Source organism: Lycium ferocissimum, chromosome 7 (assembly GCF_029784015.1).
Source record: "Lycium ferocissimum isolate CSIRO_LF1 chromosome 7, AGI_CSIRO_Lferr_CH_V1, whole genome shotgun sequence".
Lineage (NCBI taxonomy): Eukaryota > Viridiplantae > Streptophyta > Magnoliopsida > Solanales > Solanaceae > Lycium > Lycium ferocissimum.
The window spans coordinates 45,733,383-45,803,184 of record NC_081348.1 but is presented as its reverse complement, the minus strand read 5'-3'; the positions used below and the strand labels follow the sequence as shown (position 1 = coordinate 45,803,184).

Sequence of the window (69,802 nt, the reverse complement as noted above, 5' to 3'; positions counted from 1 at the left end):
AAACCCATAAAGGCTATGCGAATAGCCATATTCAATTATCCCAGAATAACATTAGCAATTTTAATTAGAAATAATGTCCAATAAAGGCTAGTAAATGGCAATGTTAAATTGCCACAACGGTTTTACAACGAATGACAATTTTTCATTATGAGGATCTGCCATTAAGGCTAATAAATCATAATCAAATCTTTTGTATTAAAGCCAATAAAAAACGTCATAGAAGTAATCCTTTTATTTTTGAGATATTAAATAGAAAATAATATTTTTCTAACAATCCCCCATATATCTCAAAAATAATAAAATAAATAAAAATAAGAAGTTTTTTCTTTGGGTTTACATATATGAGCATAATACGTCGAATGCGTGTCGCGTAGACTATGAACCAGACCTAGATAAAATAAGATTATACTTACAGAATAATTGGTGAAGTTTAGAACTTCTATGAACCAAGAATTCTTTTGTAAGTCCAGCGTCTTATTCTATCACATTATATTTGCACAATCTTTGTCGTTATCGCGGTTTTGCGCTAAGAGGCCATGCGCGTGTCCTGGTATTCATGAGTGCTCTAGAAATCCGTCACAATTTCATAGAAGCGGCACCACTCCACACTCATATAGGTCCAATCATCAAGTGTGATATTTCGCAGCAATACACCACGTATAAAGGATATGAATTGGATTAAGAGTTTATAACTACACCCCTCGCTTTACCATGCGGAATTGCACTATATTCACACCATAGGAAGGATATAATTTTATAGTGCACACTTGATCAACTAATGACTTGTTATTACCCATATGAACCTAATTCATGGGATCTCCAATCACATAGGTTGGGTTACCATCATTGTTGATCTTCTCAATTGACAAAAGTCCCATTCCCTCGATGTTTCTTATAGTCACGTGAATTGATCGATTCACCTCCGACTTCACATAATTTACATAATTAATTTATTCTCATAGCAAATGCTTTTAACACATTATGTCTCAAATACATATGTCTATTTTTGCCATTCAAAAATTTATATTTCACTACGATTATTGTCGCTGACGACCACAATATATAGACACAAACGATGTTGGCTTTATTCCAATTGGAATACTCGCTAAGAGGTCTCTTCAACATTTAGCCTCATTACCAACCAACTCCAAAATTCACTATGTTTAGTACCATAATTATAGTACCTTTCAAATATATATTTTTCCAAAAACTGAGGAGCATAACATTATAAGACACCCCCACACTTTCAAATATTTCGATCTAATGAATAGTCTTTCCACAAGAAAGTTGACCTCTAAATAAATGAGAACATCTCAATATTAAAATGTAATAAAAACCTTTAAAGGCTATTCAAATAACCAAATACGTTTTTACCATTGAATTCCAATCGAATCATCATATACATTTACACCCAAGCGTTCAAAGCTACTATTATTATAGGTCTGCTACAAATTAAACAACTAAACAGGTGTTGCAAAATAAATTAGTATAATGACTATCAAACAAGTTTAGTAAAGGACAAAGCTAAAGTTAGAAATATATTCAGATGATTATGTTAAGGTCTCATTAAAATTATAACTGTAGACATCTCGTTTTCCGGATAAGACAATCTTAAAAAATTTGTATTTTCTTGATATGAGAAAAAACTAACATATTCAACTCTAATATGAAATAAATTATATGAACCAGATCAACGAAACAAAGTATTAATATTTTCATCTTGAAAATTATCAAACACACGTACTCATCATCACCCACAAAAACGTTATTTTTGATAAACCTTATCAAACTCAAATAAAATATGTACAACTTGTCCTAATAATCACGAACTCAAGTTGAATCGGATGTTAGAAAACATGTACCACCTCGGTTAATGCCAATGTTTTTCAAATGTGAGTTTAAGAAGAATTTTCATTTCCAAAAACATAAGTAATTCTAGAATCACGAACATAAATCAATTATTCTTTTTTCTTCAACTTGGGTGTAGAACACAAAATTATTTTAGCACAAATATGCTTAGTAGCACCAAAGTCTAACACCCAATCTCTCTCACACTAGCCACAGATTCGCTTAAGAAATGACCACTGATAATTATATCATCCGCTTAGCCACACTTATTTTACTTAGCGGGATTATCATTTCTCCAAATCTTCTTTTACATTGAGAGATATAATGTCTTAGTTTGCCACATGTAATTATAGTTATTTTCACGAAGATTTTCTTATTCACTTTGTGTCAACTAACCACGTTTTTCTTTTCTCAAATATAAACATATAATATTGTCATACCTTATTAGCCTTTCCAAAGCACATATAAAGTTCTCAGCCTTTTCTTCGTACTTCTCAAACACAAGTGCTTGGTTACCCACATTTCCCTTGCCTTAGGAACTTAGCAACAAGAGTCTCGCCAGCGACATATTTGACGTCCCAGTCAAACTCGTCGTGGACCAACCGATTCCACCAAGTGCATCCCCATTGTCCCCCAAGTAGTTCAAGTAATATTTATCGCTAGATGCCTTGTTGGAAATATTATAAACCGTATTCTCCGTAAGAATAGAGTGAGAAATATCCTTAAGATTGTTGGAAATCTTACGGAAAATACTTCATCACGAACACGTGTAGGGACTTTTCTTCATCACTTGAGGAAAATGCTTGATCACGAACCCTTGCAGAGAAACTCTTGATAGCTTGAGGCATGTCATTAAGACATCGTCATGGGATATTTCATTAAGATGGGTGTATCCCCAGATTCAACAAGCTCTTACAATAAAACCAGAAAAGCTTAATCTAACAAAGATTTAATAAGAAAGAAAACCCCGGCACTAAAAGAAAAGAAGAAAAGTCTCTTATTTTGTATTTTTTTACCCCCTACAAAATGAATAAACAAGATCATATATAGGCTAAAGAGTGAAGTTGAAAATCTCTGTAATGAAACCCATAAAGGCTATCTAATAGCCATATTCAATTGTCAAGATAACGTTAGCAATTTTAATTAGAAATAATGTCCAATAAAGGCTAGTAAATGGCAATGTTAAATTGCCACAACGGTTTTGCAATGAGACAATTTTTCATTATGAGGATCTCGCCATTAAGGCTAATAAATCATAATCAAATCTTTTGTATTAAAGCCATAAAAAACGTCATAAAGTAATCCTTTTATTTTTTGAGATATTAAATAGAAAATAATATTTTTTAACAACTTGCATTCACCAAGTGGGATCACGTGCGGATTTGTTATTGTTGTTGAATGAGTATAAAACATAATTTTCATAACCAAGTAATATAAGCAAATATTTGTGTCACATGTTCGAGCACTCTGCCATATTTTTGGAAAATAATTATTTTATTTAAAATTTGTTTTACTTTTTAGAGACTTAAAGTATTTTGACCATGTTTTTAGAAAAAAAAAAAAAGTGCTTGTTAGTTGTTAGTAGCAGCAAAATCGTATTTCAGAACCTGAAAAAAAAGTTTTTTTTTTCTTGAAGCAAACACAAATTGCTGCTCTAATATCGGCAAAAGTATTTTTTTTTCAAATTAATTAGTCAAATACAATAAATTACTACTCTCCAAAAGTACTTTTCAGAAAAATATTCCTGACCATAAAAATAATTTTCAAAATAGGTAGATTATGAAATTATATGGGTAAACTAGCTATAATAAACTTGGTATTATAAGTTAAAAGAAATAGAGGGCGGACCCATTACCCTCGTGTTTCCAAGGTTGCGATTGGATATTAGAATTGGCCCTAGACGAATTTCTCGATCATTTAAAAAAAAAAAAAAAAACAAGTATTGAACTAGAATCCGTGTTTTTTCCCTTTTATTTTTCCTCCTAAAAAAAAAAAAAAAAAAAAAACAAGTATTGAACTAGAATCCGCGTTTTTTCCCTTTTATTTTTCCTCCATGGGAATTGGGATCATCGTAGGCTTCATCCAATGAAAAACATACATGCATCAAGTTGCATTTTTGTTCTTTTTCCTTGAGTCCATTTTTTTTTCCTTCTGGGTGGACCACATTGACATTCCATAGAGCAATTTCAATTTTCTTGTATATGTTGCCGAATTAAATATCCTTTGTTCACTAACATACTTTCTTTGATTTTACTCCCACATACTCCTACAGATTTTATTATGCAGCTGTTTCTATCTTATCTCATGTTATAAATAATGCACGTCACATAAATCCAAAATTCCAATCTCAACTCAAACACTATGATTTTTAATTATATAGTCGTGATTGTGAAATATTGTCTCATTAGTATAAACAGATATTATTGTAGCTAAAAAAGTATACATATATGGATTAGTGGAAGTCACATTAAGAAGTAATTACACAAAAGCTAATGAAACTTGGATAAGAAAGTTGATAAATGGCATATTAGGAAAAGAAAAAAGATATTCTAAACTTTTTAAATTCTTTGAAGAAATTAATATATGGGAAAAAGTTTAATTTCTAGGTTGAACTTACTTTTGTTTTTCTCATTCACTAACGTGGTTGAATATCCTATAAGTGACAGAGACTTTTATTTGACACAATTATTCAATCAATTATTGACTTGTTTAGACTTCTTAAATCATAATATGGTTGTTGATCAATCATAATATGAATTGTTTAGACTTCTTCATCAATCATAATATGACTCGAGACCCTTTTTGTAACGACCCGCTTGGTTGTTATGTGTAATTTTACCATTCTACCCTTGCTAGTACTTTCCCGAGGTTAGGAATGAGCGGACCTAAATAAATTGGGGTGTGTTTTATGTTGTGTTTTGTGACTTATAAGTGACTCTGTGATGTGTTTTTAACTTGGTGTGTTTGTTGGCTTGTGTTCATAGGGCCTTAGAATGATTTTGAGAGACTAAGTATAAAAATGTAGAAAATTTCGTGCTCATTGCCTAAAAAGCATTCTTCGCAAGGGAAGTATTTAAGCTTCCATGAGACAACCGGCAATGGGGATGGGTCTCGCTCGAAAAGGGTTGGCTTTTCGGACGGACGCCGCAACGAGGGGTGGTTGTCACGCCCGAACCAGGCTTGGACGTAACACGGCTTTTGCGGCCGGTGCTTGACCGTGCGTGACCGAGAAACCAACCGGCCGGTCAATCAACATGTGATACCAAAACATAACTAATTTATAAAATAAAACTAACACATGATGATTAACTGGAAGTCTGACTGAAATATCATATTACGGAAATACTTAGACAATCTAAAAATATCTGAAAGTAGCCAACATGGCTAAACCAAAACAACTGAACAACTGAGTATAACTTGAACAAGGGTAACATAACAAATATCTCGATCGTCCGGGATCGTGTGTCTCCATGAAGCCTTCTAAGAATACTAAATAATATATTTAAACTCTAAATAATCCGGATAGTCGACAACGCCCGATGAATCGAGGCTCAAAGAATAGTTGATACGTGCATTTCCTAAATAGTCAGTCGTCAACTTGTATGCGATGTGCCCCCACAATAAAAAGGGACATCGCATTTGAATTGTATCTGTATGTAAAACAACCGAAGACAATAAAGTACCGGAACTAAAACCTAAACTAATAATCGATAATCAGAACCGGATAGCAAAGGAAGTAGAGATATGAATACTCCCTACTCTGTATCTGAATAATCTGTTTTATATGTGTTTGTATATGTGGGGCCTCGGCCCAATAATAAATGCACGATATGGCCTCAGCCAAGTATACGTATCCATAAGACTGTGCCCTTGGGAAAAATCACATATGTTCAATTATGGTTAATTAATAAAGACTGAGATCATAACAACAATGAACTGAAATAGACATGCCGGAACGAATCGAAATTATTGATCGTTTCGAGCATACCGAATTTCTTAGACCGAGACTCGTGGTAACAATTCAAAAGTTTCATGAAGATTACGTGTTGAGTTCATACATTCAAAATGGACAACCATGAGCCGGAGTAAACGACCCCAGAATCGCAACCCTCGAAGATAACAGCTTTACAACATATCATGAAACTAGGCTAAAACGTATTCTCGAGTCAAATTACATCGACAAGTATGAAGAATGAAGTCAGTGGACAATCATGAACATTCCAACGTAGATAGTTAGCCTCACATACCGTATACGCTCCAAGTCTTGTAACTACGTCTAAATTGGAAAAGAATCCCAAAAGCCTAAGTCTTGAACCCTTAACTGGGTTCTTGAAAACCCTAGGTTAAGAACATTGAATTCATGCTTAATGTTCGTAATCTTATGTTAGAATTCACTTGGGATAATTAGAATTGACTTACCTTGGTGCTCTTGGTGATGGAGGAGAGCAACAGGTCGTTCTAGGGTTTAGGGACTTGTAAAAAAAAAAAAAAAAAAAAAAAAAAAAAAACCCGGTATTTATAGTTTTACAAAGTGGCGAGAAATACGTTCTAAATTACTATCCAGAAAACCGGGACCGTAATTTAACATATTTCAAAATAAAACACCGCTTTATTTTCCTCCTCAAATACGACCGTAATTTACAAGTTGTATTCCAAAATACGTTCGTATTTAACAATATAAATTCCCCAAGCCAAATTCCAGAATGCACAGTGATTTAGATGCCAAATTGCGATTTGAAATACGAGCCGTATACTAAAATATGGTTCGTATTCTAGGGCGTAAATCCCCATCTGACAACTGAAGAGAAATTTTCAATTTCCACATTCTTTATCTGGTTTTCTAAGTCTAGAATCATGGTCAAAGCTTAAGTTAAGGATCTGAGGTGTTACAGTGGTTCCCCGCCGCAACAAGCGAGGACCGGTTAGCTAGCCCTCATTAAGCTAAAACCCGAGATTAAATACCTTATTTCGACCCCACTCCTCACATAACTCCAAAATAGTTCAAGACCCTTGAGGCGAATTTTCTAAAGCAAGGTCAATACTCTTCATCAAGGTAACTTTTCCCCACTAATCTCGTTAGTTCTTTAATCGTATTAACTCATTGCACCAAATAAAGGCTAGTTTGGGGAAGAATTGAAGGGTTAGAACACCTAAGTTCATCAAACCTTAGAATATTAATGGGTTATTGTTTATTGTTGTTTATTGATTGTTTAAACATTCAAGGGTAGAGATGATCACTTAGCATGAGAATTGGATATTCAATGATGGAATAGTTTGTTGAGACATAGGGTTCCAATAAAAATGGGAACTTTGGCTAAAACCAGATTTGTAGGGGTGAAATGATTAGAGAACCCATTTTGATTCAATATGATGCTTGAGACTAGCATTAGGACGATTATGATCCTAAAGATAATTAACCTATTTGATTAAGGGTAGAATTGGTGGGGTTGTCATCCCCAATTTGTTATTGTTAAGTTGATGATCCTTTACTTACTTAGAATTGTATTCTAAACTTTGAACGTTCCGAAGCTTTGAGGAAAGGAAAAGCTATTGCGGAGTGATTGCATTGTTCCGGCTCGGCTTCGAGGTAGGTTACGGTTTACTTGAGTTAGACTTTGATTAGTTGATTGTATATGTCGTAGAATATCTGGGAGAACACATGTCTAGGACTTCGGACATGGAGTTTGGTTGATTGTTGTTAGTTGTATGATTAAAAAGTGTTGTCTCTCCGTTACGTCGAGTTAATAAACTTGAATTGTATTCTTGAGATCGTTGCAAGGAAGGTGTTCATATATACCAAACCCGAGTTGAGATAGTTCATATTATTATCATTGAGCAGATTAATTATGGGTCTTATTGTGACTTGTGTTATTTGGTTATACTTCATTGATGTTGACTTGATGCGTGTTATTGAGTCATTCCTTGTGATTTGATTATGAGAACGTTGTTGATGATAATTGAGATGGAGCGTATACATCTTTTAAGGCACACTTGACAGGGGGTGACGATGTAGCCTAGTGTGAGCTCGTGGGGGTGACGATGTAGCCTAGTGTGAGCTCGTGGTTCAAGGTTCGTTCCGGAACGAGTGGTACATGGACACCATGGGTCCCTCGTAGGTCATGCCTATTTGGGGAAAACATTACCATTTAGCATGCGTGTACAGATATGTGACAGAGTTGGAACTTTATTGTTTATTTTACTTCTTTGGCTTGAGCATTGGTGTTTCATTGTTGATAATTGGTGACTTATTCTGGAAGTGGAATATTTGAGGATCTTATTTGTAATACATGTTTGTTGTGTACGCCTATTTCATTTATTTTATGTATGTATGCATGATACTAATCTTAGTCGGCTTATGATACCTACCAAGACGTGTTGTTTGTACCGACAACTTTGCACTCTGTACACTTTTTTGTAAGTGCGAGCATTTTGAACGCAGACGTCTTCCGGTACCCTCGCATCCTGGTCGAGGCTATTCATTACTAAGATAAGAGGGTGAGCTCCTATCCGTGTCATGCCGCCTGAAGATCTTTCTTTATTTCAGATGTCTCTTTTCATCCCAGACATTATGTTTATTTTTAGACAGTATCTCTTCTTTTAGACATTGTTGGTTAGTAGCCTCAGACGGCGACTTTCAGTATTTTGGGGATGTAATAGCTAGATTTCCGCACTTGCTATTTAGTTTATTTTATTGTCGGACATTTTATTCCATTATTCGTGAGTAATGTTTATTAATTGGGTTAAGTAAATGAAATTGGCTTGATAATGGGTTAAGGGATTGGTTCGCCCACTATAGGACTAGTGTGGGTGCCACTCATGTCTGTTTGGGACGTGACATTTTGTTTTTGTCTTTTTTTTCTCTGAATAATACAAATTTAAAACTAATGGTCTATATTTCTCAAAGTTAAGTCGACTTTCCTGCTTATAAGTATCGATCACTCACAACCCCACCCAAAGAAAAAGAAAAGAAACAAACGAAAAATTTTCAAATTAAAAAACACGAGAAAGAAAAGAAATAAAATTTACAACATTAAACGGCGTGATCTAGTGGAATTGTTCAGTGGTAAAGTTGAAATGGACCACGAGAGATCAACGTTTTAAATTCCTACAGAAGCAAAAAAGATTAAATAATTTCTTATATCCGCTAAAGCTTTGATTTACAAAATTATTCAATACTAATACTCATAAAAAGTAAGAGGTACACTTAAATAATTAGTTAAGATGCAAATAAGTTGATCTAAGATACCATAGTTATAAATAAATAAAAAGTACATATGTTAATATATACTCATCGCTAAATAACACGTAACTATTGTGATTTTAATGATGTATTTTCTTTTACCTAGCATTAAAAGATGTTTGACGCTAATTCTTGTTTTACTATGGTATTGGTTGTCCATCTAATATCTATAACCTCCTTTAAAACCAAATTAATTGAAATTCATTTTAAAAAATTCCGCTTTAGCGTAAAACGCTTCCTATATTGGTACATAAATATATGACAATATGTTACGTGAAACATAAGCTGGCAGAATATTTTAAGTTTCCTAATAAAATATATTACGTGTTGATTTCTTGATCAAGATCAACAGCCTTTATTTCTCATTGCTTTAAGGGCACACAGTCCTTGCGTATACCTTTTTTAAGGGCCACGTTTCACTTAAAAAGCAATTTGAATATGTCAAATGCTGGATCCAAGAGATCATTAGATATGGAGTATTAAATCTAAACTCGAATTATTTTATATATAAACATATTTATGTCTTTTTCTACAATATTTATGTTTATTTTCGCAGTGGTAGACATAAGTATTCGCAATCCTTAATCGTGTTGCCAGCCCAAATCAACGTATTTAAATCGCCTTTGATTCGGAGCATTTTACACTCAAAGTAGGATTTTCCTACTAATCTTAATTAGTCGCCACCATTGGGGACTTTTACGAAATCGAATAGTCAATTTTTAAAACAAAAATTGGATTCGACGAAAGCAGATAATGGGAGCACACCAGATATGAATACCAAGAGTTATGTACTTTTATTGCCATTAATTTTGTTCGAAGAATATTTGAAAATTGATTGACGGCTACACTTAACAGATCCATATTAATTAAGTGCATTCAATTATATGACGGGATAATTGCGTGACTATATTGCATTCGCTCAAACCACATACCTAAATTATTAATTATAGTATCAATTTCCCCAAATTAATAATTTCACAACTAGTGTGATTGACAGCTCTGATTTAAGATATTGTGAGCACACTGCCCTTCAGTATTTAAAGTTTCTAAATATTATATCCATTTATATACATCCTTAATTATCGCTAATTAAATCCATCTATAATAATCATGTAAACGATTCTTTAATGATTGTGATAATACAAGTAACACCTTAAAGGGGAAAACTAAAACAAATTTCATCTTTCAATTGTTTTTGCCCTCCACCTCTTCAATGCTAATTAAAAGAAAACTCCCTCCAATTAAGGAATTGTCCCCTTAAACATAAACTCTTTCTAAGCTAAATGCAATTATAATTTGGGGCTCATTGACTCATTGACTTTTAGGTTAAGGGGATTATTTCATAAAAAATGTTCAAAGAGAATCATAAAGAGGTCAACTGGAATTTACTAACAAGCAGTAAATTATAGGGAAATAATTTGAAACAAAAATACTTTTTTATTTAATTATCCGATATTTGAAATTTACTGATCCGACTAATTCACGCTGTGTAAAATATTTAGTCAAAAGGAGAAAATTGATAATGTTGAGTTAAACGAAATATTTCTTTCTATTAGAAAATGGTTACCCAAAGGTCGTTAATTTATTACACCAATTGACTGCTTTGTAATAATACATGTAAAAGGAAAAACAGATTATATAATCCAACAAAAAAACAAGGGAAAAAGATACAGAAAGAATCGTTCCCTTTTTTCTTGTAACAAATTCCTTACCAAAGAATTACCAAATTAACAATTCATTAATTTGTGAAAATTTACAAACAGAAGGAGCAAAATTGCATATTACTATTAATTTAAGTTTATATGGTAAATCTTATATCACAAGGACCAAAATTAAAACTTACCAATGATTGAGGGACCAAAAGGGCTATTACCAAAAAAACAATGTTATAGTATAACTTTCAAGTTGAATGAAATGGTAATCCTAAATGTCCTAATTAATATCGAAACCTCTGTAATATAATAAGGAAACATGGATAAAACCAAAAAAGAAGTACAAAGATGTGAATAGAGAATATATATCATTCCCTTTTTCATGCACCTATTTTCCCACCAAGAATTGATAATTGTCCAAATTAATAGCATTGTAAAACAAACCGTTTAATCCCATGTTTATTCTCCTACTTTCCTCCCTCTTTCTCTTTCACACACACACACACACTTATTATAAATATATGTAATAAATATATATAGTCCATTTTCACACTCTTATTCCCTCCTTATAAATAAATCTCAACACCCTTTTAGCAACTCAATATTCTTCATTCAAAATCTTGAAGGAAAAAAAAAATGGATTCTTCTTCATTCTCTCTTCTCTTTCTTGCTATATTTCTTGTTTCATTTTCTCAAATTGCTCTTTCAATATCACCAAAGTTTTTATTGCCTTCTCATGATGAACCTATTATTAGCCCAAAGAAGTTCCCAATAACTATGGCTGAAAAACTCATCAGACAACTTAATTTGTTTCCTAAACATGATATCAATATTGTTTCTTCAAAGGAAAATGGTGCACTAGAAGCCAATTATGAGCAAGGATTATTTGAAAAGAAATTGAATATATCTTATCTTGGTGATTCTGGCTCCACTGTCCAAGACTTGGGTCATCATGCTGGTTATTTTCCTCTTGTACATACTAAAGCTGCAAGGTTTGATTTTTCCCTATCCCATGATTGAGTTTCTTTGTTATATTATAAAGTTGTTTCCGTGCGACCTATAAATCAATAGTTTGAACTGCGGAATCACCGTGACTGATGGCGTCACGGTAGGCTGATTAAATTACATCCCATTGGGGTGCGGCCCTTCCATGGACCTTGCGTGAATGTGTCCCTCTTTTGTTTTTGTTTAGAAGGGGAAGTCACGATAATGTTATCTCCGTGTGACCAATAGGCACATGTTCGAGCAGTAAAATCAGCCATTGATATTCGTTTTAGGATAGACTGCCTACGTTACATCAATTGTGTGCGGAGATACTTCATATAGTGGGCAATCCTTTTTAATGTTTTTCTTCATCATAGGTTGTTTTATTAATGCAGAAGTTTTGTTTGGTTTGTTCTAGGATGTTCTATTTTTTCTTTGAATCGAGGAGCAACAAGAATGATCCAGTGGTGATATGGTTAACAGGAGGGCCAGGATGTAGCAGTGAATTGGCTTTGTTCTATGAAAATGGACCTTTTAAAATATCAGCCAACATGTCTCTTGTCTGGAATGATTTTGGTTGGGACAAGGTTCTTGTTCTTTCCTCTTCTTTTTTATTAAGAAAAAATATTTTGGATTTTTCCTTACTTCGTAGTATAAACAATTCATTTCAAGAAAAGTTGGTTTGGGTATGATAATTGTTATATATTAGCAAGTTGTTAATTATTGAACTTGTTTCTTTCATGCAAAGTTTCTTTTCACCAACTAACTAATCTTCTTTGACTGCTGGCTGTTCATTAGTTGTGACTTAGTAGTAGAATTTTTTTCTTGAATCTAAAAGTAGTTCAACGCTTGTTATTGACTTAAATGACTTTTATATAGTGCTCTATCTTCATTTAATTGCCTCCACAGAAACAAAAGGCCAGTAACAGCTCTTTTTTCAAAAAGATCTTGTTCAACGAATCTTTTTCCATTAGTTAAAAATAAGAAGCATTTTGAAAGGGACCCTAGGAGCTCGTTATGAATCACGGTTAGAGCCGTGGAATCGACCATTGATATACACGCCCCTTAGGGTGCGATCCTTTTGAAACCCGTATGATGCTTCGTGCATCGGACTGATTTGGACGTTGCGTAATTTATAGTCATTAGCTCGTACCATGAAATCAACCACTTATGCTGGAGTACATCTCTATTGTTTTACCACAACGTTCATTACATCCTCATAATATTTCACTACTTCACCAAGAACATCCTTTAAGTTTTAAAAAAAATGCCCAAAAACATCCTTCAATCAACTTTTCCATCTTCTCTAACGGAACCTTTTTTCTCACATTCACAAAATTCCACAGGCTCTTCAAAGGTAAAAAGAAAAAAAAAGAGCTTCACATGACCAGACAACATTAAAACGATGTTGAAAAACACCTTCTTTGTCCAAAAAAAGAGTCTCTTTCATTCTTAAATCGTTGGTCTGCGAGCTATTGGGTCAATCTCTTTTAGATATTTAGTGACTCATTACAGAACATGAAGACTCAATTGTACCATGAAATCAACCACTTATGCTCGTGTCCCTAACGTTCAAACTTGCCTTTCATTCAAGCAAGAACAAGAAGGATTTTACCTTTCTACACTCTACAATAACGTTTTACACTGTCTTGTTTAGAAGTTAAACTCGAAAAATAATATTCCTACTATATATGTCGAATTGACAGGTTTCAAACCTTATATATGTTGATCAACCTACTGGAACTGGTTTTAGTTACACTTCTGATGATAGTGACATTCGTCACAATGAAGCTGGTGTAAGCAGTGATCTTTATGATTTCTTACAGGTTTGTTCCCCTTTTTTCTAATTTTTTTTTTTTTTTTTTTGATTTCTGTTTTACTCTCTAATCCATAGTTTGTTTTAATACTAATTCGAAATATACGATGTATTTTACGATAGGCCTTCTTCAAAGCTCATCCTGATTATGCAAACAACGATTTCTACATTACTGGAGAATCATATGCTGGACATTATATTCCTGCATTTGCTTCTCGTGTTCATCAAGGAAACAAAAATAAAGAAGGAATTCCCATAAACCTCAAGGTATTATTATTTTCCCTGACTTTAATAAGACAAAAACATTGAAATTCCATTGGATTCGACAGGAGTAATATATTATAGGAATCATCCTCTTTCAATCAAAGAGCTATTTCAACAATGAGGATCCCACGAAATTTATCCGAACCTAATTCTTCTGAAACAAGAGAAACCCCATCCCTCTCTTTCCTTTTTTCACCCTCATGTCGCTACACAGGGGGAACATGCATCTCTCAGTATGTTCAACAGTTTTGGTAATTTGTACTTAACTATGATGTTTGTTTGATCAGGGATTTGCCATTGGTAATGGACTCACCAACCCAGATATCCAGTACAAAGCTTATACTGACTATGCTTTGGATATGAAATTGATCGATCAAACCGATTATGACGAGATAAACAAATTATATCCAAAATGTCAACAAGACATTCAGCTTTGCGGTAACTCTTTACCCCACTTAGGACAAGAAAAGAACGGTTACCTGTAGTTATTTTATAGTACACTGTCAGTATATATAAGTTAAATTCATGTACTGACCGTGAAATAGCAAATATTATTGACATCGGCTTTGTTTTGTGAAAATATTTACAGGAAAAGGTCGTGAAGATGCTTGTTTGGCTGGATTTAGTGATTGCACAAGCATTTTCAACAATATACTGGCCATTGCGGGCGATATAAACGTAAGAATTCAGAACATTTTTCAGTTTTGTTTTTTTCAATGAGAAAACGGTGTCGTATAACTACAAGCATATTTGTTTTATAACAGTCGAATCAATTTGTGACCTTTTTTTACCTGCAGTACTATGATATCCGGAAGACTTGCGAGGGTAACCTCTGCTATGACTTCTCGAGAATGGACACTTACCTCAACGATGCCCAAGTTAAGAAAGCCCTCGGTGTTTCTCCCGACATTGATTTTGTCTCGTGTAGTTCAGAAGTTTATTCGGCGATGCAGACGGACTGGATGAAGAACCTTGAACTCGGTATTCCTTCACTTCTTGAGGATGGTATCAATCTACTCATTTACGCCGGAGAGTATGACCTTATCTGCAACTGGCTTGGTAAGCTGCTTCATTCACCTGCCACAAAAAGAGAATTCGTATAAAATCTAAATGGTTCCAATTGATGACTAAACACTATTTTGAGGGCAATTTTCATTATAGGAAAAATTACACACACACACACACTAGCGGACATATAGTCAGACATGCATGCATATATACATACATACACTAGTCGTCGTACTTCCATACAGCCATACATATAGTCATACCCTAACCGTCATACACACATATATACATACAGTAAAAAGCTGATGAAAATCTAGCTATTCTTTATAATAATTTGAAAGTATTGCTAAAACAGGTACAAAAAAACTAGAATTAGCTACGAACTTCATATAATAATCCGTCGCTAAATAGGATTAGCAATGGATTTTGTTGTTTAGCTACGAAATCTGTCTCTCGCCAATTCTTTTAATAATGGTAATTAGTTGGTTTAAGTCGTTATATCACGTAATTTTCCCTTCTTTATATGGACAGGGAACTCAAATTGGGTGCATGCAGTAGAATGGTCTGGGCAGAAAGACTTTGGGGCTGCATCATCTGTTCCTTTCACAGTAGACGGTGAGGAGAAAGGAGTTCAAAAGAACTATGGGTCTCTGACTTTCCTCAAGGTCAAAGATGCAGGTCATATGGTACCGATGGACCAACCCAAGGCAGCACTGGAAATGCTCCAAAGGTGGACACAAGGCAAATTGTCCTCCTAGGAAGTTTATCAAGAACCACACTTAAACAGATTAACAATTTTTCAGCTTTATTATAATCTCAACAAAACATAGAAAATCATGTAGATACATTTAACCTTTTCAGGTGAATGTTATTCTTATAAGATATTGGATTAAGCATTACGACATATATTAAAGCACACAGTTTACTCTTATGATTTGTTATTCCTTTTCTTGAATTATGCGTATCATGCCAATGTCAAAATAGTTAAATCATTTCAAACCTGCAAGAAGCACCGTGCTCAAACAGTATTTGGGGAATAAGAAAAAGGCACAAACAGGCTAGCCATTTAACACAACAACAGACAAAAAAAAAAAAAAAAAAAAAAATCAAAACTATTCTGGTTCATTATCAAGCTTCAATGTTATTTTGAAATTTTGTTATGAAACGAAGTTTGGTTCTAGCTTAACCATAACATTTATAAGGTTATATCCCAACATTGCAGAGAAAACAAACGGATTGATTTTTTCCCAAGCAACAAAACATGTAATTAACACTTTCAACGCTGAAGGAAATTGCTGAATACTAGCTAAAATTTCTTACTTTTTCCCCCTTTGGCGGTAAATGCTCAAGCAGCAGGACCACAACAAGTTAAATTTAAACACAGCTAGAGGGTGAACTTTTAAATTGTATTTCTTGATAACATCAATACACAGCTGATACAATTTGCCAACCCCTCGGGCTCTGGTACATATTGTGCATTGACTTACCAGACTTAAAAGGAAATTCTACACTTAAATATTTGTACTAGCTTGAAAAAATCAATATACTTAAACCCTGCAATTCCTGTGTGTTAAACCAGTTCAGTTAAAATAAGACCTAGATGAATACACAGCTGATCCAGCTCCCTATTCATCTGACTCTGAAACTGACTGTTTCGACATACCAAACTTGAAGAAAATTCTCCAGTTTGAAAGACCATATACTTATCCCCTGCATTTCCGGTCTGTTAAACCAGTTCAGTACATCAAGATTGTTTATTTTACAACAACAACTTACCCAGTGTAATCCCACAAGTGGGGTCTGAGGAGGGTAGAGTGTAAGTAGACCTTACCCCAACCTTAGGAGGTAGAGAGACCTTAATCCCACAAGATTGTTTATTTTATAGCTCAGGTATCCTCATTTGACAGGGGGCAAAGAACCATGTGTGCTCATTGATGTTGTTAGACGGCACACTGAGCAAACTACTGCTACCCAAGACTTAGGGTGTGTTTAATATGGAGAAAAACATTTTCCAGAAAATGTTTTTCCAATTTTTTCATGTTTGGTTGGTCAAAATGTTTTGGAAATATTTTCTCTAGGAAAAAAAAGTTCCTAGCAAATGGGGAAAATGACTTCCCTAATGGGGGTAGGGAAAATACGTTACATTCCAAGTCATTGTCTCCTCGCCACCCACCGAGCACCTCCCACTCCCACCCCTTTACCATCCCACCCCCATAGTATTTTGCTAGATTACATATAAATGCTCATGGGATAATATTTGCTTTGCTTTGCTTTGCTTACCAACTTACCAAACACTTGAAAATAAGTAAGAAATCAATTTGTTTTCCAAGAAAACATTTTCCTTCATACCAAACACACCCTTCGACTTCTCATTTTGTTTAAAGCTTCCATAAGATACATAACTAAAACAATGGAAGCGTGCCTCATGGTCTGCTAGGTCAGAATGGTGTGTTTAAAGGAGAAAACTAATACTTAACAAAAGACGCATTCATGTTCTTTATGTCAACGAATTGATGGAGTATGTACACAAACATTAACGCTGCTCAAGAAACGTTCAATACAAAAACACCTGAATGCAGTAGCGCTATGAACCACCTCTTGCTCGATATAGTTCTCTCAAGGTCTCGATCACAGGCTGATAACCTGTTTTCAATGGCAAAACTGATGCCACTCTTAGATGCCGTGCATTCCCATTCTTCGGTTGGGACAAGGTGACTTTCAACATCTCTCCTTCCAAAGCTTTACCGACATTTGCAGCTGCATAAAAGCATTCTCAAAACAGTCAGAATCCTCTTCATATGGCCCAGCGAAACATTGTAACTATAAGATGCTTGGACCATCTTTTATGGCCCATAACCAAATACTCTCTCCGTTCCATTAATAAGTTTTGACAGGATACGGAATTTAAGATATTAATTTAACTTATATCCTCCCTCCGTCCCAATTTATGTGGCACTCTTCCCTTTTTAGTCGGTCCCAAAAAGAACGACACCTCTCTATATTTAGTAATAATCGACTTTCATCATCATATCATCATATCAAACCCGGTGTAATCCCACAATAGTGGGTGGGAGGGTAAGATGTACGCAGACCTTACCCCTACCCTCGGGTAGGGAGGGCATTCCGATTGACCCTCGGCAACCCTCCTCCTTTATCCGGGCTTGGGACCGGCAATGTGAGCGAGCTCACACAAAGGAGTTAGTAATAATCTGACTTTAAACTTCCTATTTTACCCTTAATGAGATGAATTATAGCTGCAGAAAATCTAAGCTTATTTTAGACCACAAGTTTGAAAAGTCTTCCTTTCATTCTTAAACTCCGTACCCAGTCAAACACTATCACATAAATTGCGACGGAGGGAGTATTAAGTTTAGCAATAGCAGAGGAAAACACTAAAGTAATGCTTTACTTTGATGGAGAAACATTTCAACAAAATATGAAATTTGAATAAGATTAATACATTGGAATTCTTGAAAGTCGTGAAAGTTGTGTCGCAATAAAATAGTGTCAACCATCTTGGGGCGTCATCAATCAAAAGACTATCGTAAAAATTGGAGTAAGTTTCATTAGGATTTTCAATTCCTACAGAAAAAATTTCAACATCTCTCTACTTCTTTCACTCTTTTTTTTTTTTTTTTTGTTTCATAGAATTCCCAAAGCGAAAACGGAAACTAAATATATAACTCTTATTTGATGATAGAGGCAAGTAAAAAAAGTGTGCTTTTGATTTACTATAACAGTCAGACCTCTCTATAACAACATATTACTATATCGGGTAACTTTTCTTGGAACCGATTTTCATATTATGTTATATTACATGTTCTCTATAACAGCTTCTCACTAAAGCAGCCAAAAATTTCCTGCAAACATCGCCTTATAGAGAGGTTTGACAATACTTATTTCAAGCATAAATGAAATTGACATTGTAAAATGCAACTAAAAAAATGGAGATTAATTTAAGTTACCAGCAAAAGGGTGAGTCTTTGCAAAGTCAAAGAACTCATCAGCAGAACAACCAAACAAAACCTTAGCTGCCCTATCGAACATTATCACCACAATCACTTTTTTTTCTGTAGCTATAGACACCTGCAAAACCCAAAATTCCCACACAAAAAATATCAAACCTTGACACAAAATACAGTATACGTGTTTTTCTTCATGAAGAATTAACCTAAATAACCTCCCAAATAGCCTGCGGATGTATAATAAGTGTATAACCTTGTATAATCTATGTATACCAGTTAGGAAAAGTAAGCAATATCGACTATTTGTGTGAAGATCCCTTTTTTCATTTGCTACTACCCAAAATACCCACACACAAAAAATCAAACCTTTACACAAAAAACAGCATAAGGGTTCTTTTTTCATGAAGAATTAACCTAAATAACCACCCAAATAGCCGGTGGAGGTATAATAAGTGTATAACCTTGTATAATCTATGTATACCAGTTAGGAAAAGTAAACAGTGTGGACTATTTGTGTGAAGATCCCTTTTTTCATTTGCTACTACCCAAAAATACCCACACAAAAAACAGCATAAGTGTTTTATTTTTTCATAAAGAATTAGCCTAAATAGTATAACCTATGTATACCGGTTAGGAAAAGTAAACAGTGAATCCAGCCGACTATTTGTGTGAAGATCCCTCTTTTCATTTGCTACTACCCAAAAATACCCACACAAAAAACAGCATAAGTGTTTTATTTTTTCATAAAGAATTAGCCTAAATAGTATAACCTATGTATACCGGTTAGGAAAAGTAAACAGTGAATCCAGCCGACTATTTGTGTGAAGATCCCTTTTTTCATTTGCTACTACCCAAAATACCCACACAAAAAAATCAAACCTTTACACTAAAAACAGCATAAGTGTTTTCCTTCATGAAGAATTAACTTAAACAACCTCCCAAATAGCCGGCGGATGTATAATAAGCGTATAACCGGAGATCCTGAACTAAGGAAGAATGTTAGAACTCAGACATGACAGAGAAGGTAGTCAAAAACGGTACGCTAAGCTCCTTGCTTCGTCGCTTCTGTTTTCAGTTATTCAAAGAATGATGTTTTAAGCATCTCTATATGCCAGTCATCTATCTGACCTGACAAGGAGGTCGACTTTGATATCTCACCCCTGATCTCTACGGTTGGTTGAAGGTGTACTGGGAAGTCAGGATTGCAGAGAGGGATGAATCAAAGACGACTTCTCTCACGAGGTATGGTATGGAGAGAAAGTGTACCTAATAAAAATGTGATTTGGGTAATTGGTACATGTTTTCTTAAACCTCCCATAAGACCCATATTCTGGCTTTTAGCTGGAGAAAATACCAATTCAAATTGAATGGATTTAAAATAATGTTACGACATGGATCGGGACTTCTTTGTCCACAGACCCTTTTTAATGTGCTCCCCTCGGAGCTAAACCTTCTCCGAACCCAGCTCACGTACCGCTTTAATGGGCGAACAGCTATGTATACCAGTTAGAAAAAGTAAACAGTGTTGACTATTTGTGCGAAGATCCCTTTTTTCATTTACTACTACCCAAAAATACCCACACACGGAAAATATATCAAACCTTTACACAAAAAACAGCACAAGTGTTTTTTTTCCATCAAGAATTAACCTAATTAGCCGCCAAATAGCCGGGGGATGTATAATAGGTGTATAACCTTGTATAATCTATGTATAATCAAACCTTTTCACAAACCAAAAAAAAAAAACATTAAATTGCAAATAAGGACACAAAAGAATAAGGTGAAAAAAACCAACCAAAAAGACAAAATTAAATAAAAAATCAAACCTTCTCACAAACAAAAATGTACATTAAATTGCACATAATGACACAAAAGAAATAAATAAAAACCTTTTCACAAACAAAAATGTACATTAATTGCAAATAAGGACACAAAAAAAAAAACACCCTTTCACAAACAAAAATGTACATTAAATTGCAAATAAGGACACAAAAGAATAGGAAATTACATACAAGTACACGAAAGAGGCGTTTAGAACCAGATGAAGCAGGGTTGTTAAGGTTACAGTATTTGCAAAAGGGTAAATGGGTAATTGGAGAAGGGTCAGGTAAAGTTTTTTCACATGTTGAGCAGACTCAGTAAAAAAGGTTATTGTGATCAATGGCTACAGCCATGCAATTTAGTGTTGTTGGTGGCTTGTCTTTGTTAGTTTCTTCTAATGCTCTTTTCTTGGGGTTTGTTTGGCTATTGGAACTTTCTGGATTCATTGATGGATTCTTCAGGTTATGCTTAATGAGTTTTCTTGTTCAGAATATTGTTTGTCCAAACGAGAAATATTGCTATTTTGAGTGAGAGAACTTGAATCGGGGATGTGGTATGTTTTTTTTTTTTTTTTTTTTTTTTTTTTTGGTCGAAAAAAAAACTGTATTTTTCACAAAATACGTTAATGATGAAAAGAGAATATAGTAGGAGTATATGTTATTGGTCCCTCTATAATTTGGTATCTATTTTATTTATTTATGTTTATTTTTTTCGATACTAATTTTTTCTACAAAAAAGGGCAGAAAATAGTAAAATACTTTTTGAAGAATTCAAAATACTATACTTTTTGAATAATTATACTATCTTGAATTGTAATTCTCATCCTATTGTACTTGGGTCAATTGAGTCTAAAATTCTAGAAAACGGGGAGATTGATGATGACGTTGCTCATCGCATTGGAGCAGTGGGTGAAATGGAAGCTCGTGTCCGAGGCACTGTGTGATAGAATGTGTCATCAATGCTTAAAGATAAGTTTTACAGTGTGGTGGTTAGATCAACATTATTGTATGGGGAAGAGTGTTGGTAAGTCAAGAACACCCCCGTTCAGAAGATGAATGTAGAGGAGATGAGGATGCTCAGATGGATGTGTAGGCATACTAGGAGAGATATGATTAGAAACAAGTTATACGAGACAAGATGGGAGTAGCCTCCGTGACATAAAAGGTGAGGGAAGCGATGTTGCGGTGGTTCAGGCATGTGAAGAGGTGTGTCGAAGCACCCATCAGGAGGTGTGAGAGTTTTGCTATTGTAGATTTTATGAGAGATAGAGATAGGCCTAAAAAGAACTCGGGGAGGTAATTAGACAAGGCATGACACATCTTCAGCTTACAGAGGAGATGAACCTAGACAGAAAGGTTTGGAAATTGAGGACAAAGATAGAAGCGTAGTAGATAGCCGTGTGTTAGACTACTTTTACGAGGAAGAAGAAGGGGAGTTGGTCTATTATAGAACATTCTACATTTGATGTGTTATTGTTGTTGTAGAGTAATTATACTATTTAGTATTTATTTTCATTTTGTACAAAAAATACCCTTATTGTTAGTAAAAATACATTCTTTCACATCCTATTTATGTTTATTTTGTGGTAGAGTGATAAGTATTATATTCCGTAATCCTTAACCAGAAGTCTCGGGTTTTAAATCCTGAATATACAAAATCGCCTTTGATTCGGATCATTTTACGCTCAAAGTAGGATTTCCCTACGCGGATACGAAATCCTGCGCGGATCCGAATAAATCGGGCCCAATAGTGGGACTTTTCGGTGTAAATTTGAATTAGTCGGAATTTTCCAATAAAAAATTGGATTCAAGCTCTAAAGCAGATACCGGACACTGAATATGAATTGCAAGAGTTATGTACTTTTATTTTCGTTTATTTTGTTCGAAGAATATTGAAAATTGATTGATGGCTACGCTTAACGGATCCATATTAATTAAGTGCATTCAATTATATGACGGGATAATCGCTTGACTATATTGCATTTAGGGGTGTTCACGGTTTGGTTAAAAACCGATTCAAATCGAAATCCGAACCAAACCGATTAAATAAACCGATATTATTTGGGTTGGATTTGGTTTGGTTTAGTTTTGGTTTTACTAAAAGCAAACCGAAGAAAAAATCAAACCAAACCGACAAATTTTATACATATATATATATATATATATATATATATAAAATACAATAATTTTTATGAATACTTTTAAATAATTTGCATACTTTTTCAGTAAAAACATTATTTATCTCTAATAGGCTAATGGACTTTATACCTTAAGCCTATTTCTAAAAATAAATCTATGAATTCAAAACTCTTTGGTTCAAAGAAACAAATCGAAATTTACCTTTATTTGTTTTTTGTATTTCTTATAAACTTTGTTCACTTAGTTAAAACTTCTTAGAATATATATATATATATATATATATATATATATATATATATATATATATATATATATATATATATATATATATATATATATAAATTTTCATAAATACTTTTAAATAATTTGCATACTTTTTCGGAAAAACATTATTTATCTCTAATAGGCTAATGAACTTTATACCTTAAGCCTATTTCTAAAAACAAATCTATGAATTCAAAACTCTTTGGTTCAAAGAAACAACTCGAAATTTACCTATATTTGTTTTTTGTATTTCTTATAAACTTTATTCGCTTAATTAAAACTACTTATAAATCCTAAGACATCTTTTCCATAATACAAGAATATTATAGCTACCACAGTAAAAGGGTAATGGCAAATTATAAGTTACAAAAGAATAGAAAATTCTCTCCTAATTGTAGGAGAAAAACATGAAAGAGGGAAGTATCGCTAGTTTTCTTAAAAAATCGAAAAACTGATTCAAACCGATGGTATGCATTATATTTGGTTTGGTTTGTTTTAAGAATCTTAAAAACCAATTAGAATGGATTGGTTTTGGTTTTAATTCAAAATCGACCCATAAACATCCCTAATTGCATTCACTGAAATCACAAACTTAAATTGTTAATTATAGTATCAATTTCCCCAAATAAATTAATAAGTTCACAATTAGTGAGATTGACAGCTCTGATTTAAGATACTGTGAGCACACTGCCCTTCAGTATTTAAAGTTTCTAAATATTATATCCATTTAATTATATACACCCTTTATTATCGCTAATTAAATCCATCTATAATAATCATGTAAACGAGTCTTTAATCCTTGTGATAATACAAGTAACAACACCTTAAAGGGGAAACACTAAAACAAAGAGTCAAATTTTCACATTTCAATTGTTTTTGCCCTCCATCTCTTCAATGCTCTAATTAAAGAAACTCCTTCCAATTAAGGATAATTGTCCCCTTAAACATAAACTCTTTCTAAGCTAAATGCAATTATAATTTGGGACTCATTGACTTTTAGGTTAGGGGGATTATATGTCATAAAAAGGTCCAAAAGAGAATCATCAAAGTGGTCACTCGAATTTACTAACAAGTTTTGCGCGGATTGTCCTTCATATGGACCGGTCTTTAATTTTTGTCCCTTCTTCTCATTTAATGAAAGTTTGTGGGCCAAAGTATCCTTATTCGCAGGTCTACAAAATCAGATATTATGGGTTCAAACCCCAGCATAAAAAAAGAAAACAATTTCGCTAGGTAAGATTTCGTAAAAACTATGACATAGAAACTATGTCTTGTCGGACATACTTCCTACAGAACTATGCCGGAAAAGGCATAATTTCTACGTAACTTTGGCTGAGTAGGCATAGTTTCTATGAAATCTTGTCTTGCAATTTTTTTTTTTAATTACTCTTCGGGGTTCGAACCCGAATGCCAAAGATATTTTCGGCCACTTTTTTATTACTTAAAGTCTTCAAGGACAAAAATTAAAGACGACCATTTGAGGGACAAAAATTAAAGATCACCCCAAGATAGGGGCAATCGTGCGAGTTTCCCATTTACTAACGAGCAGTAAACTAAAGGGAAATCATTTGAAACAAAAATACTTTTTATAAAATTTAATGATCCGACTAATTTAGATTGGCGAGGTATAAAATATCTTGTTAAAAGGATAAAAAAATTAATAATGTTGAGTTTTAATTTAAAAAAAAAAAAAAAGAGGTGGGAAACGAAATATTTCTTTAGAAAATGGTAACCCAAAGGTCAGACTTTGTTTATTATACCAAGTGAATCCTCTGTAATAATATATCTAAAAGGCAAAACAGATTATATAATCCAACAAAAAAAACAAGGGAAAAAACCTTTTTTCTTGAAACCAATTCCTTACCAAAGAATTAGTAATTGTCCAAGTTAACAGCATTGTAAAGAAAACAATGCAACCAAAATATTAGTTAAAAAAGGATAGTAGTATTTTTGGTCCTCCAATTTTGATAAATTCTGGTTTAGTACCTTGTGATAATTGACTATGCACATTTAATTTTTCATTAATTCAAATGTGCTGTTTTGGAAATTAAAAAATAATTATACTCAACATATGGAGTAACAATACAAATTCAACATAACACATGGACGTTTAATCATTAATTTGTTAAAATTTACAAGCAGAAGGAGAAAAATTGCACATTAATATTAATTTAAGGTTATATATTAATTCAAATGCTCTGTTTTGGAAATTAAAAAATAATTATACTCAACATATGAAGTAACAATACAAATTCAACATAACACATGGACGTTTAATAATTAATTTGTTAAAATTTACAAGCAGAAGGAGAAAAATTGCACATTAATATATATATATGCTAAACCGTATATCATAAAGACCAAAATCAAAATTTACCAATAATTGAAGGATAAAAAAAAACTATCACCCCAAAAAGATAATGTTGATGTATAAAGAAAGGATAAATGAAAAGATAACGTCAAATGTGAAATTAATGCCTAATTAATATCGAACCCTCTTTGATAATTAAACCAAGAAATATATAAAAAGATCTGAATACAGAAAATACATCATTCCCTTTTTCATGCAGCTCTTTACCCCTCAAGAGTTGCTAATTGTCCAATAGCATTGTAAAACATTAAATCCCATGTTGCTTCCATCTCCTTCTTTCCTCCCTCTTTCTAATTCTCACACACGCGCACACACTTATAATAAATACTCCATACTCCCTCCGTTCCATAATAAGTGATTTTTTAGGCTCATGCACAATCCTTAAGAAATTGTTCACTCCTAGAAAATTAGGAGCGTTTTTACTAACTTAATCCTAATCAAGTTTTACTACTTTCTAAAAAAAAAGAAAAGGTAGTTAATGAATCTTGACTATTTAAATAAGGGTAATCTTGGAAGGATCTACCCAAAGTCTTTTTGAAATCATAAAGCATCGCTTATTTTGAAAAAAGTTGAAAAACCTAAAAAACACTTATTATGGAACGGAGGGAGTATAAACAATAAATAATAACAATCCATTTTCACACTCATATTCCCTCCTTATAAATAAATCTCAACACCCTTTTAGCAACTCAATATTCTTCATTCGAAATCTTGAAGAAAAAAATGGCATCTACTTCATTCTCTCTTCTCTTTCTTACAATATGTCTTGTTTCATTTTCTCAAATTGCTCTTTCAATATCACCAAAGTTTTTCTTGCCTTCTCATGATGATTCTATTATGAGCCAAACAAAGTTCCCAACAACAATGGCTGAAACATTCATCAGGCAACTTAATTTGTTCCCTAAACGTGATATCAACATAGTTTCTTCAAAGGAAAATAGTGCACTAGAAGCTAATTATGAGCGGGGATTATTTGAAAAGAAATTGAATTTATCTTGTCTTGGTGATTCTGGTTCCACTGTCCAAGACTTGGGTCATCATGCTGGTTATTTTCCTCTTGTGCATGCTAAAGCTGCAAGGTTTGATTTTTTTTTATCTATGATTATATTTCAATGCCATCTTTGAGTTTCTTTCTTCTATATTCTTTTTGTTCGGGATGGGAGACATGGAGCAACCGAAAGTTGTCTCCTTATGACCTCTTATAGGTTGCGGTTTCGAGTCGTAGAATTATTCTGACTGTAGGGTAGGCTAATTAAATTACATCCCCTTGAGATGCTGTCTTTTCCATGATCCTGTGTGAACACGGAATACTTCATTGTGCATCGGGCCACGACTCGACCCCCCTAACCCTTTTGCCTATAAATCACGGGTTTGAATTGTGGAATCAGTCATTTGATGTTTGCATCATGGTAGGTTGCTTATGCTACATACCCGTCAACCAGATTGTACCATCATCATAACATTAGCGACACTTTGTCTAATTCAATTTTTTTTTTCTTGAGTGCGGCACTGCTTTGGACCCTAAGTGAATGTGGAATACTGCATGTATGCCAGTTTTTTCTTCTTTTTGTTTTGTTTTTTGTTCATCACGGGTTGTTGTTTTAGTAATGCAGATGTTTTGTTTTTGTTTGTTCTAGGATGTTCTATTTTTTCTTTGAATCGAGGAGCAACAAGAATGATCCAGTGGTGATATGGTTAACAGGAGGGCCAGGATGTGGCAGTGAATTGGCTTTGTTTTATGAAAATGGACCTTTTAAAATATTAGACAACATGTCTCTTGTCTGGAATGATTTTGGATGGGACAAGGTTCTTGTTCTTTCCTCCTCTATTTTATTAAGAAATATACTTCGTATTTTCTCTACTTTATAGTATAAATTCATTCCAAGAAAAGTTGGTTTGTATATTTTGGATATGATAATTGTTACTATATATTAACAGGCTTATTGAAGTTTTTTCTTTCATGCAAAGTTTCTTTTCACCAACTAACTATTCTTCTTTTGACTGCTGGTTGTTCATTAGTAGAAAAAAAAAATTGAATTCAAAAGTAGTTCAACTCTTGTTATTGACTTATATGACTTTTTTTTTTTTTTAGTTCAACTCTTGTTATTGACTTATATGACTTTTTTTTTTTTTTGGTAAATCAAGATACTTAATATTAAAACTAGTAAAACCATTACAACTAAGGAGGGAGCGAGTCCCTCATTTAGAGTATTTATATTACAACCCATGCGTTCGTAAGTAGTTCCATATACAAAAACCTTACTCGCAAACATAGGAGGAACTACTACTACTTTCACATTTTCAAAAAGTTTTTTCTTGGCTCCCTCCTTTGCTAGCAGATCAGCGACCTTGTTTTGCTCCCGATAGCTGTATTTTATCTCGGGGTTTCCCAGCTTATCCATCAGCAATCTGCATTCATAAATAAAAGCACTGTAAGGAATGTGACCATTTTTCAGCATTGAGATTACCTCCTGTGAATCAGAGTTGATTTCTAGGGGTAGGAGCTTGTGGTCCGAAGCTAGTTTGAGACCCTACAATATGGCTAATAATCCAGATAAATTAGTAGAATTAGGAATGCCTGATAAAACCAATAACCCACTCTCCTCTAGAATTTCTAATAACTCCACCAATTCCACTAATCCCAGGGTTACCCATACACGATCCATCAGTGTTTAGCTTGAAGTACCCTCTAGGGGGAGGATGCCACTTAATATTAATTAGGGTTCTAGGGAGGGATTTTTTGAAATGGTTACAGAGCTGGTCATATTCTATGGCCCTACCATAAGCTTCCCTAAAGGAGGGATAATCATGCTTGTTATTAAAGAGATTTGAGTTCCTAGTTGTTCAAATAGTCCAAAGGAAGTAAGGAATAAGGGTGTCCCATTGAAGCAGGTTGTTAAACTTTCTTCCCTTAATATTTTTCCAAGTGGTTTCCCAATTATCAACAAAGAGGAGATTGAAGTTCATGTTGTCATAACTATCCTGCCTAGCTTGGGTCCAGAAGTTTTGGACTGCACCACAGTCTAAGAAGCTATGGGCAATGTTTTCATTTTGATAACCGCGCAACTTACAATGGGGACTGATATTCAGTCCTATAGAGTAAAGGAAAGAGTTGGTGGGGAGTCTGCTATGTGTTAGGATCTAAAGGAAGAACTTGATCTTGTTTGGGGTTTTTGCTTTCCACATCCAGTTGAAGGAGTTGTTTGTGTCTAAATCACATAGGGGGGAGTCAATAAGCTTATAAGCACTCTTAGAGGAGAAGATGCCATTACCAGTCAACCCCCAATATACATAAGATCTTCTTTATTACTAGAGAGAAGGATGGGGCTTCCAGCAATAGAATGTCTAATGTCTTTAGGAAGGTCAAAAGATAAATTATCCAGGTCCCATTGCCCATCCTTCCAGACTTCCTCCACTCTAGTGAGCTCCGCATTCCTATTGAGTTGGCCCTGGATAATATTCCTAAGTGGTTCTAGGTGAGACAACCAATTATCATGCCAAAGGTTAACCTTATTACCCTTATGGACAGTCCAATGTATGGCCTTCCTGCAGATATCATAACCCTCAATAATGCCTTTTCAAGTTCTAGAAGTAAGGGAGGAATTTCTCTTAAGACTATTCTTAGCAATTAGTACTTTAGCCCAAAGGGAGTCAGGTCTTTTAAGAAGTCTCCAAGTGAGACTGGTAAGCATAGTCTTATTTTTTACCTCAGCCTTTTGGATTCTCAAGTCCCCCCTCCTCCTTAGACTTGGTAACAGTTTGCCAGCTTAGCAAATGTATTTTCTTTTTGACATTAGTGGTGCCCTAGATGAATTTCCTTTGGGTTCTGTCAATAAGCTTGTTAGTTTTTCTAGGGAGCTTGATGTACTACATAACATGGTTGGAAATACTATTAAGAGAGGATTTTGCTAAGGTTGTTCTACCAGCCATATTAAGGAATTTGGTTTTCCATCCTGCAAGCTTGGAATTAAGATTGTTAATGATGAATTGGAAGTCACTATGGGTAGGTCTCCTGTGGAATATGGGAAATCCTAGATACTTCGCAAAGGGGTTTTTTGCTTTGATGGTAAGGCAATTTGCAAAAAGGTCTCTATCTTCTGTCCTACGGTTATTTGAGAATATGACCTTGGATTTAGCAGTGTTAATCTTTTGGCCAGAGCTATTACAGAAGCTAGTCAGAGTGTTGATTATGGTAGTACAGTTTTCAAATTTGCTCTAGCAAAGAAGGTGAGGTCATCTGCAAAGAACATGTGATAAATCTTAGGGCCATTTCTACAGTTAGAGATAGGGAACCGGTTCTGATGGTCTACCTCCTGGTTAATTTTCCTTGAAAGCATCTCTATACAAAGGATGAACATATAAGGGGAGATGGGGTCTCCTTGTCTTATTCCTTTTGTTGGCTTAAAAAACTCTATTCTCCCACCATTCACTAGGATAGATATAAGAGAAGTGCTGGTACAGGATAGGATGAGCTTTGTAAGTCTTTGAGGAAAATTGAAATAGATAAGGGTTTCTCTAATAAAGGAACACTCAATTCTATCAAAAGCCTTTTCTAGGTCAATCTTAAGAATCATATTAGCATTTTTCCCTTTTATTTTACTGAATTGGGTAAGGTATTCTCGAACAATAATGGCATTGTCAAAGGCTCTTCTATTAGATAGGAAACTAGCCTGATTTGGCCCAATGAGGTTTGCAAAAAAGGGCTTGATTCTCTGCACAATAATTTTGGTAATAATTTTATATTGGGTATTGCAAAGGCCAATGGGTCTGAAGTTTTTAAGAACAGTAGCATTGGCACTCTTAGGGATAAGACAAAGGTAAGTGGAATTTAATTCTTCTTCTTCCATCTTAGAGTTACTAAAAATATTTCTACAAAAGCTCACTATAGAGTTCTCAACTTCAGCTCAATATTTTTGATAGAAGAAAGGATGGATACCTTCAGGATCAGGAGCTTTGAAAGGCTTGAAGGAGAAGACAGCTTGTTTGATCTCTAAGTTGCTGGGGGAAAGGGTAAGTTTGGTATGGTCATCCTCAGCAGTGGAGCCATAGATGGAAGGTTTTATGCTATGGTTCATCTTAGAGAGGGGCTGCTCAGAGTTATAAAGGTTAAAGTAGAAAGTAAGGATATGCTCTTTAATCTCAGCTTGGTCGTAGGTCTAGTTTCCCACATCATTCATTAGAGCAAGGATTATATTCCTTCTTCTCCTATTAATGATGGATGTATGGAAAAACTTAGTATTACTATCCCTATTAGTAAGCCAATTAATCCTAGACTTATGTTTCCAGAATTCAGACTCCTGTTGAAGAATTTCACTATAATCCTTAGTAAGGATATTTTTAAGGTTTTGAAGGTAAGTTCTATATTGGTAGTTAGGAGACTTTTGTATCCCATTCAGTCTAGCAATAATGTTTCTTTTCCTAGTAAAGATATTACTAGAGGTTACTCTGTTCCATTCAAGAATTTTAAGTTGGAAATCATAGTTTGCTCTAGTAAGGTCAGACTGATTATGGTAGCACTCTTTGACAATATTAATAAAACCTGGATGGTTGCACCACGTGGTGTTTACTCTAAAAGGCTTGTCAATGGGGACACTGTCATTAGCCAATCTAACAAACATAGGGCAGTGATCAGAGTGGATTTTGGGGAGGTGAGTAACAGTGCATTCTGGGTAGAGGTTTATCCAATCATCATTAGCAAGACATCTATCTAGTCTTTCTAAAATAAAGGCATTTCTATTGCTATATCTTTTGTTGGTCCAAGTCTACTTACTCCCTTTAAAACCTAAATCAACAAGTTTACAATAGTTAATACAGTCCCAGAAGTGGTTAGTTGTATTATTATTGATACTATTTCCACCAAATTTTTCCGAGGCTTTAAGAATTTCATTAAATCACCCCCCACAAACCATTCCTCAGCTATAGTATCAGAAATAGTAGTCAGCTGCTCCCAAAGTAATTTCCTATCATTAAAAGTGTTACTAGCATACACAGTAGAAAAGAACCAAGTTTTAGGAGGAAAAAATACCTTGACAATGGTATGGATGCTTTGGGCATTGATAGAGATATCCTCTAGCTTCATGAGCTCCTCCTTCCACATAATCACGATACCTCCAGAATTCCTAATAGTAGGCGATTCTAACTGCCCAGTGAACCCCATTGCCTCAGTAAAGGCTTTGTAGTCCTTCATACGAGTTTCCAACAGAACTAGCATAGAAGGTTTATGCAAACCTACCATTGCTTTGTAGTGCCTCTTAAACTCAAGACTATTCGCACCCCATAATATGAAACTCAGATTTCCTTGGTGCATTCTAGGGTTCCCTCATAACCTCTTTCCCCTTTCCCCTTTCCCATTGAGGGTGAGGTTGCTTTCTGAGTTTTCTCCTAAGACAGACTCCCAGCTGGGTTCAAAACTACTGCGAAATTCCCTATTGTCGATATCAAAGGTAATTTGATGCCTAGTTCGAACTTGATAAGGTCCCTGGGACATATTACTACTAGTAGCTCACTGCGTGGATTGTTGATCTCTATGAGCTGAAGTTTTTCTAGAGGTATTGCATCTAACTTTGGTACTTCCAGTGAGTTAGCATGATTTCTAGTTCCCTGTTGTTTGATTTCAGGGTTTCTAGCACCTTGTTTTGAGCACTGGTTAGTTCTTCTAGGGGAGTTGGGGTTACTATTGTCGAGTCTACCATTACAGGGGCTGGTCCTGTTTGATTTCATAGAATAAAGGGAGGGCCTCTTTGAAGGAATTCTGAGTCCAAGTTTGGGAAGAAGGTTATTTCCTTCGTCGCCTCCTCTATCAGGGTCGATAGCGTCTAGGGTGTTAGGCCTTGATCTAAGCTCTGGCTGAAAGCTTTCAACAAGGTCAACATCCATAGATGATGATCGTAGTTGAGCATCCCCTGGTTCAATCCCTCTGCTACCACTTGTGCTAGATAGGCTGAGTCCCGGACTATAACGGTTATTGGTTGGTTCCCTAACATCAAATTCAATGAGATAGATCGACCTTGTAGTCCAATCTCCAACCACGATTTTGGAGGATGATTTAAGGGAAGGGGTCTTGAGATGAAAGTTAGTGGTAGTGGTAGTGGTGTTTGTTCTCGGTCCATGGTTAGTAGGAGGAGGATTAGAAAAAGAGGAAGATGGAGAAAGATTAACTGGTTGGTAGTACTTATTAAGCTCCAGCTCTCTTTTAAAGATGTCAATCGAATCATCTTTCGACTCATTGATAGGAGTTGTTATATTGGAAGTGAGAACTGCCGTCGAGTCTAGAGAGTAGTTATGATTAGAATTAGTAAATTGCGTAGGGATATTTCTCGGTTTAGGAGTAGACGTTTGGTTTTTTAATGAAAAGTGTTCTTGAAGGTGTTGTGCTCGAGGAGAACAGGTAATAGGGGTCTAATTATCCTCTGATTTATTTTCAGGGGTATCAGTATTAGTGGGAGAGATGCCGTTTTTATCTAAACTCAATTGGGCTTGGACTTTTTTATTTAAAAGGTGGATATCCGGGGGCCCAATTGAGTCTGTAGAGGACGGACTTTGTTGAGTCAGGGCCTCAAATTTATTATTCACTTTGGGTTTAAAGTGGCCCATACCCTTGATAGATTGGGTTTTATCCCTATTCTGGTTACGAATTCGATTTGGGCTCAAATTAATTAGGGCTTTTTTGCCCACTTCTGAAGGGCCTTTGTGGTCCAAATCCCCGCCCCTCTCCGTAGTACCCCTAGGGTTTTGATACTCACCTTCAACGGCTCCGCTGTTTACTTGGCTGCGGGCTATTGTTCTGATCACGGTAAATGAAAGTTTGAGATTGAAGGACTTACCTGTTGTTCCGTCGAATGTTTTGATCTGGATTTGCTCTTTTTTTATTCCCCTCTCCCTTTTGCCGGCTTGGTGGGGCAACCTTATGCGAGCTCTTCTTCTTCTTCGCTAACTTCATTGTTTGCCATTCGCTCTTTTTGGAGGAGAGGATGAGGAGCTTGCTTCTTCAGTTTTTGGATTTGGGGTGGGACTCGAAAAAATACACCACAAGAAGCGTGTGGCCCGATCAACTACAACGCGTACATAAGATACCCTCACCTTTATAAATGATTTTTTGCCGGTGTTGCTCGATGGTAATGGAAGTTTTCACTGGGAAATCAAGAGAAATTTCAATGCAGATCCTTGGATATCTCTCTCTCAGGGTAAATGAAGTGTATGTATCAATTTTTAGTAGTTTCCCGATTCTTGACCTAATTCTCTCTAAGATCCCCTTGTAGTAGAACTCGGTTGGGAGTTGTTGTAGCCTTATCCAGACAGCAGTGGAAGAAATTATAGAATCGGCGGGGACAAAATTTGGTTGCCATCTTCTCACCGTGAGGAAGTTCCTAGCTATGAACCAAGGTCCTTCATGGAGGGCTTTTGTTAGGCTTTCCTCCAGTCCAAATTTGACGATGTACTAGTCACTACCCAGATAGATTAGAGTCAAATTTTTATTTGGCTTCCATAGATCTAGGCGTTTTCCTTTCAAGAACTTACGGTTGAATCTTTTCCCAAATAGTTTGATTATAATGGAGTGTCTCCAAGGGAAGTATAGTCTTGCTTTGTCTTCAGCTGACAGATTAATGTTATCCTTTTCCTCAGTAGCTGAGAATTCAATTTCAATGTCTTTGCCTTTGGCAAGTTAGTGTGGTAGTTGGCTTCAATTAATGATGACTTTTCCAATACTGCAACCTTGTAAGCAGTATTAATTTTGGGTGGGTCCAGATCCATAACTTCAATTGGTACATCTGGCGGTTCCGGTGGAATAGGTAAGGGTGCGCCCGTGTTGATGGTGGTAGGGAGGGCCATACGGTAATTTGGGGGGTTGTTTGGGGGTTAGTTTAGTAGTAGAGAGTGGTGGGTCTTTCTTACTCTAAAAAAATCTTTACTTGCAATTGGTGATGTTGTCAAAGTGACTTATATGACTTTTATATAGTGCTCTATCTTCATTTAATTGCCTCCACGGAAACGAAAGGCCAGTAGCCGCTCTTTTTCGAAAACTAGAAAAACTTATTCAATGAATCCTTTTTCATTAGTCGAGAATAAGAAGATATTGAAGGGAAGTATCGGACCACAGGTAAAATTGTCTTTCATATAATTCATATAGCTAGATCCGGGGGTTCAAGTAGTAAAATCATACTCAGGTAAACTTCTTACATTATGAAACATTTCCTTTCTTTCGTGGAAAGAAATTATGTTCCCCTTAGGTGCAACATAATCTGACCATGCGTGAACTTAGTTCGTGCATTGGACTTTTTTTTTTTTTTCTTTCCAGAAAAAGATGGATTTTACTTGTATATAAATTGTTGTAAAGATTCTTTTACCCTACCGTGTTTAGAAGTTGAAACAAAAGTCAAGTCTACACATGAATTATAAGTCACGAGTTAGAACCGTGAATCAATCATTGGTTCTTAAGTCAGGGTGCCTACATTATATCCCTTAGGGTACAACTCTTCCGTTACGGGATGCTTCGTGCACCAAATGTCTAGACCTCCCTTTTTTTAAGAATAAGAAGGATTATACTTGTATATAGTAACAATGTAAAGAATTTTTATATTGTCGTGTTCAGAAGTTAAAACTGGAAACTAATATTCCCGTTACTTATTTCGAATTGATAGGTTTCAAACCTTATATATGTTGATCAACCAACTGGAACTGGTTTTAGTTATACTAGTGATGACAGTGACATTCGTCACAATGAAACTGGTGTAAGCAATGACCTTTATGATTTCTTACAGGTTAGTTCCCCTTTACTCTTTTTTCTAATTTTGTTTTAATTCTATTTTACTAACAAATCCATATTTTTATTAATATCAATCCAAATTTTACAAAATTTTACAATAGGCCTTCTTCAAAGCTCATCCTGATTATGTAAACAATGATTTCTACATTACTGGAGAATCATACGCTGGCCATTATATTCCTGCATTTGCTTCTCGAGTTCATCAAGGAAACAAAAATAACGAAGGAAATTACATAAACCTCAAGGTATTTTTTTGCGTATTTTAATAAGTCATCTCTCAGTATTTTCAATGCTTTTGGTAATTTGTACTTAATTATGATGCATTTGATCAGGGATTGGCCATTGGTAATGGACTCACCAACCCAGAAATCCAGTACAAAGCTGACACTGACTATGCTTTGGATATGAAATTGATCAATCAAACTGATTATGACGAGATAAACAAATTATATCCACAATGTCAACAAGACATTAAGCTTTGCGGTAACTCATTATCCCCCTTAGAACAAGAAAAAACGGTTATCTGTAGTTATTTTATATCACATTTGTCAGTGTACATAAGTTAAATTCATACACGGACAGTGAAATAGCAAATATTATTGACATCAGTAATGTTTTGTGAAAATATTGGCAGCAAATGGTAGTGAAGAAGCTTGTTCGGATGGATATAGTCATTGCACAACCATCTTCAGCAGTATAATGGCCATTGCGGGCAATATAAACGTAAAGAATTCAGAACAGTCTTGAGTTTTTTTCTCAATGAGACGACAGTGTCATATAACTACAAGCATATTTGTTTTATAACAAACGAATGGATTTTGTAACTTTTTTTCACCTGCAGTACTATGATATCCGGAAGACTTGCGAGGGAAACCTCTGCTATGACTTCTCAAGAGTGGACACTTACCTCAACGATGCCCAAGTTAAGGAAGCCCTAGGTGTTCCCCCCGCCATTGATTTTGTCTCGTGTAGTAAAAAAGTTTATCAGGCTATGCGGACGGACTGGGTGAAGAATCATGAAGCCGGTATTCCTGCACTTCTTGAGGATGGTATCAATCTACTCATTTACGACGGAGAGTATGACCTTATCTGCAACTGGCTTGGTAAGCGTCATTCACCTGTGACAAGAAGAGAATTCAAATAATAAAAAAGAGGAATTTTCATAAATAGCACTATTTATGCTCCCTAATAACAAATTTTGGCGATATTATTGAGTTTTCAAAACATAGCCTAGTTTTTTTTCCAAAACATATCATACATACACACACTACTGCTATACATACATACACCCATACAGTAAAAATCTGCTATAAAATGAAAATCTAGCTATTTATTGTAATAATTTAAAAATATTGCTAAAACGGATAATAAGTGGGCTTAAGTTGTTATTGTCACGTAATTTTTCCAATAAATAAAAACAGAGTGTCAGTTGACGACTAAACTATTGTTTCTTGATATGGACAGGAAACTCAAATTGGGTGCATGCAGTAGAATGGTCGGGGCAGGAGGGCTTCGGGGCTGCACCGTCTGTTTCTTTCACAGTAGACGGTGAGGAGAAAGGAATTCGAAAGAACTATGGACCTCTGACTTTCCTCAAGGTCAAAGATGCAGGTCATCTGGTGCCGATGGACCAACCTAAGGCAGCACTCGAAATGCTCCAGAGGTGGACTCAAGGCAAATTGTCCTCCTAGGAAGTTTATCAAGAACCACACTTACTGAAACAGATTAACAATTTTACAGCTTCATAATCTCAACAAAACATAGAAGATCATGTAGATACATTTAACCTTTTCAGGTGAATGTTATTCTTTTAAGATATTGGATTAAGCGTTACAACATATATTACAGCACACAGTTTGCTCTTATGATTTGTTATTCCTTGTCTTGAATTATGTGTATCATGCCAGTGTCAAAATAGTTAAATCATTTCAAACCTATAAGGAGAACTGTCTCAAACAGCATTCAGGGGAATAAGAAAAGGGCACAAACAGACTAGCCATTTAACACAACAACAGACAAAAAAAAAAAAAATCAAAACTATTCTGGTTCATTATCAAGCTTCAATACTATTTTGAAATTTTGTTATGAAACCAAGTTTGGTTCTAGCTTAACCAAGGTCAAGAATTGATCGTTTCAGTATTTTGCCCCAACATTTATATGGTTATATCCCAACATTGCAGAGAAAACAAACGGATTGATTTTTTCCCAAGCAACAAAACATGTAATTAACACTTTCAATGCTGAAGGAAATTGCTGAACACTTGCTAAAATTTCATACTTTTTCCCCTTTGGCAGTAAATGCTCAAGCAGTAGGACCACAAGAAGTTAAATTTAAACACAGCTAGAGGATGAAGTTTCAGATTGTATCTCTTGATAACATCAATACACAGCTGATACGATTTGCCAACCCCTCGGTCTCTGGTACATACTGTGCATTGACATACCAGACTTACAAGGAAATTCTACACTTAGATATTTGTACTAGCTTGGAAAAAAAACAATATACTTAAACCCTGCAGTTCCTGTGTGTTAAACCAGTTCAGTTAAAATAAGACCTAGAGGAATAAACAGCTGATCCAGCTCCCCTATTCCTCTTACTCTGAAACAGACTATCGACATACCAAACTTGAAGAAAATTCTCCAGTTTGAAAGACTATATACTTATCCCCTGCATTTCCGGTCTGTTAAACCAGTTCAGTTACATCAAGATTTTTTGTATTATAGCTCAGATATCCTCATTGAACTGCACATATTGCACGGGGCAAAGAATCACGTGTCTATTGATGTTGTTAGATGGCACACGAAGCAAACTTTGAGCTGCTATGCTCAGAATGGTGTCTAAAGGAGAAAAATAATGTTTAACAAAATATGCATTCATGTTCTTTTTGTCAATGGAATGACGGAGAAGTACACAAACATAAAGGCTGCTCAAGAAACGTTCGATACAAAAACACCTGAATGCACTAGCGTTATGAACCACCTCTTGCTCGATATAGTTCCCTCAAGGTCTTGATAACAGGCTGAAAACCAGTCCGCAATGGCAAAACTGATATAACTCGTAGATGCCGTGCATTCCCATTCTTTGGTTGGGACAAGGTGACTTTCAACATCTCTCCCTCCAAAGCTTTACCGGCATTAGCAGCTGCATAATAAAAACAATTCTCAAATCAGTCAGAATCCTCTTCATATGGCCCCGCCAGCAAAACATTGTAAGATGCAATTATAAGATTCTTGGACAATCTTTCATGGCCCATAACCAAATACTCTCTCCGTTACATTTTACATGACAAGTTTTGATTGGACACTGAAGTTAACATAATAATTTAACCTATATATTACGTTTAGAAATAGTATAAGAAAACACTAAAGTAATGGTTAAAGTTTAAATCGATGGAGAAACATTTCAACGAAAATATCAAATTAGAATATGATTAAATAAAGGGCAAAGTGCAAATATACCCCTCAACTTTACAATTTAGAACAGATATACCCCCATGTTACAAAAGTGGTGTATATATACCCCTGCTGTTACAAAATGGTGCAAATATACCCTTTTCGCTGATGTTTTTTTTAATTACAAAAATGCCACGTGACTTTAAAAAAAGTCTATCTATTTTTTTTTTAGTAGACATATTTTTATAAAGCCATGATAAATTTTTTTTCTTGTGTGTTGGGTATGGTTCATTTAAAAAAATATCTCCGTGACTTTAAAAAAATAAGTCTACCCATTTTTTTAAACGAACCAGACCCGACCCATCGAAAAAAAATAATAATTACTATGTGGCTTTAGAAAAGTATATCTACTAAAAAAATGGGTAGACTTTTTTTTAAAGTCACGTGACATTTTTTTAATTATAAAATAACCTAAATGATTTTTTTTTTAAGAAACCCGTCAGCGAAAAGGGTATATTTGCACCATTTTGTAACGGCAGGGTTATATATACACCACTTTTGTAATGGGGGGTATATCTGCTCTAAATCGCAAAGTTGAGGGGTATATTTGCACCTTTGTCCTTAAATAAATTACTCCTATATTTCTTGAGAAGTCATGAAACTTGTGTGGCAATAAAATAGTGTCAACCATCTTGGGACACCTCCAAATGAAAAGACTCCTATAAATTGGGACAGACTGAGTAAGTTTCATCAAAATTTTCAATTTCTGTAGAAAAATTCTCATCATCTCCTACTTACTTCATTCTTTTTTGTTTCATAGAATTCCCAAAGCAAAATGGAAACTAAATACAGTCAGACCTCTCTATTAACAGACTTATCTTCTATAATACCATTTCACTATAAAAACCAAGTCTTTTGGAACCGCTTTTTCATGTTATATAGATTATATGTTTTTCGTAACAACATTTTGCTATAGCGGCTAAAAAGTATCCGGACAAACGCCCCGTTATAGAGAGGTATAACAATCATCCTCTATAACAACATTTCACTATAATGGCCAAGTCTTCTTGGAACCGATTTTTTTATGTTATATATATATATTATATTATATTTTTGTTATGATAACATTTTGCTATAGCAGTTAAAAAATATTCAAACCAATGACAACGTTATAGAAAGGTTTTACTGTATATAGCTCTTATTTGATGATAGATGAGCTTTGACTGTATATAACTTATTTGATGATAGAGGCAAGTTAAAAAAGTATGTTTTTTTCAAAAGAATTAACCTAAATAGCAGCCCACCCATTCGCTAAAACTAAAAGTAGACGGCGAATGTATAATATGTGTATAAACATGTATAATCAGTGTATAATCAATGTATACTAGTTAAGAAAAGTAAACCGTGAATCCCCCCCGACTATCTGTGTGTTCCCTTTTTTCATTTACTACTACTACTACTACTACTTATTTAAAGAATAAAATTAATTGCCATTGTAAACTGCAAATTGATACTCCTATACAAGTATAAAAGGTTTAAAAAAAAATGGGAAATGAAAATCGAATAAAATGGAGATTAATTTAAGTTACCAGCAAAAGGGTGAGTCTTTGCAAAATCAAAGAACTCATCAGCAGAACAACCAAACAAAACCTTAGCTGCCCTATCAAACATTATCACCACAATCACCTTTTTCTCTGTAGCTATAGATATCTGCAAAAAAAAAAAAAAAAAAGAAAAAAAAAGAAAACATTAAATTGCCAAGGATTCCAAAAAAAAAAAAAAAAAAAAAAAAATCAAATCTTTTCACAAAAAAAAAAAAAAACATTAAATTGCGAATAAGGACACTAAAGAATAAGAAAAAAACCCAAATTCCAAACAAAAAAAAAATAAAAAAAAAAAAAACAAAAAAAAAAACATTAAATTGCGAATAAGGACACTAAAGAATAAGAAAAAAACCCAAATTCCAAACCAAAAAAAAAAACTTTTCACAAAAAAAAAAAAAAAAAAAAAACATTAAATTGCAAATAAGGACACAAAGAATAAGGAAAAAAACCCAAAGTCCAAAAAACAAAAAAAACAAAAACCTTTTCATAAAAAAAAAAATTAAATTAAATTGCAAATAAGGACACAAAAGAACAAGAGAAAAAACCCAAATTCCAAAAAAAAAAAAAAAACTTTTCACAAAAAAACATGAAATTGCAAATAAGGGCACAAAAGAATAGGAAATTACATACAAGTACACGAAAGAGGCGTTTAGAACCAGATGAAGCAGGGTTGTTAAGGTTACAGTATTTGCAAAAGGGTAAATGGGTAATTGGAGAAGGTTCAGGTAAAGTTTTTTCACATGTTGAGCAGACTGTGTAAAAAAGGTTATTGTGATCAATGGCTACAACCATGCAATTTAGTGTTGTTGGTGGCTTGTCTTTGTTAGTTTCTGCTAATGCTCTTTTCTTGGGGTTTGTTTGGCTATTGGAACTTTCTGGATTCATTGATGGATATTTTCTTTGTTCAGAATATTCAGTTTGTTCCAAAATGGTGTCTGTGTGAGTGAAAGAACTTGAATTGGGCATGGTGTGTTGTATAAGGAAGGAGTAGGAAAATTTATGAGGCACTTTTTAATTTTTGACGAATCATTTTGATTAACGTTTAAAGATAAATTAGATTAAATCACCTCAATTATTTAATATTAAAACAACAATAAAAACTCAGTGTGATTTCACAAGTGGACCTATCGAGATAGATGCAGTCAGACCTTAATCTACCTTTGTGAGGGAGAGACGATGTTTGCGGTAGACCTTTGGCTCAAATTGTTATCGTTAGTATTGTAATTTGATTAATTTTTAACGTTATATTAAATTAGATCAACTCAATATTTTAAAATTAAAATTTAAATAATTAATAGCTACACAAAAAAAAAAAACTTACAATTCCTCTGATTTTAATATGATTAAAAAAAAATATTTAAAATATCAATCAAAGTTTACATAATTTGAATTAAAATAAAAAGTGTCACGTAAATTGGAAGAAAAAATTATTTTCATTAAAAACCTCAATGGTAAAAACAATATATATGTCACTGGTCTCTCTATACTACGGTATCTGCTTTATGTATTTTTTTGTTATTTTATTAAAAAAATTAAGTATACAATATGTTTCTTTTTTGTACAAAAAATTACTCTTATTATTAGTCAAGTCAAGTAATATATTCCTAAATTATTGAAAATAAAATAATTTTACTCTCCACTTATGAAACACAAATACTCTTACCTTGGTCAAGTGAAGCTAACATCTCCTCTCCCCTAACAATTTTCACGCCAGTTAACATAAAATAACATTTCTTCGCCAAGTTAGAAATTTAAATTAAAAAATAAGCTTAAATACAATATAACACAATTAATAAATTAAATAAAAAATAAAAATCTCTCTGATAATATGGCACCATTAAATTAAAATAAACACATATTTTTCTTCCATTAACACAACCTTATTCTTTTTTACAAGTTCTACAAACTTTTGAAAATGAAAAAAGAAACAAAGAAAGAAGTAAAAGGTACAACCACACAAACGTAAAGTACACTCTGAAGCAGGCTTTAAAACTTAAAAAGGAGCTCGGCAAATTGAAAGCTTTGTTAGGTTAACTCATTTATTTTTCCGGCGATAAATCGTATAATTTAATCAGGTATGCTCTAATCTAATTTGAACTAGTTACTTTTTTCACCAGAAAAATTTTCTTTTTTGGAAACTTCGAATTTTTTATTTCACTTGCTGGTGAATTTGTAATTTCACGATTTTGCCAAATTTTCAGCAAGGTGAAAAAAAAAGGTCTCTCCTAATTTAAGTGTATTAGTTTGACTGGTCACTAAGTTTAAAAAATAAAATGAGACTTTTGAATCACTTACTTTAAATCTTATGGGACAAATTTTTTTTTTTACACGCTTCTTAAGAAATATTTATTAAGAGGGATATTTGACTTACTTTACCCTTATATCTAAATTATAATCCCTCTCCATTAAGTGTCTCTATTTATATGTCATTTATTATTTATATGTCATTTATATTAATGACAAAATTCTATTAAGGGTGAGATGGAGAAAAACTAATTAATTATGCTATGAATTTTTAAAAGGATAAACAATGTGATATAACTATTTTGAGTAATCACGATAAATAATTTGAGGCATAGGGAGTAAGATGTTTAAATTATCAAATTACTAATATTTTTTTATTTTTTTTTGTGATAGACCAAAAAGGAAAATAAGACAGGTAAATTGGGACAAAGGGAGTATGAGATGAATGCAAGACCTTAAATTGTTGTGTTATAAGCCAATTACACTTATAATCTAACTAAATAGAGTAGCTTAAGATCAATCACTGTTTTTTTCTTTGTCTCTTTTCTTTTTGGACAGAAAGATAAATTCCACCAGAGTGTTGTTCAACTCAGTGTATGGTCATCTATGGAGGCAGATAGGTATGTGCATTCTAACCATTCTTTTGATTATTTAATTACTACTGTATTATTTTTTGTAGATTTGCTTGTTTATATTACAACATATTTAAAGTAACCTTCTCATTTGATAAAATGTAATGCACACCTTGTTTATGGTATATGGAAAATGTTTTCTTGCTTATTTTCTCGTGTTTGATAAGTATGCTGCGATTGGATGTGTGGGCATACTAGGAGTTATAGCATTAGAAATGAAGATATCCGGGACAAGGTGGGAGTGGCGTCGGTGGAGGCGGGTGTTGGGGCCTTTGGGTGGGGAGTGGGGGGTTGGTGGTGGCGGGGGTGGGGTGGGGTTGAGGGCTTAGGGGGGTGAGGTGGGGAGTGGGGGGTCGATGGCGGCGGGGGTTGGGGGCTTAGGAGGGTCAGGTCGGGAGTGGGGTCGGTGGTGGAAGAGGGGGGGGGGAGGTTGGGGCGTAGGGGTGGGAGGTGGGGAGGAGAAAATGAGTTTGGAATGCCACTTATGGGACAAAGAAAAATGTAAAATCATTTTGAAAATTGATCTCTCTTGCTTAGACTAGTTTGGGACTGGGGCGATTTTGTTGATCCTCTTACTTGGATACCACCATTTGAAAAATGCAATCAATCTGATCACTTTACTTGTTTAGCACTAATTGATAGAGTCAAATGTAATGATTTCACAACAGGCTTATTTTTTTTCACTTTTTATATTTCGGTTAGTAGAATGCATGCTAGTTTGTTATGGATATTAGCTAAAACCAATCTTAGTATGACTACAAAATTATGAAGAAATTGTGTGTTATCATCACTTAGTTTATGGCATCTGTAAAAAGAGCATATGCATATTTTTTATATTTCCTCAAAATGATTATACCTAAATTTACTCTTTTTTTCCAAAACAAAAAAAATGTACACCTATATTTTACATACATACAAATATTGGTCTTTTCTTGCTCATGATTTCTTGTGTTTATGTATGGGGCGGAGTGATGGCCAGTTAAGAACTCGCATGTCCAGAAGATGAGAGTTGCGGAAATGAGGATGCTGAGAGCGATGTGTGGGCTTACTAGGAGAGATATGGTCAGAAATGAGGATATTAGGAACAAGGTGGGAGTGGCCTCCGTGGCAGGCAAGATGTGGGAGACGAGGCTGAGATGGTTCGGCCATATTCAGAGGAGATGCACAAATGCGCTGGTGAGGAGGTGTGAGAGGCTTGTTCTGGAGGGTTTGAAGAGAGTTAGAGGTAGACCAAAGAAGTATTGGGGCGAGGTGATCAGGCAGGACATGGCAAGTCTTCAGCTCACCGAGGACATGACCCTAGATAGGAGGGTGTGGAGGGCGAGATTTAGGGTAGAAGGCTAGTAGTGAGTAGATACATGTTTTGCTTTTCCTTACCAGTAGTATTAGTATTAGTTTCGTCATTTTTATCATTTTAGTTTCGTATTTTTAGTTTTCTATTACTACTTGTTTCTTGTGCCCCAGTCTCTCTTACTATCCTCCAGTTGTTGCATCTGTTTTCATTAATTGATGTGTATCTGCTTTACTTGAGCCGAGGGTCTATCGGAAACAGCTTCTCTATCTGTAAAGGTAGGGGTAAGGTCAGCGTACACTCTACCCTCTCTAGACCCCACTTGTGGGACTATAGTGGGTATGGTGGTGTTGTTGTTGTATGTCATTTGGTGGGCTAATGTCTAAATTCATGACAGGTTAAATTCTCCACACACTTCTGCAATATACATTGAAGTTCTAGGTCATCAGCTTCAGTTTTGCCAGGTAATTAGGCCTTCTTTTCTTTTGGCTATGTTAGTGACTCTCAGTGATTTCCGTATTTTTATGCCATTAAGTTTCCAATACTGTATCTTGAAGTATTGGCCTTTCTTTTTCGCTTTATTTATGACAGGATCCTAATTCGAAGCATTTAGGCACTACTGTTTGGGATGCATCTATGGTTTTAGTAAAATTTCTGGTAAGATTTGAAGTCCCCTCTGGTATTCTTCAACTTCAATTTCCTTAAGACTGCTTTGTTTTGATCTGCTACGTGCAAAAATAATATGAGTTTCTATTTTACTGTAAGACATGAATAATTTGTTTCTCCTTGCTACATCTCTTTCCGGTTTTCTTAAACCTTACTTTGATTTTTTATTTGCCTTTTTCGTTTTCGTTTCCTTTTTCTTTTCTGAGTTGAGGCTGGAATACTGAGATCAGTGGCTTTAAATACTGAGTCTTTTTTTTTTTTTTTTTCCAGTTATTCAAGCTTACATATCTACATATACTATTTACTTTATTGAGCACTCCTACCCCTTCAGTTTTGAGGTGTTATTAGCTGGAAACTTTTGATTTGAATTTATAGGAAAGAAATTGTCGAAAGGGGAGGTTTTCTCCATCTAAATTGAGAGGAAAGCGTGTCATTGAACTTGGGGCAGGTTGTGGCGTAGCAGGATTTGGTAGGCTGCCTTTACTTTATTAGACTCAATTCTGTTAGATACCATTCTACAGTTAGATGGTTCTTTTTGTCTGAGATGGAAATTTCCACAGGCATGGCATTGCTTGGATGTGATGTAGTTTCAACTGACCAAACTGAGGTTTTGCCATTGCTAATGAGAAATGTGGAGCGTAATACTTCAAGGATAATGCAGACAATCTCAGATCCAGGTTTCAAATTAATGTGCCATTTGGATCTTTTAGCTTTTTCAACTGTATACTCTTTATCATTTGTTGTACTTTTATATGCAAACTGAACCTTTGCTCTGTCGATTTCTTCTAAGAACCTAACTTTCCTGTTAACTTACTGGTATTTCTTACAAGATATAACAAAAATGGTTCCTTATGTTTGAGGGTAGGTTCAAAATAGTACCTTAAGTATGCACTTAACAGTTTTGGTCCTTTAAGTTTGTGAAAAGTTAAAAAATTTAGTCTCCGTAAAATATTTACCAAGCACTATTTGTTAGATATGACGGGAACTATGGCAAAAAAATAGTGGAAACTCAGATTTAGAGGTACAATTTTTGTAGTTTTTGCTATTTTTGATTTATTTCTAGAGTCTGGTACAACTTTTTGAGGTGTAACTTCTGCTATTTCTTATATCTTTTTAGTGTCTAGTGCAGTTTTTTGTGTTGCATATTTTAGGATTTGACGACACTTTTTTGGTTAGTTAAATCTTTTTATCCACTACTTTCATCAAATCGAACGAACATAAATTGTTAAATATTCGATGGCGACTAAAAGTGTTTTAACTTTTGATAAACTTAAAGGACTAAAACTGTTCAATGCATACTTAAGGGACTATTTTGAACCTACCCTCAAACATATGGGACCATTTTTGTCATTTTCTCGACTTCTATATGCAAACTGAACTTTGTTCTGTTGGTTTCTTCTTCTAAGAACCTAACTTTTCCGGTTAACTTAGTGGTGTTTCTTTCTATAAACAGAAAGCTGACTGGAATTTAATTCTGAGAGGATGTTGTTGTATTTACTATGATCTGACTGAAAGCTCTATTCCTTGTAGATTCATTTGGTTCCATACAGGCTGCAGAGTTGGATTGGGGTAATGAAACTCATATAAAGGCTGTTGGCCCTCCATTTGACTATATCATTGGGACTGATGTTGTAAGTTTTATCATGGATAGGGTAGTGCAATTCCATTTGCCCCTTTCCTGGCCCTTGCTTTGCACTGAGAACTGAGATGACATATTTTTATTCTGCTAAGAGAAGTGAGACATACAGTTTTTGGTTACCTTTGACTCAAAAAAAAAAAAAAAAACATACAGTTTTGGAATCAATGATCGTATATATATTGTAGTTTATTTGCTCTAACCTTGACCTATCTTTACTAGGTTTATGCGGAGCATCTTTTGGAACCACTTTTGCAGACAATAATTGCACTGTCTGGACCGAAGACAACAATTTTGGTATCCTCTAAAGTATTATAGAACTTACGAAATTTATTCTCTTTATCCAATTCTCTTTTTATTATTAATATGAACATTTCATTTATAGTTGGGTCATGAAATCCGATCGACAAATGTCCATGAAAAGATGCTTGAGACGTGGAAGAGAAATTTTGAGGTCAAAACTGTTCCAAGAGCAAAGGTAACTTCCAGTCCATCCTGCTGATATCTCATGCTAGCCGTCAACTAGGCCATACATTCTCCTATCACAATCAGTTATGTGTATATTGTGGAACTTCAGGTATGTTTGGTATGAACAAAAATGTTTTCCTAGAACACTGTATCTTGGAAAATGAGTGGGATTCTTACTTATTTCTATGTTTGGTAAGCAGGCAAAAAATATCATGCAAGAACATTTATATGTAATCTAGCATAACACTAGGGGGTAAGTATGGGCTGGGCATTCACGGATGGCGAGGATGGGGGTTGGGGGCGTTGGGTGGGTGGGGAAGAGACAATAAACTTAGAATGTCAGTTATGAAACTTGTTTTCTCAACTTCCATTAGGGAAGTCATTTTCCTCATTTATAAGGAACTTTTTTTCCTAAAGAACTGTTTTCCAAAATATTTTGACCAACCAAACATGAGAAAATTGGAAAACATTTTCCTCCTTACCAAACACAACCTTAATTATGGTAATTTATCCTTGAGATAGTCGCAGTTAACTTTTCATTTGCCAAATGGTTTTGTTGATTTTGTGTAGAAAGGGCTTCCAAAATAAATAATCAGATCGACCATGCATGTCTCGACGCGATATAAGTTCTTGGCCCAAATCCTCCTACCGTTGAACTAATTTATTTCATCTCCAATCTGTCCTATATCCAGAGTTTATAGTTACAGATCAATTAAAAAAATTGGACATCTCTTTCTTTTATGTGGACCTACTTTTATGCAGATGGATAGTACTTACCAACACCCAAGCATCCAGTTATACATAATGGGCTTTAAGTCACAAGGAAGTACCTCGGAAATTGTTAGACAGATGGCTCAGCAGCAGACGGAAGAGGTTGGCGAAACAGAAACTACACACGGATCAGAGGAAGATGAAAGTAAAAATGGATTTAATCAAGATGACGCGACTGACAATGAGGGCAAGGTAGATAACAACCTGGTTATGGATCTAGATAACACGAAGCTTAGTGAATGGGAGGCTAGAAGATGTGGAGCGATGGCTGCTAGGCTTCTTCGTGATGTCAAGATAACATAAATTATAGAGGTTTTTTTTTTTTTTTTTTTTTTTTGTTTAAATCACTGCAGATTTTTTGAGTTTGCACTGTACTTTGCTTACATGCGTGCATATACTGCATTTTAACCATTTTAGAATCAACACTTCTCCGAATCTGCAAGATGTTCAAACTTCATCCAAAACTAAAAGTAAAGAAACACTGATCTTTCTGCATGCATCCATGGTCTCCAACATGCTAATTTACCAGATTCAGGAAAATGAATGACAGAATATTTTCGATGATTTGGTTTTACATGGGAAACTTTTTCAAGTGTCTATTGTGTCTTTTCTCTTGCTAAAAGTAGAAGCTATTTGTTTGGCAGCTCCTAAAACGGCATTACCGTTGCCAACACTGTTGCACGCTGCATTACGTGTCAAGGACATTGAGGTAAGATTGTCTTTCCACCAGAAGAAGTACTAGTCTTTGAAGTGCCTCTTATGGTCCAAGTTCAAGTAAAAAATGCATGGAAAGAACCAAAGTATTATGCTTCTTTTAAGTTGGACATGTAAGCTTTTAGTAGCGTACCACCAATTGCAGCACGGAGGTGTGTTAGACCTCAGTTTTCGAACTTGTTTGGGTTTTTGAAGATGTGTCAAGAAAAAAGATGATTTCTCAATCTAGTGACTTTAATGTTCAGTTTAGATGTTGATTTCTTACTATTTTAACAAGGCTGATGATGCTTCGGTTATTCAAGGCTGGCCATAACTCCATGCACAAGATTGTAAGCAAAACTCGAAAACAAAGAAACAAAAAGGTTCTTAAACTTGTGGTCTTTAACAATATTGTAGCACAGTGTCCAATATTATAGTCATATAGTAGGCAAGTGGAGGACTTCTATTTTAAGTGTGTTCATGCCTTCATGGTACAATATGGTACGGTTATAAACATTTCCGATAGTTTCCGGTTTGAAAAAATGTTCTCTACCCTTACCACACCGAATGAGTTCGGTAAGGATTGTAATTTTTAAGTTTGGTTTTTGGTTTGAGCGGTACAAGTCGATAACCACAATTTGTTCGACTTCAATTCACATACAATGTGGAATTATGAGTTGCACGATACTATGAAAACTGTATTCATGCTTGAAATGAATAAAATTACCTACGGTCGCTTGAAAACGATACATATGATTGGGTAATCTATATCATATTAAGTATTTAACTTATATTTAGTAAAAAACAAAAGGCTCTTAGTCTGAAGAATTTTGAATTTTTTCGATAGAAGCCTCATACCGGATGTCCAAATTATTAAAAATGTGTAGCAAAATGCCGTAATGCCAAAACTAAAGTGCCAAAATTTCCAATTTCGATGTGGCAATTCAGTATTTACCAAAGTATGCATAACCTGCTACTTTATTTCCAGTTAAACTACATCACAAGCATGGTGTCAAAAACTCTTCAGCATATTTTTTTCCTATAGAATAGCCACTCAAAATATTAATGTAAGCCTGTCTAAGTGAAATGTTTGCACCTGAGAAATCAATAAGCTGAACTCAAAATCTAGAAACATGCATTTTCCCAAAAATTACATGATGAAACAAACCAAAGCATCTCCTCAAAAGAGAAGAAAAACTACTCAGCATAGTGCATTTTAGCATGGCTCCAATAGCAATCTATCATTTTGGCTCGTTCAACAAATGTCACACCTAGCATCTCCAATTCTCAAACCATAATAGAATACGAGTCATCTCAACAGCTTAAACACGAGCAATATTGTTTTTTACATTCCCTCCCTCCTCCGTGGGGCACAAGTGATGATTTCGTCAACCCTTAGGATCATCTCAGCAGCTTCAGTGGCAGAGAGCAATACTGCCTGTTTGACTTTGAACGACTCGGATATTCCTAGATCTGACATATCTCCAACCTGTCAAAGATGCCCCAGTTGGATAAGTAAATTTAGACTAGTACTTCTCTCAATAAGCAAGCAAGAGTTGATCGTCTGTGCATGATTATGAAGATTTAATAGTGTTATGGAACGGAAACCAGATAAAGAACTAAAAAGAAGTCCAGAAGAGAAAAGGACAGTTTATCTTTGGCTCTCCCTTTCCAGTCAAGCCACACAAAGAAATAAGTAACTATTTTTCTTCCATCTCTTCCATTTTGGTTAATGTCAATTACTCACCAATTATTTCTTATTTCTATAGTTTACAAACTTAGAGGCACGAAAAAATGAGGTCAGAGTAAGGCCATAAATAGCTGCTGGTTTACTGTTAAGTGTCAACGATAAAACTATAGCCAAACTAGTTTTCAAAAAAAAAAGAAAAAAAAAAGGAACACTTGTGCAAGAGATAGGAAAACAATGAGGTGTTTGGTTATTGGTTAAGAAGTAATTCATGTATTGAAACCAACATAACTAATACATGTACAAGTTACGAGGGAAGCACTAATTATTTAAAGTCGAATGGTCGTTATGGTGAAATCTCCTGCGAAGGAAAACAGATCTTACTGGAGATGTACTTTTCTGCTTTTGCTTTTGTGTGTGGATGCATGTGCATTCATTAATCTTTGATTTTGAGAAACAGAAAACTGACACACTGAAATATGTGCTAGGCTGAGTTAAATTGCAATTCAATTAAGATAACGAAGGTAATTACTTGAGTTCTTTCTCCTTATCTAAAGATGTTGGACATCTCATTTGAAAGTATTTACATGATCTTTTTGAGTCAAAGGTAACCATGAAAAAGTATTACGTGATCACGCATGCACTTTAGGATATTGCATCAGTTTTAGCTTTATAGTTTCCATCGTTGCATTTATTTTAATGCAGAAATTAAGGAAAATTCAAGCAAAAAGAAAGCAGATACTACAAACTCAGAACAGTTTCATAGCGCGACAACAAAATTCATTTAAAAAATCTTAAATGAGTTACTCACAGCTCCAGAGATGACATCAATTCCTGCGTTGCTTTCCTCCTTGTGGTGTTCAGCACGAAGCTGAGCAATCAACTCCGCACTGTCTAACCCAGCATTGTCTGCAATGATGGTTGGAATTGCCAAAAGTGCACGGGTAAAAGCCTCAATTGCATGAGATCTTTTACCTGGAGTCTTCTTAGCTAGTTCATCAACTGCCTTAGCCATCACCATCTCAGGCCATCCACCTCCAAGTAGAACCCTGCTGTCATTTACTGTCTGAGACAGCACACACAATGCATCGTGCAGAGATCTTTCAGCTTCATCCAGTACATGAGGGCTGAAAATAAGAATAAAGGGAGATGTTAACAAGGAAATACATCACAAGTAGAAGTTCGTCACAGTTAAAACCCAAAAAAGAAAACAAAACAACTCCAGCATTGAGGAGTCAAACAGGTCCTTTAGTAAAAGTATAACAGCCCAACAATGCTGCAGAAAAACTACTTCCGGTGTCCAAAGTAAAACCGCAGTAAAACTACTTCCATTGTCCAAAGTAAAACTGCAGTAAAACTACTTCCATTGTCCAAAGTAGGGGTCTTGGGTGAAAGTCAAAAGCTTGCCAATTGACATTATATCTTTACTTTTCCAGTCTTTCTGATTTGTAATGTTGCCTTTGCAGAGCATCAATCAATCAAAATCTTATCTTCGCTTTTTTAAAATCCTTCACTTGTTCATTGTCTTTAGTTCCTGTGGCGCTGGAAGGGATTGAGTGAAGGTAATGTGTTTTTGAGTTTAAAGTTTATAATATTAAAGGAGCGCACGCACACACACATATAGTATATAGTTTGCATTTTATTTTTCACCACTTTTTCTTTTACACCCAAAAAAAAAAAAAAAAAAAAAATTATCACTAGACTTCTAAACAAATTTAAATGCTAAAACAACCAAAAGAGTGGGGAAGGTAAAAATTAGGCGTCCATAATAGCTTGGTTTAATATTCATGCAAGGGATATCTTAGTTATGCATAAAGCTTGAACAAACAAGTGAAAGAAATGAAAACATTTTCAGTGAAACATGATCGTTAGATGGGTTGGGTATGGGCGGGTCGAACATGGGTTAAACAAAAATGAATAGATAACCGATCCGACCATATTTGACACGAATCAAAAATGGGTTAAGGTTCCAGGAATAGTCAGGTGAGAACACAAGCAAAAAGCCTAAATAAGCTTAGATTCTGAGAAAGCAAGAACAACAACAACAACAACAACATACCCAGTGTAATCCCACAAGTGGGGTCTGGGTGTACGCAGACAAAAGGGTATTGATAATATGGATCCATTTTTAAATGGTCAGTTGTCCAACCCATGTCTAATGGGTCGGATTAGATGGTTACTTGTTTTTTTACCCATTTTGCCAGCCCTAGACCTAATCCCATACCAACAAAGGAAACAGAGGGGATATAACAAGAAAAGGCAGACAATATAACACCAACGTACCTTGCACCTCTCAGAACAATTGTACATGCCTGACCCATTGCAACCCCAGAGAAGTGGATCAGCTTATCTTCACCAATCATAATCTCCTCAATAAGTTTACAGTGGCCAAGCTTGACAGACTCTGGATTGTCAAACGTCGACGCAATTTCTCCCCCAGTAACTAAACCCAACCTCTCAATACCATCAAAATCAGCATGTTCTATTGCAAGTACCCCTGCATCAGCAAATAGTTCCTCTGGGAAATTGTAGATCAGCTGTCGGTTAACGAAGCAGTTTATTCCATGACTAATGATCTTTTGCACCTTCTCTCTCATTTTTTCCTTTTCGGCTGCCTCTAGATCAGCAACCTTGGCCATTGAGTCAACTCGAACACGTGCACCATATATCTTCACTTTATCTGTATCCATAGCAGTATTTGCCACCAAAATTTTAGCATTTTCTATGCGTTTTGGTTGGCCAACCCCAATCTTTTTGTCCAAAATAAACCTACATAAGAGAAACTTCACCACTTCAAAAGAGAATATTTGACCAAAAGCTTGTCCTAGATACATAGCTTTGTCTTTCGACAATACACATAGTAGTAAATAGTTCGAAACGGAAGAATTTTTTGAGTTTATTTACTCACCCTTCATCTAAAAATGAATCATTCAATGAACCTCCAGGTTTCTTAATTATCTGGATTGCCTCAAGATTGGTACTGCCCTGTTATTACAATCAATTTAGAAAAATATTGAAAACACGATAAATGAATACGAACAAATGGGAAGGGATGTGAGAAAATACATATCTTTTTATCAATAGATAAGTGACAGATACATCTTCATGTTAACTTTACACAACAACAACAACAACATACCCAGTGAGTCCCACAATGTGGGGGTGTTAACTTTACACACTATTAGATAATATAACACAGAAGGTGATGAATCCACTCGCAGAAAGAAAGCGAAAAAGTTCTAATTTTGACGAAATCAAATCTCAAACCCTTTGAAGAAAAACATTTAATGTCTGGCCAAGGAAAGAGGAAAGACTATGTTTATTTATAGATAAGGAAGGAAAAAAACTAAGTTTCATTCACATTTAAAAAAACCAAAGTTACTTTCAGATGCTTTTTTTAAATCTTAGTCACAAATAGTCCCCCCCTGTCCGCATGCAACATAAGATTTTGCTGCATAGGCTTCTACGAGAATCTAAGTAACTCCCTTCACACAATATTGTGTCTCACAAGCATATGACCGCATCAACAGCCAGTTTTGTAAGCTCTTTGTAAGCTGCTAAAGCAGATGAAATATTAACCTTTAACCTCATGACCGCATCAACAGCCAGCTTTGCAAAATGCTCCTTGTCCTGAGACAAGATTTTTGAGCTCAAAGTAGTCCTTGCAATATTCATCAAGTCCAATCTAAACTTCTCTGCAACATAAAAGAAATGAACATATCATAATGAGAAAATCAAGATAAACAAATAACTTTTGGCCTCATTACATTGTTTTTATCAGCTGCTAGTATCCAGGACAAGTTATCTTGGCATAGTGCAAAGACAAAGTGGTACACCAGTCTAAGGAAAATCAATATATGCCATTAAATGTAGGCTCTCTGCTATGATGATAAATACAACTAACAGCAACAATACCTGCGTCCTGCTTGTTATCCACGACCTTCTGCTCCAGAACATTGCGTGCACACTCAGATGCCATCCGGAAACCTGATATAAAGAAGCAAATAAGCGATTGAAAGGTACACTACGCATGAAACCAGATTAGGTACCTTAAAAATTAGTATTGACGAGAATATCACTTAGAAATAGGAACTTGCTATTTTTTGGCTTGATAAACAGAATAGAATAAGATTTTGGCAATTTTGGATGGAAATGTCCAGGTGTGAAGGAATTTATGCTGTCTCTTGGCAATATCTCCTTTATAGTAGTTGAAATTTTCAAAAGTAGGTGTCCAACCCAGCTTGCATTACAACTGGACTACTCCACCAGGTACCTTCTACCTCAGTACAGGGTAACTCTCTGCCCATCAAGACTGACAGACTGGAAGAAATCACCAAGTGTTTTTGTCTCTACTAGGAAGAGCAGTTGAGTTCTTATTTCCTTTTATCGTATTTGGGAGAAACTATAGATTCTACCTAAACTCCACTATCGAAACAAGCAATGCGACAGATTTGTAAACAAGAATATTGAAACCTAAGTTTCTCGGACTCTTCAATTTCGGTGCCGCACCCATGTCGACATGACATGGGTGTGGATGTGGGATCCGTACCTGTTCTAGTCAACCAATTTTGGGTACTTTCACCAAAATCGAGGGAGAAATTCCGGACAAATTCAATGATTTATGTAATCAAAACAAAAGCTATCGTGAAATTGAAGAAAATTGATTAACTTGTATATAGAAATTTCTCTGTCACTCCGTTTCTTTTTATCTCCTACCAAGATTTTCCTCTTGATCAATATTTTCTCCTCAAGTTTTCTGCATAATATCTCATAATTTAGGTTATATAACTCAACTTTTAGAATTTTGAATTATTTTTTGCTGAATCCCCGCACCCATATCCGTACCTGGATTCGTAACGAATCTTAAAATTTAGATCATGACGAATCCGACCTCTAGATTCATACCCAATCCAACACCCGCACCCTAGTCCGAGCAACATAGCACACCTTTACAATGTTACCTTCCAGGTTTGACTTTTCAAAACAAAATTATCCCAAGAACTCACTCTGCATTCAATCACTACCCATGTTACTAAAGTAAAGATACCTAGGAAGCTATATGCTGATGTTCTGGTGCAAATTTTAAGCCTACCATAGCATTCAAGTATCATCCAAGGAAAAAACAGTCAAGCTTTTTCTAGATTTAACAAACATCAAGCATCAGAAAGCAAGTACACCAGATGCTTCAATAGATAAAAGAAAAGATATCCAATTAAAGACAAAATAGTAAGCAAGCATTGCAGTAATGGTACACAAGCAAATTCGATAAAGCAGTCCAGAAGCAGTTTGTACTCATCTACTATTCTGCACATAACGAAGCTTGAAGAAAGCCTTAATAATATACATACACGTGTGTGTGCCTGTATGAAATATGTTAAGACATCAGATCATCAGAACAAACCTGCTATAATTGTCATCGGATGAATTTTTGCATTTACCAGCTTTTCTGCCTCTCTCAAAAGTTCTCCAGCCAAAACAACTACTGAAGTTGTCCCGTCACCAACTTCATCATCCTGTACCTTGGAGATATCTTACAAAAGGGTCAAGGTATAACATTGCATAAAATCACATCATTCTGTTCCCAAGAATCTTTCCTGTGCTAAAGTTTCAGCGTCTATCTCCTTTAACTATCTCTAAAAGGTCTTAAATAAGTAGTACATATCTGGCCTTTCTTTTAAATGATAACTTAAGCCCAAAAACAAAAAGAGGATGGAAGTTGTGGCATATTCTTCCACTGAAACCCTATTACCTGTTCAACAATATGTCCACTTTAACCTTTTACTCCCTCCATCTCAATTTATGTGAAGGTGTTTGACTCGGCACGGAGTTTAAGAAAGAAATAAAGATTTTTAAAATGTGTGGTCTAAAATAAGTTCTGCGTGGCTATAAATCATCTTATTAAGGGTAAAATGGGAAATTTGAAGTTAAATTATTACTAATTATAGGAAGATGCCATTCTTTTTGGGACTGACTAAAAAGGAGAGTGTCACATAAATTGGGACGGAGGATGTACACACCATGCTCAATGGATTCGTTTTCGGGTACGATCTAACTTTACCTTCAGCACTAATGTCCATGGAGTGCAACAACCAACTAGAGACACGATCATTTCAAAAGAGGGCAGAATTATCTGACGCCCGTAAGAAAAATGGATCACTTGTTTCAGGGAAAAATAACAAGGAAACACAAGTTATCAATCAAGGATACCCACAAGGACCTTGGCAGCTGGATTATCAATATGGAGGGACTTCAAAATTGTCGCACCATCATTGGTAACAGTAACGCTGTGTCCTCTGCCTGTTGATTGCAGAATTTTATCCTGCAAATTTTGAAACAAAATGTAGTATCGGTCAAACCCATAAACCTAGCTGTTATCAATACCTGCAAAATGCATAATCAAAAAATTAGCTTACCATTCCCTTAGGTCCTAAAGTCGTCTTCACCAAATCAGCAATTGCCATCGCTCCAATAAAGGAGGCCTAAAATTTGAAACACTCAACGGTTTCAGAAAATCGAAGAACAATATTCGTAAGCCGCTATAAAAAAAATGTCACAGAATTACACATATATAACATCGCAATCAACATGTAAACTTTGTCTTTCTCACATGATGCTCACTATTTGGTAACCTGTTAAAATAGCTTATAAGCAACCTCAGTTGTTTAATCGTTATTTGCTGACAAAACGAGACTTACCATCCTAGCTCGCTCACCCTTTTCTTCAGTGGCTTCATCTTTAAAGAGTCTATCAATCTGAGAACAGAAAAAAAAAAACATTCGATTTAGAATCCACAAGCTTAAACATTATTAAAACACAAAGGAGGGAAAGCAACCACAACGTACCGCCATTAGAAAGAAATTGGAGATTTGAAGCTGAAATCCAAAAGCTGAACCTTAACAAATATCTAAAACAACAAAACAGTTGTAATATCAGAACACTGTAGAGTCAGTTCAAGAATAATTGTAATTATTCAAACCCTAAAAAGGGCAAAATCCATTGCCCTTTTTCAAACCCTAATCAACTCCTGATCTACGACCCAATCTCAATGCAAGGAGAAATTCTTATTAACACACACAAAAAAAAAAAAAAAAAAAAATGAAATAGTAAAAATCAAATCGTTGATTCAAAACAAAGCAATATTGGGTCATTTACGAAATGTCCATTCTCAAAGAAAATATACATAGTGAATAATCAGCAACAACAGAACTCTGTAGGAAGTTCTATGAAAAATTCAAGACAAGGGCAAAAGATGTGTAAAAGGATAAACAAAATAAATAGAGTTTGTTTAATGCTATAAGAGATCATGGAAAATTGTAATTATTCAAACCCAAAAAGATAAAAATCTATTGCCCTTTCTCAATTCAGGTGACTATGCAACCCAAATATTAACAAACCCAAAAGAAAAAAACGAAATAGTAGTAAAATTCAAATCTTTAATGCAAAACAAAGCAACATTAGGTCATTTTATGGAATACCCATTAGTTAAAAAGACTCAAAGAAAAGATACATAGTGAATAGCAACAACAACCAGAACTATATAGGTACGTTATATGAAACGTAAAAACGAAATAGTCATAAAAATCAAATCTTTGACACAAAACACAGCAATATTAGGTCAATTACGGAATACCCATTAGTTAAAAAAAGCTCAACGAGAACAAAGATAGTGAATAAATGAGCAACAACATAACTCTATAGGATATATCAAAAATTCAAGACTAGGGCAAAAGATGTGTAAATGGATAAACAAAAAAGTAAAAATCAAATCTTTAATGCAAAACAAAGCAACATTAGGTCATTTACGGAATACCCATTAGTTAAAAAATCTCAAATAAATCAGCAACAACAGAACTCTGCAGGAAGTTAATATGAAAAAAAATCAAGACTAGGGCAAAATATGTATAACAAGGATAAACAAAATAAATAGTGTTTGCTTAATGCAAATAAGAGATCACGGAAAATTGTAATCATTCAAACCCTAAAAAAAGATAAAAATCTAATACCCTTTTTTTATTAAAGCGTGAAACCCTAAACAACTCCAGTTCTACAACACAATTTCAAGGAATTTAACTATGCAACCCAAATCTTTAACACACAAAAAATAATGAAATAGTAGTAAAAATCAAATCTTTAATGCAAAACAAAGCAAGATTAGGTCATTTATCAAATACCCGTTAGTTAAAAAGTCTCAAAGAAAATACACATAGTGAATAAATCAGCAACAACCAGAATTATATAGGAAGTTAATATGAAAAAATCAAGACTAGGGCAAAAGATGTGTAAAAGTATAAACACAAAAAATAACGAAATAGTAAAAATCAAATATTAATGCAAAACAAAGCAAGATTAGGTCATTTAAGGAATACCCATTAGTCAAAAAGTCTCAAAGAAATATAAATCAGCAACAACCAGAACTGTAAAAAAGGGGGAAGAGCCTTACACCTTGCATTTACGCAAGAGGCTGTTCCACGAACTGTATTATATCCGAAAAAATCAAGACTAGAACAAAGAACTGATGTATGAAAATTCAAGACTAAACGATAATAACACAAAAATAACAAAAAAGTAAAAATCAAATCTTTAATGCGAAACAAAGCAACATTAGGTCATTTACGGAATACCCATTAGTTAAAAAGTCTCAAATAAATCAGCAACAACAGAACCCTATAGGAAGTTATATGAAAAATTCAAGACTAGAACAAAAGATGTGTAAAAAAAATGAAATAGTAGTAAAAATCATATCTTTAATGTAAAACAAAGCAAGATTAGGTCATTTAAGGAATACCCATTAGTCAAAAAGTCTCAAAAAAGATAAACATAGTGAATAAATCAGCAACAACCATAACTGTATTATATGAAATTTCAAGACTAGGGCAAAAGATGTGTAAAAGAATAAACAAAATAGTAATAAAAATCAAATCTTTAATGCAAAACATAGCAACATTAGGTCATTTACCAAATACCCATTAGTTAAAAACTCTCAAATAAAATCAGCAACAAACATAACTGTATTATATGCAGAAAAAAAAATCAAGAAATAGGGCAAAAGATCTGTAAAAAGGATAAACAAAAGAGATAACAATACTGTAAGAGATGATGGAAAAGACGAAAATAGACCTGAAGGTATAATGCACTGTGGAGGCTACTGGAACTACAAACCAGTGAAAGTGGGAAAATAGGAAGGGTTCTGAGGAGAGTTTGCTAAAATGAAGGTTTAAATGGTCTGAATTGGTATTTTTTTAGTTTGTTGAGGGTATAATTGTAAACTTATAAGTTCAGTGGGCTTTCTACTTGGGCCTGGTCCATAAGGTTGTTAGCACGAATGTCCTATCTTGGGTTGATCTTTAATTTTTGTCTCTCAAATTGCTGGTCTTTAATTTGTTTTTCGGTACTTTAAGTAATAAAAAAAATGGTCGAAGACATCTCTGACATCGAAAAATAAAAAGAAAAACAGCCTACTTTTATCTATGACCCTAATTTCGCGACCTTGTCCGGGATAATTTCTGTAGAAATTAAAATTTTCAGGCATATGTTGCGTAGTAATTGATTCGCTCGGCACTGCATAACTCATGTTGGAAAATTTAATTCCTGCAGACATTATGCCGGAAAAGGCAAAATTTCTATACATTTATGCCTTGTGAATTATTCATTACACAACTATAAACATAGCCTTTTGAATTAGTTACTACACAACTTATGCCGGATAATTTAATTCCTACAAAACTTATGCTGGACAAGGCAAAGTTTCGAGAGAAAAAAAAGTTCTGGTAAGAAAATAGCGAATTCATCGCCTCTGTTGGGATCAAACCTAGAAGCTTTGGTTTCGTACACCAACGAATAAAATACTTTGGCCAACAAATTTTCATTAAATGAGAAACATAGACAAAAATTAAAGACCAGCAATTTGAGGGACAAAAATTAAAGACCAGTCCGTACGAAGAACAATCCGATCAAAAAATGATCAATTGGTCTCCCCGGAATTGGGCAAGTAGCACCAATAGCCAATTTTCGTTGTTGTAATTGAAAATAATTATTTTCATGGAAATTAAAATTTCATAATAATGATTATCTTTTAATTACAAATGTTGAAAAGTGCTTATTTGTGAATTTTATTTCGAGAATTGAGAAAGAGGAGGATGTGCACCAGGTATCTGCTTATAATTGTGCTATTTAAAACTTGGTCAATTTTTGAAGTATTTAAGTTTTATCGATAAGAGAGCAACTTCAGGCAAAACCAGCGTGGTTGTTATTGTATCTATGATCTTTTGAACAATATCACTACTAAATTATTAACCCTTAGTTTGAAATATAAAAGATTAGGAGTTCCAATTTTAGACTTGACAATCCAGCTTCAGGGTTAGGCTTGGTCACTAGTTTTAGACCCAGCGGATTGAAGATCAAAGTTCAGACACGCAATTCTCTCAACTTCAATCCCACATGTCTGAGTTTGATTCTGAAGCTGCTAAACATTAAATACTTTGTAATTTTTTATTGGTCATCCAAGTGGTTATTTTTTCGCGTGACCTTTTCTCAACACATAGATTCGCTACTGCATGCTCGTCCTCACAAATTCTAATAAGCATCACTTGCTCCTCGTACGTCTTAATCTTGATACACATCTCAATATATAGTTGTGCATTCTGATTCACACTTATTGATCTTAAAAAAAATGGAGCGTAGATTAACTTTACATTAAATATGCTAAGATGTCTTGAGGTCATTTACTTACATCACTATGCATTAACAAAAAAACAGCCCGATGCACCAAGCTTGCGCTACGCGCAAGGTTCGGAGAAGGGTCAGACCACATTGGGTCTTAAGTACGCAACCTTACCCACACAACGACAACTTTACCATTACGTCAAGGCTTCCATTCTGCATCACTATACACCACATTCACCAAGTTATGTCACAACCTCTCTAGTAGTATGCAATTGGAAATTATTGCACCAATGGTAAGTGAAACTCAAAACTAGAGTGAGTTTTGGAGTTGTGATTTTTGAACTTCATATTTCAACACCTGAAATCAGGTTAAAATTACTAACACACAAGCATTAGAAAATCATTAAATCAAGTTTCATGTCCAGTACATTGAAATGTCTCCTAACAAAGACTAGATGGAAGCAGTTTCATAATAGTTGCTCCACTCTAATATGAGTTTTGTTTTATAAACTTTACATTACAACACCTGAAATCAAAGAAAATCAACACACAAAAGCATCAGAAAGAAAAGAAAAAAAACAAGATTAATTATACTTAAAGCTGCTCGACAAAGATTAGATGGAAGCAGATTGAGACCGCTTGTATGCGCTTCTCCTGAAAACTTGGTTGTCAATGAACTTCAATGTAGTATGTGTATCGGTGACTCGTCGTGGAATAGAATAGGAATCCATGTAAATTCCCACGTGGGAGATTAGAGGGCACGCCCTGGACTTGTCAATAACCAACCTGAACGAGTTGGACTTGACTGTTGGAAAAAGTAACAGCCTCCGATATCCTACTGTCGTTCCACTTATCACGTGTTGCCATTTTCCATTTTCGTCTAAGCTATCAAGATGAAACTCGATAATCCGCTGCCCCATTTGAATCGGTTCTTGAAGTTCCAAGACATTGAAAGTTATAACCTGTTGAAATTCTAAATATAATGCCCAGTCTGATTGTTGTCCTTGATCTGGAGCCCAATATGTATATAATCCTTCCTCAATAACATTCTTGGGGCCAAACTGAGAATCATTTGAATTTCCTCGTATACTGCTGGCAGAAAGAAGAGCAGATTTTGCAATATTATGGGAGAATATAGAATCACGAAGCTCAGAGAACTCTTTGAGGACTTGTATATCTTCGTCCGATATGAGACCAGATGAGTTTGGTGGTACATTTAGCAATAAGAGACAGTTCCTACCGACTGATTTGTAATATAAATCCAGAAGAGTCATTGCACTTTTTGGCTTTTCTGATGCATGCCAAAACCAACCAGGTCGGATTGACACATCACACTCGGCGGGAACCCATTCATGGCCAAAGGCGTCACCCTCCTTCTCGTATCTGTTGAATACACGAAAAATATAACTAAGATAAAAGGAAGCTCAGAGTGCCGAGAAAAAAAAAGTTAATAATGCATTATGTGAGGGCACTTTATCCACATAATTTCTTGTTTCAATTGACAGACTTTAAGAGTGATGGGGGCTTTTTTCACTACAGGTGTTATTACCAGCTAAAATGGCAATTACATCTAATGACACTAATATTAGTTAAACAGCCTCTCTACCTTCCGAGGTAGGGTAAGGTCTGCGTACACACTACCCTCCACAGACCCCACTTATGGGATTACACCGGCTATGTTGTTGTTGACAGTAATATTACTTGGCCTAGTTTGCACACAAAAGAAAAAGGACCTAACGAAAATAAGAACATGCTATCAGTGTTTATCCATCATTGGGTCAAGTAATGAAGTACCGGCTTACATCATAGGGACACTTTTCTTTTTCCCCTATTTACACAAATGAAAATCATATTGTTAACACATGCCAAGAATCCCTGTCAAAGTAACAGTAAATGAAGGTTATCTCTAACTGCTTGTAGCCATTTTAACCGTCCCTATATGCTATAGCAAAAGTCTTTCCAACTGAAGAACCAGGGTCCTAGCTTCTTAAAAAAGTTCCACTGTAGGAAACAGACCAAGTCCATTTACTCCATGCAAAATGTCAAATAGGACGGATTTGATAGATCTATATCGCCACCATATTGAGAGAAATGAATCTTGAAATATTTTTTGGTACAGAACTTTTCTAAAGAATACATATTGATCACAATGATAAATGGCAGGAGTTTTCTGTGGGCGTGAAGGATATGACCCATTATAACATAACAGTAAACTATGAGGGGAGAAGTTTCCATGAAAGCAAATAAGATATGATGAAGATAAGAATAATAAAACAAGACTTACATGGGATCATTATAACCGCCAATCTTGACAGCACTGCAGTTGAAAAGGGACCAGCAAGTGGTTCCAGCAACACCAGCCTCGTCACCCACCCACCTTGTATCCGGACCAGCATCAGAAAAGATCGAAGCTCCAGGTTGGAGTTGATGAATAAGGCTAAACCAATCATCAAAGAAATAATCCATATCCTTCTCACCATCACCTTTTGCACCATCTAAAAAAATATATTTAATCTCTCCATATCTGCTCAACAGGGTTTTTTGGCAGCAGGAAAAAATCAGTTAATTGCAAAAAGTCTGCCTATATGTTCTGAATAATCAAGTCTTACATATTTCTTTGTCTATAAGCGCGAGCATTTTTTTTATGGAAACTCCTTTTAGGTTAAGGGAAGTGAGTTGATGATAGTTCATAGCACTCAAACAAGTTAATTTCCACCACATAAAAATGACTTCATGAGTGCAAGAGATTATAAAAATGGTAAAAGATTATTTAGTGTGATTTATTTGCTTAATGAGCGCCAAGCATATCAACTCTTTTGTTACTGCTCCTTTATACTTACCTTCAGAGGAGTCTTGACTAACCACTCGTAATGTCAAGGATTTCTCGTTTTTCTTTTTTTCAGCAAGATGATTGAAATTCTGTGATCTAGCCAAATGGTAATTTAGAAACTAATGAAACAACTATTACTGATTAACCTTCAGTTACAATGACAAGAAATAGTTAACTAACCAACCAAAACACATACACACTTATACTTGGTGGGAGTCAACGACTCTCATACTTTCGTCAGATGGCCTAAATTATAACCACTCGAGTAAGAGTATGAATTCACATTGTGTCTACAGTCAAATTTGACTGTTCTAGGGAAAAAAGTAGTATTTGCCATTAGTACGAACAAAACCAAATGGAGTGAAAGGAATGGGATTCATATAGCCAACCCGGAAAAGCTTGGAAATTGAAGTGTAGGAGCAGTAGTAGTAGCAGTTGTTTGAAGTCAGTAGTAAGTATGAAGACTCGCAATCCCTATCATCATAGAACTCATACTTAAAGAATCATTCTAAATTGGCATCGTCAAAGCTCGATGTGGAACTGCAAATGGAGTTACAATTTTAAACCATACACACACTTCATACTTCATTACTCAATTCCCATTTTCACATTTTCTTTATTGATGCTAATGCTTGGAATATTTGTCAATATAAGTAACTGAATCACATACATAAACAATATTCCAATCACAGAATGAATAACTTCATAAAGCCAGAACAAGCTATAGTCCAAAAGCACATACTTCATTATTTCCCAAATAAGAGTTGTAACTATATCTTACTAACTGTAAAACTATGTGTATCACCTCATCTAGAATCTTAAATTGTTAGAAAGAAACTTTTATTCACTCCCTCCGTTTCAATTTGTTTGTCTTATTTCCTTTTTAGTCTATTTCAGAAAGAATGATACTTTAGTAACTCTTTACACCAAACAACCTACGTTGACATATTTAAGACTACAAGATTCAAAGGGTATTTAGGTACATTATACACATCTTTAGTTAAATACACGAGATTAAAAAATCTTTCTTTATTTTCTTAAACTCCGTACTGAGTCGAACTAAGACAAACAAATTGAAATAGAGGAAATATTTTAAAAATCAAGAAATGCTATCAAATTCACAAAAAAACATACTCAAATAAACTCAAAACCAAAGCACAGGACAAAAAGTTAAAAACTTTAGTACCTTGTAAGCAACTCAGTCATTTATCCCATCATTATACTCAAGAGTTTCACCATAACAATGTTCATGACTTCATGTCTATCCCATGGAGAAAGATACAAACCCAACTCCAAACCAGCAATTTTTGCAGCTTTAGCCAATTCATCGACAATATCACCAACCCCATTTCTCCAATTACTTGATTTAACAGAACAATCAAGTATATTTTGATGGCCATAAGCAAAATCCATCATGGTATTTAGCAGTCAAGATTACTCTTTTAAAGCCAAAATCTTTAGCTACATTAACCCACTGTGTTGCATTTAGCCAAGTCAGGTTGAAAACTAATGGGTCGATATGACACTTTCTATTTTTAGTAACTCCTTACTCTATATTTAGTAACTCCTTACACCAACATCCTACATTACATATTTAAGGCTAAGATTCAGCCATTTTGATGACATTACACACATCTTTCTTTAGTTTAAGACCATAAGATTCATTAATCTTTCTTTATTTTCTTAAACGTAGCACAGTCAAAACTGGACAAACAACGGAGTAGTAAAATGCAACAAAACCAAGAAATGTTCATAAAAATTAATTTTTTACCTTGTAAGCAACTCAGTCATTTGTCCCATATAATATTCATTATACTCAAGAGTTTGACCATAACAATGTTCATGTCTATCCCATGGAGAAAGATACAATCCCAATTCTAATCCAGCAATTTTTGCAGCTTTAGCCAATTCATCAACAACATCACCAACCCCATTTCTCCAAGAACTTGACTTAACAGAATAATCAGTGTATATTGATGGCCATAAGCAAAAACCATCATGGTGTTTAGCAGTCAAGATTACTCTTTTAAAACCAAAATCTTTAGCTACATTAACCCATTGTGTTGCATTTAGTGAAGTTGGGTTGAATATTTTCGGGTCGACCCGACCCGTTCCCCATTCTGTGTTTGTAAAAGTGTTGGTACCAAAGTGCAAGAAAAGTGCCATTTCTGCAATTTGCCATGAGATTTGGTGGGCTTTTGGTATGGGTAGAAGTGGAATTGGAGGTGGCTTTGGATGTAAAGATTGTGAAATTCTTGAAAGTTGAAATAAAAAGAAGATTATTATGATGATTTTGAGGTTAATTAGTGTAATGGGTTTTTTGTCGTTGATCATTTTGTGAATACTGTTGATTTTGAGGAAAATGGCCATTTCTGTGGCTTTTGCACTTTGCTGGAATGATAGTTCAAAATAGTAAGCCTGCTGAATGATGATCATTACTTCTTTTTTTTGTTTTTTCCTACACTACTCTAGCAATAATATTTTGATCCCTTTTGCTTGTCTAGCTTATATTTTGCATTTCTTTTTAGAAAGTATTAACTAAGTTATCTTTATTAACTGTACTTTGAATTAATTATTTTGTTACACCTCATAGTTGCATGTTGAGATTCTTCGTATGTTAGTTGTTCTAGTCTTGAAAAGCAGGACTAATGTCGAGGTGTTACGAGGCTAGACATGTTCATGTTATGTATGTGAGGGTTTAAGTTCATGATTAGTAAGTAATGGAAGGATCGGAGAGTTAACGAATCGATAGAAATACGTTTCGGCTAAGTTGATGTTGGGGAGTATTTATACGGACCGCATACTTTTCTACGGCCCGTAGAATGGACCAACCCCCACCGTATAATGGCAACAGTGGGGGAGGGTATTCTGTGATCATTATACAGTTCATTATACGAACCGTATAATTTTTTAAGGTCCGTCAAATTTAAGTCGGTGCCAGATTTTTTTTATCGTTATATTTCGTATCCCCTTATTTTTATCTCATTTTCCCTCATCTCCTCAAACCCCAAGCACCTCTAGAAACTTCTCCAACATATGTAATCAACTTCCCAAGTGAAATCAAGGACTAAAAGTGAGATCAAGTGCTAAAGGGTTCCAAAGAGTTCTTAGAAATTGTTTCTCCTTATTGTAATAGCTTTGGAAGATACTTCAAGGTGAAGTGATCTTGGAATTGAAGTGTTCATGAGGTCTTGAGGTAAGATTATATCTTATTTCCATGTTTATGAGTTTTTGTGATAGTTATGCTAGGGTTGGAGAGAAGGAAATTGGAGGAAAGGTTCAAATATGAACGTGGTGTTATGTTGTTAATAGGTTTTTGAGCTAAAATCTTGTTGTATGGGTAGTAGTTGATGTTGAGATTGTGTTGGGGTTGTTATACTCGGTGTATTTGGATGAAGGAGGTGTATGTGTTGTCATGAAGTGTATATCCATCATTTTATCGCATATCTCTAAATGTTGATGATATGAATTTAAAGAGGATCATATGAGGTTGTCAGGTTGATTATCGTTGCTGGATATAAAGGCGAGGATTAAGAAATAGGGGGAACATGTCCTGCTTCGCTTAGAATCAATTATCGCTTGAATTACGTGATATATTAGAACCATCTAAGCTTGAAAATGCCTTCCTTTGTTATAGGATTGGAGTACTAGTTCGACGACTTCGTTGTGGAATTGTGTGAAAGACTGGAGGTATGTTAAGGCTAACTTTCCTTCTTTTTGGCATGCTCCTTATGAACGGAACGTAAACGTAACGCTGCTCCATAGTGACTCTATTCTTAGTAGCTAGGGATGTTCCATGTCGATTCATGTTCTAGAATATTATTCTCAGTAAGTCCTTCTTCAGATTCAGTATGATTCATAGAGCTTCTTATTGATAAAAATGTTGTCTCATAACAATGTTCGGAGGTGTAACACTTTCTGTCACTCCGATAGATTCAGGATGTACTCTTATCATATTCTTGCATTGTATTTATATATATATATATATATATATATATATATATATATATATATATATATATATATATATATACAGACCTATGACCCCACAGGTGTTATATACACGCATATTATGTATTATATATATGTATGAGGTATGAGGAAGGTGATAGCGTTATATACGCACTACCACCTGATCAGTTGGTCATATGATGATGATGATGATGCCCATAGAGGCCGACATGATATGATGGGATACCTATAGAGGCTGACTGTGCGTTATATACGCATATAGATGTAGACCCTTACGCATGCATTTACGTATTTATGTATATCATTGGCTCCACAGAGTGTGCTCAAACACGCAGCCGCATTCATTTCATCATATGTTCTCTTATGTCTCTTTCATGTTACCTTCATGCCTTACACACTCAGTACTTTTCCGTACTGATATTCCTTTCTTGGGGGCGCTGTGTTTCATGCCCGCAGGTTCAGGTAGATAGGTTGACGATCCGCCACCGCAGTCGGCCGTTCGCTGATATCGGAGCATTCCTCTGCCCGAGTTGTCGTGTTTTTGGTACGTTATACTTTTGTGTGCATAAGTGGTATGGCGGGGCCCCCGTCCCGACCTTTGTTAAGTGTCATATACCCCGCAGGTTTGGTGTCAGCTCATGGACCCTTCGGCCTATATTTTGTCACGTATAGTATTTCATAATGACCTTGTCGACTTGCATAGTTTTGTCCAACATAGTTGTATAGTATGTCTTCGTCTATCCCTTTTTCAAAGATATTTCTTATATGATTTAACAGATTTTCATCTCAAGCGACCGAGATCCACTCTTGTTTATGATCATGATAGGAAAGTGTTTAGCGGTGCTCTGGCATGGCCCGAGTGCCCGTCATGGCCTCCAGCTTAGGGTCGTGACATATTTACACTTCACTAAGTTTGAAAAAACACACTTAATGATAAGGCTAAAATTATTATTATTATTATTATTATTATTATTATTATTATTATTATTATTATTATTAATTCTGATTTACTAAAATGGACAAGTAAAAGAAAGAACTTACTATATTTAGTATACTCCCTCCGTCCCAAAATAAATATCGTTTTTAGCTCATTTCACATCCATTTAGAAAACAATAAAAACAATGTATAGTTTATCCAAATATCCCTATCTATTAAATGTTTCTTGAGAACTGAGCACTACTAAGAAGTGGTTGTTCTTTAATAGTATAAGAATATAGTTGAAAACAATAATATTTTTTGTCTTGACTTCATAAAGCAATACTTATTTTTGAACAATTTTTTTCCCCTAAAGCGATACTTATTTTGGGATGGAGGAAATACTAGGCAAGTAAAAGAGGACGGAAAGATTAATGCTATTACATGGTAGTGGTTCAAAGATTTGTCATTCTCCTAAAGCATTAAATTGTGCAATAAAACCGTACTTCATAAAATAAAGGCAGAATACCAAAAAAATTCCCTCAATTTGACACATTTTGTTCAGATCATCCTAGTCTTAATTATCCTCTAAACCTATGTATTTTCCCTTGTTATGTGAAGAAGTTTGATTGGCATATAAACTTGTAGATGCACAAGACCATTTTGGGGTGCCAAATTATTTAATCTTTTATGCTTAGAATTCAGATATCTTCTACTTCCACTTGATATTTGTCAAATATGGCAACTAGACTTTTATAGTTCCATGTGGGACATAGAGTAGCTGGAAGGCAGTGGACACATATCTTGAAACTAATATTAATAAAAATAAGAAAAAGAAGAAGTATTTGATCTTCTTTGTCTCTACAACTCAAGAAAGAATAGAGGATGTCTTTTATTAATTGCAGTAATTAAACTTACCTAGTGAAAATGGCTTATGCTGAAGTCACATCTTTGATGCAGACACTACAGAGACTCATGCAACTTCATCCATGTCCAATTCAGCCAAAAAGAAAAAAGAAAATTGAATCTCTCCTACAAAAGGTCAGTTTCTTACAAGGCTTTTTTGATGACTCTGGAAAAGATCAATGCAATGATCATGAGGACATTAAGTACTTAGAAGGAATTATTAGAGATGTGTCATGTAAAGCAGAAGATTTAGTTGAGGAATCATGTTTGATTATTCATCTAGTTCAGGTTTAAAGA

The 69,802-nt window shown here is 34.8% G+C and overlaps 7 protein-coding genes across 14 annotated transcripts; 3 read left to right on the top strand and 4 right to left on the bottom strand.

Annotated features, from left to right (window-relative positions):
* The first annotated feature begins 11,300 nt into the window (after nucleotides 1-11,300).
* LOC132065357 (serine carboxypeptidase-like) lies at nucleotides 11,301-15,743 on the top strand. Its single transcript, XM_059458707.1, has 8 exons — nucleotides 11,301-11,732; nucleotides 12,143-12,311; nucleotides 13,431-13,550; nucleotides 13,664-13,807; nucleotides 14,092-14,242; nucleotides 14,394-14,482; nucleotides 14,602-14,863; nucleotides 15,344-15,743. Exons 1-8 carry the CDS (start codon nucleotides 11,377-11,379, stop codon nucleotides 15,568-15,570), a joined length of 1,518 nt encoding a protein of 505 aa, XP_059314690.1. The 5' UTR covers nucleotides 11,301-11,376; the 3' UTR covers nucleotides 15,571-15,743.
* On the bottom strand, nucleotides 14,403-20,392 carry LOC132065360 (uncharacterized). Of its 3 annotated transcripts, XM_059458715.1 has the most exons (5): nucleotides 20,269-20,392; nucleotides 19,657-19,758; nucleotides 18,778-18,898; nucleotides 17,382-17,569; nucleotides 14,403-14,881 (listed from the first exon to the last, which is right to left on the bottom strand). In XM_059458715.1, exons 2-4 carry the CDS (start codon nucleotides 19,690-19,692, stop codon nucleotides 17,397-17,399), a joined length of 330 nt encoding a protein of 109 aa, XP_059314698.1. In that variant the 5' UTR covers nucleotides 19,693-19,758; nucleotides 20,269-20,392; the 3' UTR covers nucleotides 14,403-14,881; nucleotides 17,382-17,396. The 3 variants fall into 3 exon arrangements, with proteins under 3 accessions (XP_059314698.1, XP_059314696.1, XP_059314697.1); XM_059458713.1 differs by lacking the exons at nucleotides 19,657-19,758; nucleotides 20,269-20,392 and adding an exon at nucleotides 19,031-19,338; XM_059458714.1 differs by lacking the exons at nucleotides 19,657-19,758; nucleotides 20,269-20,392 and adding an exon at nucleotides 19,031-19,338 and having other exon boundaries at nucleotides 17,408-17,569.
* A 5,685-nt stretch (nucleotides 20,393-26,077) lies between these two features.
* On the top strand, nucleotides 26,078-36,997 carry LOC132065358 (serine carboxypeptidase-like). The gene is made up of 8 exons (XM_059458708.1): nucleotides 26,078-26,450; nucleotides 27,009-27,177; nucleotides 35,010-35,129; nucleotides 35,236-35,379; nucleotides 35,467-35,617; nucleotides 35,769-35,857; nucleotides 35,976-36,237; nucleotides 36,599-36,997. The coding sequence occupies exons 1-8, from the start codon at nucleotides 26,095-26,097 to the stop codon at nucleotides 36,823-36,825; spliced, it is 1,518 nt and encodes a 505-aa protein (XP_059314691.1). The 5' UTR covers nucleotides 26,078-26,094; the 3' UTR covers nucleotides 36,826-36,997.
* LOC132065359 (uncharacterized) lies at nucleotides 27,682-41,172 on the bottom strand. 4 transcript variants are annotated; one of them, XM_059458711.1, is made up of 4 exons: nucleotides 40,762-41,172; nucleotides 40,117-40,237; nucleotides 38,089-38,276; nucleotides 27,682-27,780 (listed from the first exon to the last, which is right to left on the bottom strand). In XM_059458711.1, the coding sequence occupies exons 1-3, from the start codon at nucleotides 41,095-41,097 to the stop codon at nucleotides 38,104-38,106; spliced, it is 630 nt and encodes a 209-aa protein (XP_059314694.1). In that variant the 5' UTR covers nucleotides 41,098-41,172; the 3' UTR covers nucleotides 27,682-27,780; nucleotides 38,089-38,103. The 4 variants fall into 4 exon arrangements, with proteins under 4 accessions (XP_059314694.1, XP_059314695.1, XP_059314693.1 ...); XM_059458712.1 differs by lacking the exon at nucleotides 27,682-27,780 and adding an exon at nucleotides 35,712-36,252 and having other exon boundaries at nucleotides 38,115-38,276; XM_059458710.1 differs by lacking the exon at nucleotides 27,682-27,780 and adding an exon at nucleotides 35,712-36,252 and having other exon boundaries at nucleotides 40,762-41,170.
* Nucleotides 41,173-42,039: 867 nt separating this feature from the next.
* LOC132065356 (uncharacterized) lies at nucleotides 42,040-48,802 on the top strand. Of its 3 annotated transcripts, XM_059458704.1 has the most exons (11): nucleotides 42,040-42,206; nucleotides 42,934-42,995; nucleotides 44,696-44,762; nucleotides 44,890-44,955; nucleotides 45,340-45,433; nucleotides 45,525-45,641; nucleotides 46,495-46,595; nucleotides 46,823-46,897; nucleotides 46,986-47,078; nucleotides 47,831-48,151; nucleotides 48,484-48,802. In XM_059458704.1, the coding sequence occupies exons 2-10, from the start codon at nucleotides 42,982-42,984 to the stop codon at nucleotides 48,140-48,142; spliced, it is 939 nt and encodes a 312-aa protein (XP_059314687.1). In that variant the 5' UTR covers nucleotides 42,040-42,206; nucleotides 42,934-42,981; the 3' UTR covers nucleotides 48,143-48,151; nucleotides 48,484-48,802. The 3 variants fall into 3 exon arrangements, with proteins under 3 accessions (XP_059314687.1, XP_059314686.1, XP_059314689.1); XM_059458703.1 differs by lacking the exon at nucleotides 42,040-42,206 and having other exon boundaries at nucleotides 42,782-42,995; XM_059458706.1 differs by lacking the exons at nucleotides 42,040-42,206; nucleotides 42,934-42,995 and adding an exon at nucleotides 43,486-44,276.
* An 829-nt stretch (nucleotides 48,803-49,631) lies between these two features.
* LOC132065355 (T-complex protein 1 subunit beta) lies at nucleotides 49,632-59,432 on the bottom strand. The gene is made up of 12 exons (XM_059458702.1): nucleotides 59,337-59,432; nucleotides 57,062-57,123; nucleotides 56,915-56,971; nucleotides 56,633-56,698; nucleotides 56,427-56,538; nucleotides 55,621-55,749; nucleotides 54,135-54,206; nucleotides 53,799-53,914; nucleotides 53,128-53,204; nucleotides 52,503-52,988; nucleotides 51,031-51,346; nucleotides 49,632-50,021 (listed from the first exon to the last, which is right to left on the bottom strand). Exons 2-12 carry the CDS (start codon nucleotides 57,065-57,067, stop codon nucleotides 49,878-49,880), a joined length of 1,581 nt encoding a protein of 526 aa, XP_059314685.1. The 5' UTR covers nucleotides 57,068-57,123; nucleotides 59,337-59,432; the 3' UTR covers nucleotides 49,632-49,877.
* Nucleotides 59,433-61,245: 1,813 nt separating this feature from the next.
* On the bottom strand, nucleotides 61,246-66,174 carry LOC132065354 (alpha-L-fucosidase 1). Its single transcript, XM_059458701.1, has 3 exons — nucleotides 65,483-66,174; nucleotides 63,166-63,405; nucleotides 61,246-62,264 (listed from the first exon to the last, which is right to left on the bottom strand). Exons 1-3 carry the CDS (start codon nucleotides 66,145-66,147, stop codon nucleotides 61,496-61,498), a joined length of 1,674 nt encoding a protein of 557 aa, XP_059314684.1. The 5' UTR covers nucleotides 66,148-66,174; the 3' UTR covers nucleotides 61,246-61,495.
* Nucleotides 66,175-69,802: the final 3,628 nt, after the last annotated feature.

Excerpts from the sequence above, each read along its gene's own strand:
- LOC132065358 (XM_059458708.1), top strand. The coding sequence starts at position 26,095 with ATGGCATCTACTTCATTCTCTCTTCTCTTTCTTACAATATGTCTTGTT. Across the intron at positions 26,451-27,008 it reads GTGCATGCTAAAGCTGCAAG|GATGTTCTATTTTTTCTTTG; the intron begins GTTTGATTTTTT and ends TGTTTGTTCTAG. Across the intron at positions 35,380-35,466 it reads GAAATTACATAAACCTCAAG|GGATTGGCCATTGGTAATGG; the intron begins GTATTTTTTTGC and ends GCATTTGATCAG.
- LOC132065357 (XM_059458707.1), top strand. The coding sequence starts at position 11,377 with ATGGATTCTTCTTCATTCTCTCTTCTCTTTCTTGCTATATTTCTTGTT. Across the intron at positions 14,243-14,393 it reads ACAAGACATTCAGCTTTGCG|GAAAAGGTCGTGAAGATGCT; the intron begins GTAACTCTTTAC and ends AAATATTTACAG. Across the intron at positions 14,483-14,601 it reads CCATTGCGGGCGATATAAAC|TACTATGATATCCGGAAGAC; the intron begins GTAAGAATTCAG and ends TTTTACCTGCAG.
- LOC132065359 (XM_059458711.1), bottom strand. The coding sequence starts at position 41,097 with ATGCCCAATTCAAGTTCTTTCACTCACACAGACACCATTTTGGAACAA. Across the intron at positions 40,238-40,761 it reads AACGCCTCTTTCGTGTACTT|ATATCTATAGCTACAGAGAA; the intron begins GTATGTAATTTC and ends TTTTTTTTGCAG. Across the intron at positions 38,277-40,116 it reads AAAGACTCACCCTTTTGCTG|CTGCTAATGCCGGTAAAGCT; the intron begins GTAACTTAAATT and ends TTTATTATGCAG.
- LOC132065355 (XM_059458702.1), bottom strand. Across the intron at positions 56,699-56,914 it reads AGGGTGAGCGAGCTAGGATG|GCCTCCTTTATTGGAGCGAT; the intron begins GTAAGTCTCGTT and ends TTCAAATTTTAG. Across the intron at positions 51,347-52,502 it reads ATTGTTCTGAGAGGTGCAAG|CCCTCATGTACTGGATGAAG; the intron begins GTACGTTGGTGT and ends TCTTATTTTCAG.
- LOC132065356 (XM_059458704.1), top strand. Across the intron at positions 45,642-46,494 it reads GCAGACAATCTCAGATCCAG|ATTCATTTGGTTCCATACAG; the intron begins GTTTCAAATTAA and ends TATTCCTTGTAG. Across the intron at positions 46,898-46,985 it reads GACCGAAGACAACAATTTTG|TTGGGTCATGAAATCCGATC; the intron begins GTATCCTCTAAA and ends TTTCATTTATAG.
- LOC132065354 (XM_059458701.1), bottom strand. The coding sequence starts at position 66,147 with ATGATCATCATTCAGCAGGCTTACTATTTTGAACTATCATTCCAGCAA. Across the intron at positions 63,406-65,482 it reads ATGACTGAGTTGCTTACAAG|ATATGGAGAGATTAAATATA; the intron begins GTAAAAAATTAA and ends CCTGTTGAGCAG. Across the intron at positions 62,265-63,165 it reads GGCGGTTATAATGATCCCAT|ATACGAGAAGGAGGGTGACG; the intron begins GTAAGTCTTGTT and ends TGTATTCAACAG.
- LOC132065360 (XM_059458713.1), bottom strand. The coding sequence starts at position 19,180 with ATGAAAAAAGAACCCTTATGCTGTTTTTTGTGTAAAGGTTTGATTTTT. Across the intron at positions 18,899-19,030 it reads GTATACATAGATTATACAAG|GTGTCTATAGCTACAGAAAA; the intron begins GTTATACACTTA and ends TGGGTTTTGCAG. Across the intron at positions 17,570-18,777 it reads AAAGACTCACCCTTTTGCTG|CTGCAAATGTCGGTAAAGCT; the intron begins GTAACTTAAATT and ends GCTTTTATGCAG.